This window comes from Salvia miltiorrhiza, chromosome 5, assembly GCF_028751815.1.
Source record: "Salvia miltiorrhiza cultivar Shanhuang (shh) chromosome 5, IMPLAD_Smil_shh, whole genome shotgun sequence".
Lineage (NCBI taxonomy): Eukaryota > Viridiplantae > Streptophyta > Magnoliopsida > Lamiales > Lamiaceae > Salvia > Salvia miltiorrhiza.
Genome location: NC_080391.1, coordinates 17,892,310 through 17,964,398, shown reverse-complemented (window position 1 = coordinate 17,964,398; position 72,089 = coordinate 17,892,310). Strand labels below are relative to the sequence as shown.

The following is a 72,089-nucleotide window of genomic DNA, read 5'->3' as shown; positions in this document are numbered from 1 at the left end:
CACCTCATCTTCTCCCTCATGTATGATAAGGCGCGTTTTGATACATTTCTTTCATCAACGTCTTGCCATGTATTTCCTTCGTTTCTCCTCCCCTCCTCTCGCACTCCTCTATTCTTCTCTCCTCGTCTGTCTCCTCGCTCTCTGGATCGTATGTATAGTTGCATCTCATGATTATCTCTAACGATGCTATGCATACTTTCCTTTCCTTCAAACTGCTCTTCTCCATTCCTCTGTCTCCCCGCCTTCTCCGTCCTCTCTTTTTCATCCTTCTCCACCCACTCCTGACGTCCTCCTCCTTCTGCATATTCGGGACTCCTCCCCTTCTCAAGTCGTCACCACAACTACTTGAGAATTGGAGTTGAAGTCTCATTTGATCTCAGCTTCCATGGTCATCTCTCTTTTTGATGTTGCCAAAAAGGGGGAAAGTTGGGAAAGACAGAGTCAGTGAGCAACCTTTCATTTGGTTACTCCTGTCCCTATTTCTTGACTGTAGATGGGATAGCTAAGGATCACCAGAAGTTGTAAGGATGACGTTCCAGTAAAGACCTCAATTCAACGGAACACAAGTGAGAGTGGAACAAGCTTAGGAACATGAAGACGCGAAGACAGAAGATGAAGATCAAGAAGTTCAAGGCGCAGCCAAGCAGACTGCTGGAGTCCATGGGTTTCCCATGTTGTTTTTGTTTTTCTTTTTACTCCAATGTAAGTCTTGCCCTGTACCTCGACTGATGGCTTATCAGTCTTCTTTAATGAAATGAACTTCTTATTGATCTCAACCTGAAGACAATGACTCTTTGTCCAGGCTCTGATTATGGTTTTTCTGTCTTCTTTTTGTTCTGTTTTTAGAACTGTTTTCATTCTTACTCTAAGTACAAGTTTTTAGGTTCTATTGTTAAGGGGGAACTGTTTTCACCCCATGTTTTGAACTTGTACTGTGAGTTCAGTCTTTTTGCTGTCTAGAACTGCTGTGTGGTTTTGGCATCATCAAAAAGGGGGAAATTGTTGGGAACCTTATGGAATATCCTAACCCTTGTTTTGATGATACCAAAATTCATAGGACTTATATGTAATAGACTAGAATCGTTTTTGAACTCAAGTGTTAGAGTTCGTTTCTAGTTTAGTTGCGGTGTCAAAGACTGAAGACTGAAGAACGAAGACTGAAGACTGAAGACTGCAGATACCAACTGAAGTATCAGTTGAAGAATCAGTTGAAGACTGATTATTTAATGCGCGCAAAGGACTGATACTAAAGACAAGTATCAGTTGAACATTCCTCCTAGGACTGATCTTCCAACGTTCAGAGGAAGCCACGTACGCACAAGTACAGCCGCATTAAATGCAGAGATCTCAGAATATCTTATCTCTGCAGAGGTCATTCCTATCTGGTGGTTACTTTTCAGAGATGTCACATCTCCTGTCCATCAAAGAGAGCCGTTTCCACACAGACAAGGAACCTCGAAGATTGAAGCCTTAGCCCAAATTCAAATTGCTCTCCAACGGAAGAAATCTTGAGGACGATTTACGCCAACGGATCTATTCAAGAGTTCTCCTACAAATAGCGCTCGAGGATCACTTCAACCTTCACCGATTCAACAACATAAGCTGAAGCTCTGCCGAAATTGCTACTCAGCCTAAAGCTTAACCGCCCCAAAGCTTGAATCGAAGAAGAGAATTCCAAAGCCAAAATCAGTCACTGCTGATTACATACATTCTCTTAGACCCTAGGCATATATCTGTTTACCCAGAAGCCAAAGGTCAAACTTGCTTCAAAGAACTTGTTCTTTGTAAGTATAGTTGACACTCGTTCAAACCTCCCCCCCATAAGAGTGTTTGAGTGGTTTGGAGTTCAGGAAGGTACTCTGAACTCTGAGTGAAAAGTCTGAGCACGAGGTGTGCTTAGCAGGGAAATCCTACGCGAGGTGTGTGGGTGCTGAAGAAGGGTTTTCTTCAGTTTACGGTTGTGTGCACCAGGCAAGCACACGGGTACGGTTTGCAGTGCACCAGTGAAGCACTTGCGGAGTGGATTGTTGGTCTGATCAACCAGCCGTGGATGTAGGAAAGGGTTTTTCCGAACCACGTAAAAGTCTCTGTGTTATTTACAGTTTTCAGTTTTACATTCTTACTTGTGCTATTTCTATTGATAAAACTGAACACTGACTAATAGCAAAGAGAAACCTTAATCCAACAATCTGCTCCACCGAGGCTATTACGAAACTAAGTTTAATTTCCGCTGCGTATGATATCAATCTGACTGAACTATCCTCTGATAGTAAGGAAGAGTGATATCATCTCTATCTTTGCAAACACGACTGAAGCCCTTACTTGGATCAGTTAAGTTCCAGTAACTTAACTGATAACTCATTACTGAAGAGCTTTCAGTATCAGTCGTCAACCCTGTTGGTCAAAACTTATTTCAGTAAAACAGGAGTCCTTGTTTGCGTGCAAAGTTCCGTTTTGATCTCTGACTGAGATCCCTTTGATTGAGGTCAGTAGATTAAGTTAAAAATAGCCTATAGGTGTATTCTCCCCCCCCCCCCATACACCTATTCGAGATCCTCTGGACCTAACAACCACTCTTTATACTAATTATAATATATTTTCATTATGTTCAATATTAATTGTAACATTTTTTTTCACCACTCCCAATGCACTCAACAACTTTGTTTTAAAATCCGTGCCCTTCCTTTCTATGAAGTTATTTAGAGGACGGCAAGAGTATAATGAAAATAATATATATTGATTTATTTTGGGGTAAAATCTATAAACAAAAAGAAACTACTAAAATGGGAAAATGCAGTTATTTTTTGTGAATATACTAAAATAGAAAAACAAAATGTCCCTATTTCATGGATAATACTAAAATGGCAAAAAATAATTATTTTTATGAGATGGATGAAGTATTATTAGTAAATTAAATATTACTCCTAGTTATGAAATGTAAAAATTTGGTTCTCAATCTTTATGGTTGAGGGTTTTCTGAAAAACAAAACAAAGAACCCGATTGATTTTGTATATTTATATTATTTTTACAATAAAGATTTTCGGACACTGCGGTGTCCGGACACTGCATGAAAAATCGGTTTTTTTTAAGGTTTTTTGATTGAGCCGGTTTTTTGCTAATTTATGGTTTTACTAAAATATACTTTCCTTATATTTTTCAACTACTTTTAATCTTTTCCTAAATATATTTTATTTACATTTTTATTTTACCTAAATTTCGTTTTTTTTTTTTGCCAATTTTTTTTCCAAAAATTATATTTTATTTTTAAATTGTTTATTATTTTTTTTTTCATTTTTTATTTTTCTTTTAAAATATTCTTTCCTTAAATTTATTTTTTAAAATTTATATTTTTTTCCAAATTAATATTTTAGTTGTTTTAAGAGTAAATTTTTATTTTTTTTCCAAAATTATGTTTTATTAATTTGTTTCCAGATTTTTATTATTATTATTATTATTTAGTTTTCGAAATTAAATATTTTTTCGAAATTTATTTTTTCCGAAATTAATATTTTAGTTGTTTTAAGAGTAAATTATTTTTTTTCCAAAATTATGTTTTATTAATTTGTTTTCAGATATTTAGGGATTCTCTTAAAAATAATCATAGATTTGTTTCCAGATATTTTATTATTATTATTATTATTATTATTATTATTATTATTATTATTATTATTATTATTATTATTATTATTATTAAAATTTTTTTAAAATTAAATATTTTTCTCAAAATTTATATTTTTTTCGAAATTAATATTTTAGTTGTTTTAAGTATAAATTATTTTTTTTCCAAAATTATGTTTTATTAATTTGTTTCCAGATATTTTTTTTTATTTTTAAAAATTATTTTTCGAAATTAAATAATTTTTTCAAATTTGTTTTTCTTTCCGAAATTAATATTTTAGTTGTTTTAAGAGTAAATTATTTTTTTTCCAAAATTATGTTTTATTAATTTGTTTCCAAATATTTAGGGATTCTCTTAAAAATAATCATAGATTTATTTCCAGATATTTTTATTATTATTAATATTTATTTTTCAAAATTAGATTTTTTTTTAATTAATATTTTAGTTGTGTTAAGAGTAAATTGTTTTTTTTTTCAAAATTACGTTTTATTAATTTGTTTCCACATGTTTAGAGATTATACTAAAATAATCCTAGATTTGATTCCACTAATTTAGAGATTTTCATTCTCCAAAGATTAATTCTATATTTGATTCCAGTAATTTAGATATTCTCCTAAAATAATCCTAGATTTATTTCCACATATAATTTATTTTGCGAATGTTATGTTAATTTTTTTATTTTTACTAATTTAGAGATTCCTTTCAAAATAATTCTAGATTTGTTTTCATTTGTATATTTTATTCGAATATTTTTTTAAAAATAACATATTGAAGATGATTTTTTTTTTAAAACGAAATACAATAACAAAAAAATAAAATTGGAAGAAGTTTTTTTTTTTTTTTAAACCGAAATAAAAGCAAAAGTTGCGAAATTTATGTTAATTATTTTTATTATTACTAATTTTAAAGACTCCCTTCAAAATAATCCTATATTTGTTTTCATTTATATATTGTTTTCGAATTTTTTTTAAAAAGAACATATGGAAGATTATTTTTTAAAAAAATGAAATATAATAAAAAAAAGAACATTTGGAAGAAGATTTTTTTTTAAAAAAAAACCGAAATAAAAAGAAAAAGGTGTGTTTGCGAGATTTTAACCTGAGACCTCAATAATGTGTGAGTAATACTTTGCCACCTTGTCCGGTAGTGACAAACACATTAGTTATGCGTTAGAAATAAACATAAAATGAATCATACTATGGGGCATCGATTGAAACATTAAATAATATATACTTAGATTAAATATATTATGATAATTGGAATAATACGAATAAAGTTTACTTAATTAATTAAAATAAATTAATGAACTTGAAAAAAAGAAATTGTGAATACGTTGGGATATTGGTCGGAAAAGTATATAACATATCATTGAAGATAATGCATTGTAATATAGTATTGATGTCGATTTGATAATAAGATAATGAACTACTATAGTGTAAATAATGATGTCGAAATAATTATACTAAATGAAATAATGTTGAACTAATTGATTGAATTAAATTAGTGAAGTCAATAACTATATGACATATATATGAAGACAATGTATTATATTTTAGTATTAAACGCGATATAATTATAAGAAATAATTATACTCAACGTTCATCAATTTGAATTTATTAATTCAAATAAATTAGTGAAGTTGATAAAAATAAAAAATAAAACAATTAATCATACGATGAGATTTTGATCGGAAAAGTATGTAACATATACTTGTAGTGGGCAAAATTCGTCAACTTGGCTCAAGGCCAATCAACATTCCAAGCTGGACTAATTAGACAAACAAATCGGTCAGTCTAACCCGACAAACCTCGAACCAACTTGGAGCGATGGCTAGGCTGACCCAATTACTTGTTCGTCCAGCCCGATAAGTCAAATTATACTTATTGCAAGATCAACCTGGGCCGACCCAGGCTGACTATCTCACTTCATATCCAACTCATCCAAACGGTCTGGCCGAATAATTCGCACCCAGCCTGGCCCATCACGCTTGTCCACCAAGCTAGCTCACCAACTTGGCACGACCCTAAAGGCCCAGTCAGTCACACAGGTTGGCCCATCTAGCCCGGAAAGCTATAGACCGACTGGAGTCCACAACCAAGCTGGATATATCGCATACGGCCCAATGGTTATTCCCACGGTTAGAAGGACAAAGTACAAGGCCCAGCCGTCAAACCCTAAAACACGTCTCCCACCAAGCTGACACGGTCAGACGGGTAAATCTTTGTGATCCCGTCCAAATCGCAACAACCTGGGAGATAAGGGCCTTGACGAGGCCAGACTGTAGAAACCCTAGCGGCTGGATGTCCACTGTATAAACAGCCCGACTAGGTCATCAAAGAGGACACGAAAAAATCTTACTCGCTATCGACTCCTTGAATTCTCTCTACTCCACCGCCTAGCCAACTTGGCCTATCTCCGCCTCCCATATTCCATTATCACAACACACTGTCACCGTTTCCACCCTCTGACGCCGCTTACAGCCTGGAATAACCGCACACTCCAGCCTGCATTTCTCTCTTATTTCAATTTGCTCATCATTCTATTTTGCTATTCCGCTACTGACTTGAGCGTCAGAGGCTCTACGGTCGACACCCCCACCCGGTGCTCAACCTAGGGCTCTTACGTGTTCTTGTGTTGACAGGTTGCTAGTGCCCAATCTATCCGGACGTGCAGACGTCAATTTCAATTGTAGATTTTAGCCTCTACAATACTTTATTTGATTATATTATAATAAAATATTGTAATAGATATGACAATAACTAAATAAATCACTATTGTGTAATTAATGAAGTCGAAATAAGTGTATTCAATGAAATAAAGTTGAATTATTTAGTGAATTTGAAAAAAACATGAAATAAATTGAATTGTATAAGATATACTCCCTCCGTCCACGAAATGAGTACTCATTTGGGGGTGGCACGGGTTTTAAGAAATTGATTAAGTGTGTGTAAGTGGAATAAGGGACCCACTTTTATTGTGAGTGGGATGTGTGGGGTACACTTACCAAAAAAGGAAATGGGTACTCATTTGGTGGACGGACCAAAAAGGAAATATGGGTACTCATTTCGTGGACGGAGGGAGTATATGTAATGAAGGAAATTTTATTAAAAATGAAAGAATATATATGTTGGCCAATTAAATGAAGACATATATAATATTAAATATATTATAAATGAAGGAATATGTATGTGGGCAATATAAATGATGAAAATTATAAAATTAAATATTATATAAATGAAGGAATATTTATATTGTATAAACAATTGAAGTTGTTTTGCCAAAAATAAAATTGCCTATAATATATTATATTTTAAGTAATGTATATTTTGTCAAAACAATTGAATATGTTTTAGCCTAAAAAACATAAAATTGCATAAAATATATTATAAATGAATAAATATATTACTCAATGGAATTATGTTGTGTAATTAAAAATCTTACTTAAACAAAATGAATCATACGATGAGACATCGCTCGGGAAACTATATAACATATACTTGAAGAAAATGTATCATAATATAGTATTGATGTCAATTTGATAATAAGAAAATGAACTACTATAGTTTAAATAATGATGTCGAAATAATTATACTCAATGAAATAAAGTTGAACTAATTGATTAAACTAAATTAGTTACATTTTTAAAAATAAAATGAATCATATGATGGGAAATAGATCGAAAAAATAAATAACATATACTTTATTAAAGGTGATGTAATAATAAGAAAATGAACAACTATAGTTTAAATAATGACGTCAAAATAATTATACTCAATGAAATAAAGTTGAACTAATTGATTAAGCTAAATTAGTTACATTTTTAAAAATAAAATGAATCATATGATGAGAAATAGATCGAAAAAATAAATAACATATACTTTATTAAAGGTGATGTAATAATAAGAAAATGAACTACTACTGTGTGAGTGACGATAAGAAAAATAAAATAAATGAATCAAACGAATGGATTTTGTTTGGAAAACTATGTACCATATACTTTGTGAAGTCGAAGAAATTATATTCAATGAAATAAAGTTAATAAATTATTTGAAATTAATTAGTTAATTTGGAAATAAAATTAACATATAAAACTATTTAACATATACTTGAGGGAAATACAATGCTTTATTGAAAACAATTAAACATGATATGTCAATAAGACAATGAACTGCTATACTATAGTTTAACGAAGTTGATATAACTATTTGTTATAAAATTATGAGTTATTAATTAATTTAAGTTAAATTTGTGAATATAATATATAAATAAATGAAATAAAGTGAAATGATTCATACAATTGGATTTCGGCCGCGACACTATTTAACATATTTTTGGATGAGAAATAATGCATTATTTTTTAATTAAAAGCGGTATTTTATAAAAAAGAAAAAAAAAGAGAAAGAACAAAACCCATGAAGGCACAGAGACGCCAACTATGGGCCGAGCCTCGTTAAAACCTTTTTACGAGAAAGAAGTCGTAAAAAGGGAAAAAGAGTACTCAACAAAAACAGGACAGAAGAGAAAGAAAAGAAAACGAGCGGAAGGAATTGCTTCAGGAACTCCAGCCTGACCATCGTCCCCAAGTAATTCCGGCTCAAACAGGTACTAAAAAACTAGCGAGAGTACAGCCCAGAGAGGGGCCGAGGCAGCCACGGTGGCAAGGCTCAACTCGATGCCGCAAGAGAGCCTTGAAAAGTTCGACGCCGGCAAAGAACACCAGCACCCACAGCAAGGAAAATTAAATTATACGATGGCATTTTGCAATGTATTGAAATTAATTATTGAATTTGGAAAAAATAAAAAAAAAATATACGATTGGATTTCGCTTGCAAGACCATTTAACATATACTCCATCCGTCCCACAAATCTTGACACGTTTTTTTTTTGGGCTGTCTCACGAATCTTGACACGTTTCCTTTTTGGGTAATAACTATTACATTCTCTCTCTTATTTTATCACTTTTATTACATTCTCTCTCTTATTTTATCAATTTTATACTTTATTAATTACACACTTAAAACACTAACCAACAATATAGTTAAATTATATTAACAGTAATATTTTTATAATCAACATAAGAATTAAATTTAGTGTATGAAAAAGCTAAAATGAGCTAAAATAAACATAAGTACACGACATTAGAAGGAAAGAGAGAGAACGAGAGAAAGAGAGAGACCGAGATAGCAAGAGAGAAAGAGAGCAGAACGAGAGTATTAATTTCGGAAAAAAATAAATTTCGAAAAAATATTTAATTTCGAAAAATAAATAATAATAATAAAAAAATCTGGAATCAAATTAATAAAACATAATTTTGGAAAAAAAATAAAAATTTACTCTTAAAACAACTAAAATATTAATTTAGAAAAAAAATATAAATTTTAAAAGTAGTTGATAAATTTAAGGAAAGAATATTTTAAAATAAAAAAAATCAAAAAAAATAATAAACAATTTAAAAATAAAATATAATTTTCGAAAAAAAAAATTGGCAAAAAAAACGAAATTTAGGTAAAATAAAAATGTAAAGAAAATATATTTAGCATAAGATTAAAAGTAGTTGATAAATTTAAGGAAAGAATATTTTAAAAGAAAAAAAATGAAAAAAAAATATAAACAATTTAAAAATAAAATATAATTTTCGGAAAAAAAATTGGCAAAAAAAATGAAATTTAGGTAAAATAAAAATGTAAATAAAATATATTTAGGGTAAGATTAAAAGTAGTTGAGAAATTTAAGGAAAGAATATTTTAAAAGAAAAAAAAACAAAAACAAATAACAATTTAAAAATAAAATATAGTTTTCAAAAAAAAATGGCAAAAAAAATGAAATTTACATAAAATAAAAATTTTAATAAAATATATTTTGAATAAGATTAAAAGTAGTTGAAAAATATATGGAAAGGATATTGTAGTAAAACCATAAATTAGCAAAAAAACCGACTCAATCAGAAAACCTTAAAAAAACCGGTTTTTCATGCAGTGTCCGGACACTGCAGTGTCCGAAAATCACATCTATATTAATTTTGTTACTTAAGAGGCAGGTTTAGTATTTATTAATTTTGGATAACATCTATATAAATACAGGCTCAGCTAGGTCAAAATTAGTAACGCCTTGGGCTTGGGCCTCCGAATTCTTTGTTATATGGGTTGAAGATTAAAACCCATTAGTTTCTTTTATATTAATTTTGTCTATTCTCCCTTTGACTCTTTCTCTTCAATTTTCTTATTATAATTTCATAAAATTATGATAAAGTCTGAAATGAAAAGGATTGCTATTAAACTTTTGCAATCCAGATTCATTTGAATATTTTTCTATTCTCATATCTCAATGATTATGCTAGGAGAAATATTATTACATCTATCCATAGCAAATTAATTTAAGACATTTTTAGTTTGAACTAAAATCGCCATCTATACAATTAATGGACGACAATAATTATTGTTAATAGAAAAAAAATGTCTAAATAGGAAACATAAAATTTTATAAATTTTGTTATGCAACATTTATAGTTGTATGAGCTGGTCTTGGGTACAACTGACTGTACTGTATAATCGGGTTGCACCCTGACCCACATCCTGACACACACCCTGACCCAAACTCGTATTCTTATCGAAATCATGTAAATGACACTATTCGGTTATACAAATAATAATGTCTGTAATTGCCACTATTCATTTATACAAATGGCATTGCGTATAAATGAAACTATAATATTGTAAATGACACTGTGTATAATTGATAGTATTCGATTATACAAATGCACTGCCTATAATTGACACTATTCAGTTATACAAATGACACTATAAAATGTCATAGTGTCATTTGTATAACCCAATAGTGTCATTTACAATGTTATAATATCATTTATATGCAGTGTCATTTGTATAACGTAATAGTATTAATTATATAAGCAGTGTCATTTGTATAACTGGATAGTGTCATTTATACAATTTGAGTCAGGATGCGGGTTCGGGTTAGGATGCAACTCGATTGTACGGTACAACCGGTTGTACCCAAGTTTTTGTGTAGTTGTATAATCGAAAATTATAGTAGTACATTAATAAAGTATACAAAGCTTTATGAGCATGTTTCAGTGTATCTTTTGATGAAGATGAGTTTTTTAACTTATGGTTTGTGACTGTATTTCATAAAATTTATCAAAAAATTATATCTTCTAAATCACTAGTATATTATTTTAGTAAACCGAAATTTTATTTGTAGAATCATAAAATATATTGTTGGTATATTAGAATGAGTTAATATATTAAAATATCTATTTTGGTATATCAAAGAAATCCCAGAACCAATATTCATCTGGTGCATTTGTCTTATTTCAATCTGCAGCGAGTACGTAAACAACCAGATACAGAAATGAAGAAGAAACAAGACATATTTCCCCGTTTTCAGAATTAAAATAAAAATCACATAAGAAATAAGAATTTGAATAAGAAGAAGAAGAAAAAAAAAAAGTACAAGATGATGATCATGGGCAAAGAACATGTTGTTGAAATTTGGCATCCTCGTAAGTGGAAGGATCCAACTTGTTATGGCAAAAGGAGGGGCCGGAAGGAGGCACCGGGCCTCTCGGTAGCCGGTTTTCGAGCAAGTTCTCGAAATCCCTACTTCTCTTCATCACTCTCGTGCTCTCTCCCATCACAGCCATTGCTGTAAGAAATATGACAAGAATCAGAGCAACTCTCTTCATCAATCTTCCCAAACCTCGATCCTATCCTCTCTGCCTATTTTTGAACGATCGAGTTTCTTGTTTTCGAATGAAGGGGACTTTGTGGAACAATTCTAAATAATTGATGTTTCAACTTCCAACATAATAAAGTCGTAGGTTTGAAATTAAATACAATGCCATCAAAGAAAAGCTACAAGAATGAAACTTGGACGAAAGGTATTTTTTCTAAATCAATTATGAACCAACTAAACGTATGTTAGTTTCCTTATTTATGTTATACTAATAATTATTCAACTCTCACATCCATGGAATAAATGTGGAATTAATTCTAATGTTGCAGCCACTTGAGAATTTGACTTGGGGAAGTTCAAAAGATAAAAATTAACTCTCTCCGCTCTCCATCACGAGATTAGCCAGAAAAAATCTTGTTGGGGTTGACGGGGTTGCATATTTTTAGAGAATTGGCTAACCTTATTTAAAAGAGCTTACAAGCTCCAACAACTTATAAAACATAGTTTCTCAAAAATTTGTAAGTTATCAAAGTGTTTGGATAATTCAACAATTAAATTTATAAATTAGAGAGAGAAAATTGACAACAAATGGATTTGAAAGGGTTATGATGAAAATAAGAAATCATGGTTGAATAATATTTGTGAAAATGATTACTGCATAGAAGATTATGAAAAAAGAAGTTGAGTAGAGAAACTTATTTTTTGAGAGTTTATATATTCTTGAAACTTATTTTTAGAGCTTATAAATTATTTAAGAACTTATTTTGTCGAACATTATAAAGAGGTTATAAGCTCTTAAATAATAAAGAGTTTATAAATTTAGGCGACAAAAAATCAGGTTCCTGCTTTTCACAAGACATATATACAAAATTGTGAATAATTAATCCTATGATTTGAAGATGTTAACAGAAAATAAAATAATTTTCGCGTTCTCCACGCTCATTATATGGCTGATCTATACAAATAGAAAACTGAATACTGAAATTGATTTATATAATGTGACAAAGGAGGCACAAAAGAGGCCCACCTCCAAGTCAATAAAGGAGTGCATTATTTGAAAGTCAAATATGCGGTAGGTCTTATTGTTAAGCATATAATGCAAAATAATATCGACACTATCGTTTACCTAAATTAAACTCAAAAAACAGATAATATAAGACTTTTGTTTGACAATTTCAAGATTCATTTCCACAAACACGCACGCATAGAGCGAAAAGTCGAAGTCTACAGTAACATTGCCTATTCATTGGAACACTACAAATTTTTTTGCGTAAATAGCGACGAAAATTACCGGCGGCCGCCGGTCGCCGTCGGTAATGTCGTTACCGACGAGTCGATTAGCGGCGGCAAGTTGCCGACGGCACCGCCGCCGGTAGCACAATTTACCGGCGGTCGTCTTTTATTACTGACGGCATTCTGCCGTCGGTAATCACCTGATTTTTTGTAGTGGAAGTAATGTTAATTTAAATATGGAAAAATTGCACCTAAATACACAAACTTTGCCAAAAATTCATATTTGACGCGAAATTAGAATTTTACATTTTAACACACCAACTTTCTTTGTTGTCCAAATTTGATACGACTTAATTCTTAAAAATTCAAAAAACAACCGCTTTTTGTAAATAATTATACAAAGACCCACTTATGCTATAATTTGGGACATTTAAATCATACCAAGATATTTCCTTATGATGTTTTCTTTTAAACCATTTTAGGCGCAAATCAGAGATTAAAAGAAAACATCATAAGGAAATATCTTGTTTTGGTTTAAATGTCCCAAATAATAACATAAGTGGGTCTTTGTATAATTATTTACAAAAGGGGTTGTTTTTTGAATTTTTAAAAATTAAGTCGTGTCAAATATGGACAACAACGAAAGTTGGTGTATTAAAATGTAAAATTTTAACTTCGCGTCAAATATGGATTTTTGGCAAAGTTTGTGTATTTTCACGCAATTATCCCTTTAAATATCGACAATTAATGCCACAAGTTATAGTGTAAGTAACGAGCGTTACTTTTTAATTTTGTAATTGTTTTTTTTAGAATTAATTTTTCAATTGTGCAGATTCATTTTTGACGTATGATTAGTTTGAGGATTTTAAATTGATGGCGAAAACGAATTAAGTGGAGATTCTGGATTGAGGTTGAACTCTGTTGAAATGAAGGCTGAAATTTGGAAAAAAAAAACCTAGATTTTTGAGTTGTGCATTATCTTTTCTTGGTTCAAAAATTCAGTGATGTCAGCAACTAAATATCAATAAAATTATAGGATTGAAGATTAGATTATACCTTCGCAAATTTACGAGATAAAATGTTATGGGCCATAAAGGTTCCTTTTCCGGAAGTTGCAGAATCTGTAGGTTGAATAGTTCTGGATTTGGCCCAATCATATTAGGTTAGGTGTGTTGAAGGTTTGAGTTTTAAGTGGGGGTGAGCAAAATCAGACCAAAATCATCGAATTGGATCGAATCGATTGGTTCGGAACAATTCGAACGGTCCGAAGCGGTCCGAAAGTAGGATTCGGTCCAAGGCAGCTCAATATTTTGGTTTCGGTTCCGGGCTGCCCAAGTCCATCGAAAAGCGAACCAATCTGCTATAATTAATAAATATATATTTTATTAATATTAATAATAATTTAACTATTTTATTTTGCCAATTGCAAACTAGCCAAAACCTATAATCTAAATTCAAACATAGCTCGACAGCTCTCCACTCCCTAGCTCTAGCCTCTCATCTCTCGTATTTTTCGCTGATGGCCTGACAACCCCTTCCTCATACTCAGTTTGCACCTCCTGTCTAGGTGTCTACCTGCGACTCAGCCACTGCGTCCAGTAACCGAGGGCTCTTTATGTGAGTAATTATATCCTCTTTATGTTCTTCGTAGTTTCTGCGAATTTAGGGCAGATTTGATAATTGATGTTTTTGCTAGTTGCCCCAAATATTGAGCCTATATTATGAATTTCTTGATTAAGCCTATATACTGAATTCGTTTGTTCATGAATTTCTTGATTGAGCCCATATCTTGTATATTTATGATGCTGCTGCAAATTTCTTGATTGAACCTATATTTCTTTGAATGTTGTTTGATGTATATCTTGTATTCTGAATGTTAGGGATGTCAATCGGGCCAGCCCACCGAATTTCGGGCCAGCCCTATCAGGTTTTGGGTTAATCGGGCGCGAGCTAATCGGGCTGGGGATTTTATCGGGTTATAAATTTTCAACCCTAACCCTAAACGTTCGAGTTTCGGGCTAGCCCATCGGGCTAGTCGGCTTAAATGTGTGAAAATAAAATAATCATTTGTATTTTGTAATTTTTAATGATCTAATGTATAATGTATAAGCATGAAATGCATAAAATAAAAGATATTGAAAAAAACATCATGATTACATAACATATAAATAAGTTGGCAACAATAAAATGTTCAACTTTGTTAACAAAAAAATAATAAAATATCAAACAATAGTTTGAATTCAAAGAATCAAAGCATCTCAAACATACAGAAAAGTGAAATGATGAGACTTTATAATATTTTGTCATTTTTTTATTTTTATATCTAAATATTCAATATTAAGTATTCGGATTTCGGGCTAGCCCATCGGGTTAGTCGGGCCGCCCTATCGGGTGTCGGGCTATTCGATTATGGGCTAATCGTGTTGTAACTTTTATCGGGTTGAAAATATTCAACCCTAACCCATCGGATGGCGGGTTAATCGGGCCAGCCCACGAGTTTCGGGCTAGATTGACATCTCTACTGAATGCATTCTGAAATTCTGCCGACTTTGTTTGGTTTGGACCGAACTGGACCAATAAACAAGGGTCGGTTCCGGTTCGATTTCATTCTTAACTTCGGTCCGGGTCTGTTCGGTAGTTTTCAAGTTGTCGGTTCTCAGTTTGATCCGGTCAATTCGATCCAAATGCACAACCTTAGTTTTGAACACGAGAATCGCTTATTTTTTGTAATGAGAATCGTCATTTCATGCCTATTCCCATAAATATGGGATAAGCCATTCGTCCCCTTCCCCATGGTACTGTGTATTCTCACAGATAAGAGATTACTTATTCATTATTTATTTTTTATTTTGACAAATTTATAATAATAATAATAATAATAATAATAATAATAATAATAATAATAATAATAATAATAATAATAATACTCTCTCCACAAAAGAATTTCCTACTTCTATATATAATACTATAAATGAAAGTTTAAATTACTAGAATACTTGGAATTAAACTTATTTATGCTTAATTGAAGGTCAATTGTGAAAATCTGAAAATATACTATCTCTGTCCACGAAATAACTTTCTGTTTTTCCTTTTTGGAACGTCCAAGAAATAACTTTTTACTTTTCCTTCTTGGGACGTCCACGAAAGAACTTTCTACCTATAAATATCTCATTTACTCTTACTTTTCACCTTTTCACCACTCTATTATTAAAATAAAATTTTATTAAAAAGAAAAATTAAAAAACCCTTGAAAGCACAAAAAGCAGACTAAGGGCCGAGCCTTTTGGAAAATCCGAGAGGGAAAAGCCTTAGCAAGGAAAAAAGAGTGCTCGTCTAAAGAACAATGTTAATGAGCTAAGTTGAGGCTATTTCAGAAACTCCGGCCGAACCATCGCCCCTAAATAACCCCGGCTCGTTAACAGAAAACAGCAAAAGCCAGGAATAACAAAACTAGCATAAATGAGCAGCCAAATCCAAGCCATAGAAAAGCCGCTGTGAAACTAAACTACCTTTGTTTTTTGAAACATGTGTCACTCCATCATAGGAAGTTCTTTTGTGGACGGAAGCAATAAATGATTTATATTTTACTTTTAATAATAATAGTAATAGTAATAGTAATAGTAATAGTAATTTTTTGGGATAATTGCGTGAAAATACACAAACTTTGTCAAAAATCCATATTTAACGCGAAGTTAGGATTTTACATTTTAATACACCAACTTTCGTTGTTGTCCAAATTTGACACGACTTAATTCTTAAAAATTCAAAAACAACCCCTTTTTGTAAATAATTATACAAAGACCCACTTATGTTATTATTTGGGACATTTAAACCAAAACAAGATATTTCCTTATGATGTTTTCTTTTAATCTTTGATCCGCGCCTAAAATGGTTTAAAAGAAAACATCATAAGGAAATATCTTGTTTTGGTTTAAATGTCCCAAATTATAACATAAGTGGGTCTTTGTATAATTATTTACAAAAAGGGGTTGTTTTTTGAATTTTTAAGAATTAAGTCGTGTCAAATTTGGACAACAACGAAAGTTGGTGTATTAAAATGTAAAATCCTGACTTCCCGTCAAATATGGATTTTTGGCAAAGTTTGTGTATTTAGGTGCAATTTTCCCTAATAGTAATAGTAATAGTAATAGTAATAGTAATAGTAATAGTAATAATAATAATAATAATAATAATAATAATTATTATTATTATTATTGTGTTAATTATATTTTATTCATATCTATTCATTCCTTGTAGATACCAGCCATAAAGAATTCTATATTTATTTTTATTCAATTTTCTTCTAATTTCATTCCTGCATACCAGCCATCACCTTAATCTCAAGACAATATCACATAGAATAAGTTATGATTTATGAATCTTGGCCTATTTCTAGGACAAAAATAATCTCAATTTAATTAAATTTTGAATAATTTCGAGACGATTCAGTTTCAAGCAATTGAAAAATAAATATTAGGGGGACGTTGGAATGAGGGGGATGTTGGGATCAATTTTTGTTAGGTTCTTTTTAGTTTTAATTATAAATTAATTTATTTATACATCTATATTGTATTAAAATATCAATATTTTAACTTGCAATCAATTTCAAATTGATTTTAAAATTGAGTGACAAGTTTGTAATTATAATAAAATTGAAAGTTTATTTGTAAATTATATTGTTTATTCATTTTTTTATCTTTTTTATTTTTTCTTTCTAAAATTGTGAAATTAGACTAATAATAATACACTCCCTCCGTCCCGTTTCAAATGGCCCTAAATTTTTCTACACGAAGATTAAGAAATGTGTTGTAAATGTATAAAGTGGCGGTACCCACCTTATTAATGACTTTTGTAAACCTAATTAACTAAAGCAAGTAAGAGAGAGAAACTCATGCAAAAGTGAATTAAATACTCAAAAGAGATATTATGTTGCCGCCAACTTCAAAATTCTGAAAACAATTGGAATAAAAAATTCTACCAACTTAAATTATGTGCAAATTTTTGGTGCCAAATTTGGCACCAAAAACAAGATTCTGCCATAAATTACACATTCCTTCTCAAAATTAAAAATACATTATACTTCTATAAATTCAACTCATATGCCATAACTATTTACAAGCTCAAAAACATCAAATGGCTTCCAAAAAAAACATGACTTCCCTAGAAAGGGAGGCTGCACTTCAGTTTCTCTTGAATGGCAGTAAAAATAGCACAACAACAAAGGGGAAGATGAAGGCAGCTTGTGTGAAGTTCTCCAAGAGTCGTCGCACCATCAATCGTCTTTGGGTTGAAGCAACAAACCAAAAGGGACGCGTAGAGGACATCACTGAAGATCCTCAACCATCGTCTCCACCACTACTTTCCTCTGATGATCCCACTCAAGCCGAGGGTATCACTCACAAATCAGGACGTACTCTTGCTTCTTTTGTTCCTGCAGAAAATGAGCAAGTCATTCCGTCTGCTCCAACCTATGCATCTGATCCTCCCTCTTCATCTAAAGGAGCTTCCACATCTCAAATTCAACCCAGGGCACTGCATGTTCCCCCTAAATTGGCTGTTGAATTCATAGAGATTCCTCGCAAACCACGGGCTGTCAGATATGATTCTGACCTCGAGACTGATGGATATGTCACAAAATGTAAACGTTGAATCCCGCCCAAGGCCACATTCCAACTTGCTGATGAAGACGCAGAAGATCCGATTCAAGCTCTTCTGGACGTCATCTCTGATTAGCAGAATGAGATTGCCACTCTCAAGCATGAACGCGAACTGCACGACATCTATGGCGCCAAATTTCTCAAATATTTGCGTGATGTCAAAAAACAGGCAACCGAGGACATGATTGATCATGATATTCGGATTAAACAGCTTGATGCGGCCTTGACTAAACTACGTTAAATTCATTTTAACTATGAACACGACATGATTCCTACCAAGGCCATTACTGTACTCACACATGACAGATATAAGGCCCTTCACACCTATGTCCTGGAACACGAAGTTCAGACCAAAGAGAAGCTTCTGACGCTTCAACAAGAACTTCGTGGCCTTCGAATCGAATTCATGAAAGACTTCATGACCTCTACCGATGCTCAACTGATGGTAGCAGAAGCTCTTCGTCTTGTCAATGCTCGAATTACTCAGCTAGAAGGTGAGCTTCGAAGTATTCATAATTCTTCTGATTCAAAGAGATACAACTTCAAGTCAACTCTATCCCTCGTGATGATGCCAAAAAGGGGGGAAGAGATTATGGATGATCGTCTCTTTGATGCTCTCCCAAAATAATTGGCCCAGAACTTTGCCGATTCTAGAGCTATCCTTGCTCGTGCTACTTCGAAGACTGCTCATGTCCCGTCTATTTTAGAAGAATATAGCCGAAAGAGAACAAGGGAAGAAAGCTCATCCAGAGATCCAGAGCCTAAGGCCAAGAAGGCTCTCCACCTTGGTGAAAATGCTCTACGACCGCCTCCTCAACAATCCTTCCCTCAAATGCTTCGAGAAGAACATAAAATGAAGTACTATATCAGCGAATGACTCCTGGTATCCTACCTAGATAGGTTTGATAGACAAGATAAATGGACACCAGCTAACATGAACGAATGGTGGCAAAAGCTGAAAGAATGTTACAACAAGTGGATTGTCTTTGCCAAATCTTAACAGGGATTCGAATTCCAGAAAGAAGCCTGGAAGTACTTTCTTGTTAACTGACATGAAAGAGGAATGGTTGAAAGGATGCACTGCTCAAAGAGAAGCAAAACTTCAGATTTCTAATCCCTTAAAAACGACAGTTTGCCCTCCAAGAATCAGAAATGGCGGCAATAGAGAAACAATCAAGAGAGAAGTCAGAGTCACTTGCAAGATCTGGAATGTGCCCTCAAACTTCAACTCAGATGATTTTGATAAGATCTGGAAGACAGTCTTCAATCTGTATGGTCAGAAACCCTAGTTTCTAGAACTGGTTCTTCTTTGCAAGATCTACTTTCTTCTTGTATTTTAAACTGATGTCTCGACAGTTTTTCTTAATGAAAAGAATTTCTTTTTGATCTCAACCTGAAGACAATACCTTTTTGTCCAGGCTCTGATTACTGTCTTTCAGTTATGTCTTCGTTTTTGTTTCTTTAAACTGTTGTGTTCTTCCTTCAAAGTGCATGTTTTAGGTTCTATTGTTAAGGGGAATAGTATTCACCCTGTTTAAAAGCTTGTGCCTTGAGTTCAGCCTTTTTCTTAATTAAAACTGTTGTGCGATTTTGGCATCATCAAAAAGAGGAAAATTGTTGGGAACTTAATGAAATATCCTAATCCTAGTTTTGATGATACCAAAATCAATAGGTGTCACTTGTATAGACTAGAACTGTTCGAACTCAAGTGTTAGAGTTCTTTTTCTAGTTTAATTGTTGTTCTGAAGACTGAAGATGCCGACTGATGTGACGATTAAGGCAAAGTCAAATACTGATATTTGACTTATCAGTCGAAGAATCAGTTTCGACTAATTACTTAATGCGAGCCACGTGGATTCAGCGGTCTGATACTAAAGTCAAGTGTGTTGAAATCCAGTGTGCGCTAGGAGTGAGAAATCCAACCCAGTGTGTTGGTACTGAAGATAGGCTCTTCAGTTGTTTTTGTTTGTTGTGCACCCGTAAGCACACGTTTAGGTTTGTTGTGCACTCGTAAGCACATGCCCAGTGAAGTTGTCGGTCTGATCAACTGACCGTGGATGTAGGAAGTGTTTTCTGAACCATGTAAAAATCTCTGTGTTATTTACAACTTTCAGTATTTACCTTCTTACTTGTGCTCTTACTTTCTTAAACTGAAAACTGATTAATTGCAATATGAAACTTAACTGCTGACAACGTGATTCATATCACATGCTATTTCGAAATAAAAGTTTTCTGCTGCGTGTGTTATTAGTCTAACTGATCTATTTTCAGATATTCAGTAAGATTCATAACATCTCTCTATTTAACAAACTCGACTGAAGCCTTACGTGTATCAGTTAAAGTCTTTAACTTAACTGATAACTCTTTACTGAAGAGTATTCAGTATCAGTCGTCAACTTTGTTTTGATAAAACTCTTTTCACTAAAGGTTGAGTCAGTTTGTGTTTCAAGTTTCATTTTCAAAAATAGCCTATAGGTGTATTCCCCCCTCCCCCATACACTTATTCGAGACCCTCCGGACCCAACATGTTATTTGTTCAATACCTAAGTCTTTGTAAAGGCATCGAACGTGAGTGTAAATCATTCTCAGTTTTAGTAAAGTTTTACCATAGGGCTTCTACAAGTTATAATTTATAACTTGTAGAAAAATTTTCCATCCTTGTGTTCTCGTTTCTATTTTAATTCCGCTGCTTTATACTCTGTGCGCACTTGTGCGTCTCCTAAACACAGTGCATAATTTTTGCGAAGAAACACTTTCAATTGGCGTCAGAGCCAACACTTGACACACTGAGTGTGATCCTCGCTGTTACAGTAACAGTTGCTTTCACATGGATCCCGGTAGTTTGGGTATTGTGCGACCTCCAATTCTTGATGGTGCAAATTACTCTTTCTGGAGGACAAGGATTCAACAATATATAAAGGTTGTTGATTGATGGACGTGTATACCACCAAATAATTTCTGCAATAGGTAAGAATTAATACAGTTTAGTAGCTAGCAGGGTCGAACCACAGAGAACGGGTAATTGCAATCAATTTTCTAGAGATCTAAGTTGGTGTAGCCACCACGCCTTAATTTTGAGAGAAATATTAATAAACTAAGGAAGCAAATACATCAAATAACAATTACAAGAATTCAATCAAAGAAAGGTAACTCGGCCCGAATAAATCCACACTAATTTAATAAATCCATTCATCGACGCAAAGATAAATTAATCCCTATCAACCAACCAGTTATAGGATACCGTGAACGCACTGACATACCCCAATTCCTATTTTCTGTGTCGATAGACAGCTGTAGACCCCTTATTAAAATATAACCTAGCTGGAGACGCCAGACCTAAATTTAATATTTTAATAGCATTAAGATGAAGGAACCCGATTTAGACAAATTACCCAAGAACGCAAGTAATAAGTCGTCTACTAATTTATTCCTACTACGAACATGGTAGCTTTATCACTTATCAACCATATTCCAATAATTACGGATTGGTAGGAACCAATTGACTTTAATCCAATTAAATCTAAGTTGATCAGGCTTAAATTAAATCAGAATTAACTCTAAACACAAGGAATAAATCGGAATCAACAAGAATCAATTATATGCTTAATTAGGTCTCACAGATATTAAATCAGTATTTCATTATTCTCGCCGAATTAAGAATTTAGCTTCTCATGATTAAACTAAACACAATCAAATAAATAAAGATGAACATTAAACAAGAAAATAAATTGCAATTAAATAAAATATCAATCGTTTGCTCCCCAAAGTTAGTTCCAGCCGCCCAGTCTCAATGTAAAAGCAAGAAGAAAATAAAATAGTTTGCCTAATCTCCAAGTAAGTAAAAACGTGTAGCACTAGAATTATATATACTAAATCTAACTTTCTCTCTCCTCTCTAAAACTAGCGGCTGTTTTTAACTTAAGCAAAATATATATGAGATTAAAATCCCTAAGGTGCCGATCACCCCTATAAATTGGGCTTCCCGACCCTTACAAAAAATAGAGCCCACTATTAATTAAAAACAAGAGTATTAGGCTTAATTAAATTTAAACAATTGATTCAAAGCCCAATTTCTGAATCTCTTCCAAAATCATGCCATCTTCTTCAAATTCACGCATTTCCCGAACTTTCTTCATCACGAGCCTCCAACTACGATCCATGCAATTCCTGTGCCAAAACACCACAAACTTGGGTAATGTCAAGTAAAATCCTCGGCAAACGACACGAATCTAAACAACTAAATCACACACATCATTGATATAAAAGCCCGGTATTCTATCGAAGATGAGTGGTCTGCCCCTAAGACCGCGGATGCTCACGGTGATGTGATCCAAACACTGCATGCTCAATGGACCCGAACTCAGCTCGAAGAGGCAAATTTCAATGAGAAGACCAAGCACGCCATCTATTCGTTTGTGGACATGAATATGTTCCAGCTTATCAAAAACAGTACATCCGCCAAGGAACAATGGGAGTGCTCCAAAGGCATTGCGAAGGAGAGACAAGCATTAATGAAACGAGGCTACGCATCATTGCCACCAAGTTTGAGAACATGAAGATGGAGGAGGATGAAGACATCGAGGAGTATACGACGAGGATACTCAATATTGCAAATGACTGCAATGAGCTTGGTGATCCGATTAGCAGTCGTTTGCTTTTTCAAAGGCGCTCAAAACTCTATCGTCTCGCTTTGAAATGAAAATCACTACAATCGAAACAATTCAAAATATTGTTGCTCTGGAGTTCGTGGATCTCATGAACACCCTCAGAACATATGAAATTACGCTGGAAGAAAGAGGGTTGCTTGATAAGAAGAAGGCAGTTACATTCACTGCAAGTCAACATCGGCGGCATCATCCAGTGGCTGTATTCTTGAGATTCGTGACGTTGATGAAGCTGATGAGCTTGGAGAGATCAATGCTGGAGATGATGTTGCCCTCATCACAAGGAAGTTCAACACCATGGTGAGGAAGATGAACAAGGCAAAGGGACAAGAAAGGTCAAGGGAGGAAGAGTCTCCAAAAGCCGACTTCCCATCACTCAAGAAGAACGAGTTCACATCTCCTCGACCAATGAGAAAAGTCACCTCAACTAATGAATCTTTCAGGTATGATCTAAATTATATCAATAATGTTCAACGCCGTGAATGCAAGGGGTATGGTCACTATGCGAACCAATGCGCAAACACCCTTCGGAAAATAGGAAAGTCTTATTGGATGTCATGGAGTGATGATGAGGCGGAATTCTTTGATGGCTCAGAAAGCTCAAAGGAAGAAAAAGATGATGAGGATTAAGGAGGATGCTGGTGTGACAGCATTTCACGTCACAATTGGCAAAACATTGCCTGACGATGAGGATGATGAGGATGATCCTAGTTCCAACAGGTATGGTTCAAATTATTACTCCAATTTTCTGTGCCTTAACGCTTGTGTAGGTAACACTGAAGAAAGCAATGAAAAGGTCGTGCTTATCATCATAGAGCTCAAAAAGTTGTATGACGAGTTACTTGGAAAATGGAAGGAATAAGGAAAGGAGCTGGTCTATACAAGGAGTGAGAACAGAAAGCTAAAGGCGTCTCTAGCGAAGCTCGAAGCCTTGGTTACTCAAAAGGAAGTCAAGCTAAACCAAGTTACAATCCAGCTGGATGAAGCTCAAGCAGTCATCACAAAATGGATATCCAGCAGACACATGTATGATGAGTTTGTGGCTGCAAGTAGTCTAGAAACTACTGGTTCGGGATACCTTGCTGAGACAACAACCACACCCGCTGTCAACCCCACACCAGGAATAACAAAGGTATAATCCACCCATGGCAAAGAGTTTTTAGTGGAAGGAACCCCTGTGGAGAAGAAGCATAATCGAAAGAAGATGTATGTGTGTCATTACTATTTTGAAATTGGTGACATACAACCTTTTTGCTTTAGAAAGTACACGATGAAAATAAGTTCTTTGTAAGCAAAAAGAAAACAAAAGGGGTGAGAAAGCCACAATGGGTAAGGAAGGATGAGATCAAGTGTAATGTTGTGTATACTGCTATAAAAACTAACATTTCAGGCTCTTGGTATTTCGACAGCGGCTATTCCAGTCACATGACAGGCAACAAAACCTTTTTGAGTGAGTATCAGGTATGTGATGGTGGAAATGTCTCTTTTGGTGGAGGTTCAAAAGGTAGAATCATTGGTAAAGGTATTTTAAATGTGTTCGGGTTTCCTACTTTAAAAAATGTGTTTCATGTTCAAGGTCTTATGGCAAATTTGATTAGTATAAGCCACTTATGCAATGATGATTTACAAGTTAAGTTTGCAAAGATTCTTGTGAAGTGTATGATAACCAAAATGTTTGCATTATGAAGGGTCAAAGGTCGGCTGACAATTGCTAGGTAGTGTTTATAATGATAATTAATTGTATTTTGAGTGCAGAATAGGGTCCACCATGTGATAGGGTCCACCATATGATAGATAGTTTCTAAAAGTGAAAATGGACTCATTTTTGTGGACATCTCAAAATGGGACGGAGGGAGTAGTAAAAAGTAATACTTTGAAGATATCAATGATTAAAAAAAAAAGATAATTGAAAACAATAGTTGTAACTATGATAATAATACCACAATGTTGATTATTTCATACACTTATTTTATGATACAAAAAATACAAGATATTAATGAAATTGAAATAAAAATATACTCCCATTGTCCACAAAAAATAATCCTAACAGAAAACGACGCGAATTTTAATAAAAATAGTTTAATTTATAAATAAATAAATATATATATATATATATATATATATATATTTATATATATATATATAAGCAAGTTAGGCCTTACTTTTGCCCAACTATAATCCATAATATAACCTTACTTTTGCCTAACTATAATCCATAATATAATATTTTAATTTATAGTTAGTAGATAAAGGGTCTCAATTAAAAGATAGTGCTAATAATGATAATTAATTTTACTGTGAGTAGAGAAAAGGACCCACCGCATGATAGAAAATTTTCAAAAATGAAAATGGACTAATTTTTGTTAACTTTTCAAAATAGCAAAAAATGACTATATCTGTAGACGGAGGGAGTAGAAAATTGATAAGAAACATTACATATACAAGAATAATTTCACATGTTAGCTACATTGTTTTGTTATATCATAAATTGGTTATATCGTACAATTTTTTTGAAAATGTTAGCGATTAGAAAATTGAAATGAATAAATATAATTGTGATAATAATATCGTGTTGACCATATTATTTGATGTTGGAAAAAATCTATGTTTTGATTTCTGTCAAAATTAAACAACGTGAACTTTAATGATGACAAAAACCTACGTAAGGATAAAGAATTGCTCACAATTGCAGTATGCTGAAACATAAATTTAAGAAGAAAAATTTAGAGAAATTATATGAAAAGGTACTAAATTATTATAATCTCAACTCAAGATCCAACTGTCAAGAAGAATCAGCAGACGATCCAACTGAAGAAGAACCAGACTGGTGAAGAAATCTCAGTTATAAAAATCAGCGCAACTCAAAGCTGATTAGACCATCACCACTAAGTGATAACACTCATTTTTCTATTATTTTTAGTATTCTTACTATGTCAATTTTGTAGGAATTGGAGTGTTTGATAGTTATTTTGTGCTCAAATTATTTTATCTTATGAAATGTGATATTTGCTCGTATTTTGATGAAATCTACAGAAATTTCGAAATTGAATTTAGAAGAATGGTCTAAATGAAAATTATAAATTATTATGATGCGAGTTTGTTAACGCAAACAAAACGTAAATTAGAGTTCGAAGTAAATAGATATGATCAAAATAAGAAAGTCGCGGACAACAACAAATAGCACTATTATTTAATTATTCATCTTTTGGAATAACTATTTTTTAGATATCCAAATCTGGGAACTAAGACTGCATGTTAGCATCATCATTGTTGCCTTCGTTTAAATAGACGTAAAAGCAAACTGTGATATTTGGGGATCGGTATCCTGGATAAGTTCTTTTACAATCCCTATGGCACAGTCTTATACAAGTCGTCCCAAATTTCATTCAAATTATATTTTGGCTTAATTAATATTCCATGCCATACATAGTAAACTATTCTTTCTTTACTAAATATTGTGTACCATTTAGCATTGCAACTTTAGTATTTCTAATTAGTACAGTAAGAAAATGTTGAATGAAGAATCATTTATCTATGGGCAATCGACTAGTCGTGCTATATATTATGTAAATTAAACATGCATACATACTACATAGTCATGTGTCGTTAGATGTTATGTAAGTAGGCATACTTATTGGCGCTTAAATACATGAATTTTGAGTTTATTTTGAGTTTTCTTACGAATTTTAAAAATCGTAAATATTACTTGAATTTTGACTTATTTTATTTTTTTCCACAAACTTTGAGAATTGTCAAAAAAAATACACGAACCTTGAACATTTTATTTTTCTCACGAAAGATATTGTTATAAAAACAAGATTCAAATAATTCTTTTATAATTAAAAGTAAATATTGCTTCGCTTGAGATTGGCTATTTGAAAATTTCTCAATCACATAATCATCACAATATTTGGATAATTTTTTATAGTAATATATTTTGTAATACCCCGTTTCCTCGAGCTAAGTTTAGAATAATTTTGAACTTAGATTTAAGATGATTCACGCCGGATTGAGAAAAAGAATTTATTTAATTCCAACAAAAATGATTTACGAAAGCATTTGTAAATTTTCAAGTTATTTAAATTTTATTTTGTGCATTGCATATTAATTTAAATATGAGTATGATTCCTCTGACGAGTGTGATTCCTCTGACGAGTGTGATTCCTCTGACGAGTGTGATTCCTCTGACGAGTCTGATTCCTCTGATGAGTATGATTCCTCTGACGAGTGTGATTCCTCTGGCGAGTGTGATTCCTCTGACGAGTATGATTCCTCTGATGAGTATGATTCCTCTGACGAGTGTGATTCCTCTGGCGAGTGTGATTCCTCTGACGAGTGTGATTCCTCTGACGAGTGTGACTCCTCTGGCGAAAGCTATCTCGCTGCTCCCCGTGATTTCCCTGGTAAAGTCATTCCTCTGTTCCGCATATATTACTCCTCATCAATGTCCATGCCTATTAAGCCCAAATCAACCCACTAAACATCAAGATATTTTGTTAATCTTGATTAAGCAAGTGAGATATTTTGTTAATCTTGATTAAGCAAGTGTGGAGAGGGTGACTCCACGTTTCATTTACTATTTTCATTATCCCTTCTTAAGGAAGACAACCTATTTTCTCTAAATTTACTTCACCCTTCTCGGCACATTCATTATCCCTTCTTTAAGAAGTTAAACCATCAACTCCTCATTCAAGCAACAACAAGAACGAATCTCAACCGAAATCTCTTAAGGTTTCCTCTTAAACCCCTTATCACGTTTGCTTCGATTGCATAATCCAAGCATTTTATATGTGCTATTCTACTGAATCAACATACCATACGAGCTTTTGCAAATTGAGAAAGATGCAAACTTTATGTATATATATGCATATATCTTTGTATATCTACAATACATATGTGTGTAAAAGCAATTACAAAATGTCTTTTCTTTTGAATTGAAATGAAAGGGGTGAAGAAGCTTATGGTTTTGTGAGTGTGTGCTTGCTTGCTGTGAGAGTAGAAATCAGGGAAGGGCAGGCGGCGGCCGGCGGTGGCTCCACGCCACTGTTGACCGGAGTGCGCAGAGAGAGAGAGAGAGGGTGAGAAGGGCGGCGGTGGTTAGCTCCTGCTGCTGCGGCCGCCGGATCCGTGAACAGGGGAAGGTTGAGAGAGCCGAGGGAGCTGGAGGCCGCGGCGGCAGTCCACTTCTTCTGCTGTTGTCGGTCGATTCGAGCGAAGAGAGAGAGGGAGTTCACGCGCCGGCCATGGTGGTGGCTGTCGCCGGGTTTTTGAGGGAGGCGGCGGTGGCATTTCAGTTCGTGTGGATGTGAGAGCTGTTGTAAGAAAGGGAGAAGGGGGAAGGGGTGCTGGGCGGCGTGTGTTTATGTGCGTGTCTTTGTGGGTGTTGAGTGTTAAGAGAGTGTTTTAAAGAAGAAGAAAGAATTAGGTTTGGGCCCAATTTTGGGCCGATTTAAACTTGTCTGGGCCTCTTTTCTTTTAAATTATTTGGGCCGATTTTATTTCATATGGGCTGTGTTTTATTTTTATAAAATGAACATTTTAAGTAAATCGAGTAAGGATATTGTTGGAGTCCTTAACTCAAGAATTTTAGTTTCAAAATGTTTATTTATTAAACTTTGAAAACCCGGTTAAGTGAATCATAGAATGTTAAGCACTTTACTACGTTTTAAGTTGAGATTCAGGAGACCTATTAAGATTATAGATTTCTTGTAGGCTTTGTGGATCGTGAGAACTAGCGCTGCTATTCCGATTCAGAGATAAGGTTAAACGACAGGCTTTGCCTAAACATGTGGGCTTATTTTTCCAAATGTATGATTTAGCTATTGAGCTTAAATGTTCGTGAAATATAAACTGTTTATCCAATAAAATGTTTATGTGCACTCTGCTCTGTTTAAGGCTCGCCACAACGAATCAATTGAGGTTCTCTTATAGCCTAACACGTTATTTGAGAATTGTATACACCGTTAGCTGACTCGGTGGGTTGATCTCCATCGGGCACTAACTAAGAGGCGTTATAAGGGTGCTTGCTGGATGTGTTCCGAAGCATGTAATGTAAGGGCCTGTCTGGGTAGCGTCCCGAGGTCAAAAGTAAACTTGTCTGGGTTACGCCCTTAGTTCAAGTAAATGGGAGAAATGGATCCGTCGGTGGCTAAAAGGTCCGGGATCATAGCGAGTAACAGAAATGAGTGTGACATCTGCGCGCAAAACTAAGTATATATATATATATTTATATATATCTATATAAATGAAATGTTTTAACATGCTTAGAAGTTCTTTCACTTTAAAACCTTCTAAGTCATGTCAAGTATGATTGGATAAACTGTTCTTCAGGTTATGAAATGTTTTAAAGTTGCAGCCCACTAAGTACATTAGTACTTAGCTCAAAAATACTTTCAAATGTTTTTCAGGTTAACGGCAGGTGATGACGGGGCAGAGCTGAGGCTAGGGTTCAACTCCGTATTTTGACTTCCGCTGTAGTACTAGCCTTTATTTGTCTTTCGTTTCCTTGACTTAAGACATTATGTTATGACTCTAAATAATATCTTTTGATAAGCTTAGACTCTTGACTCTTAAGTATTTTGATTAATGAATGTTGGTTATCCGAGGCATGAAACTAAACTTGTGATCCTGAAGTTGTAATGTTTGTCGATGGATTAGTATCGTTTGGATATCTGTCTTTCTTCATCCAAAGGGGCGAAGCCCGATTTATCATCCCATTATTCGTATTTTACAAGGTTTTTCCCTTGTTCATTTCAATGATTTAGTTGCACCTCAGTTATACTTATTCCTTCAGAAATTGGGGTGTGACAGAGTGGTATCAGAGCATAAGTTTTCTTTCATGTCTCTTATAACCAAAAGCTTCTAATGTTGAGTCTAGATTAGTACCTCTAGACTTCTAAGAAAGTTGTTGAACCTCAGCTCGCCGTGACACTGCCGCAAGTAAGGTACCTTTTAAAAGTTTCAAAGTTATTAAATATTTTGAGAGTTTTCAAGATGTGCGCGCTTTCAATGAATGATGCTATGTGAATTGCTTATCGCTTTCCATATGCTATAAGTTATGAATTGCTAATCGCTTTCATACTGTTGTTTTGAGTCTCCGACTCATATAACCAGCAAAGTATCGTGTTTGGGACAACCCGAGCCCTTAACGAACTAATGATAAACGGTCGAGTTAGATTCCTTGAATCTTTCCGGCAAAAGCAAAGTTTTTAAGGAATGGGACATTTATTGTCCATGTGTTTAAAGGTTTCAAAAGAAACGAATAAATGAATAAATGAAGTTTATGTTATCGTTTTAGGTTCAATGCCTATATGATCAGAATGTTGGGTCCTCTTACAAACTGTTTGAGTACCACCCAAGAATACCTTGGGAATGTTAGTCGTGATAGCTCCGCTTGATCGATTTAAGTAAGGACTGGTAAGATAGAGACGTTAAACATAGATATGTTATAACGTAGAAGCAATGAGATGAGATTAAGAATTCACTTAAGTACTCCACCAAAATAGATCAGTTTCCACATAAAGTAGGCCTTTCACAGGGTTATACTATAGAAGCGATATACCTTGTGTATATCTATGTAGGTATGTATGCATGTGGAATGAGTCTCACTATTGTATTGTTTTCGTCCGTAATTCATAATGGAAGATGCGCCAAGAGGACGCGGTAGGGGACGAGGACGTGGTCGCGGACGCAGCAGGGGATTCGTTCCTGAACAGCCTGTTCCACAAGTAGCACCGAATCGTACTGCTGAAGAAAAGTTTCGTAAGGAAAAGCCTCCAACGTTTGATGGTCTGGGTGATCCCACGGACGCCGAGAAATGGGTCAGGGCAGTGGAGCGAATTTTCAGCTACATCCGTTGCGAAGACGGGGAGAAAGTGACTTGCGCGACTTACCAACTGGTAGACGAAGCCGACTTCTGGTGGGAGTCGGTGAGCCGCACAATGACTGAGGAACAGTGGGAAAATTTCACTTGGGAAGATTTTAAGAATGAGTTGTATGAGAAGTACATACCGGGATGCTATAGACAGAAGAAACAGAACGAGTTCTGGAATTTGAAGCAGAGGGCTGAGATAGTGACTGAGTATGACAGGGCTTTTAACCAGTTGTCACGATATGCACCAATGTTAGTGGACACTGATGAGAAGAGCGCAGAGAAATTCAGGAATGGACTGCGCCACGAGATATCGATCTCCCTAGCGAGTCAGGGAGGTCTCACTTATGCACAAACACTGAGCAGGGCTCTCACCATTGAATCATTGCTACCAAGGGAGAAAGGAAAGGCTCCTGGACAGTCTGGTTTTGTACCACCTCAAGATGGTGGTAAAGGAAAAAGGAAATGGAACGAGAGAATGGGTGGAAACCCTGGAAATGGAAATGGATTTGGGAAGAAACCATGGGCTGTAAACCAAAACCAGAATCAGCCTCAGAACCAACAACATCAGGCAATTATTAAAACACCTTGCCCGAAGTGTCAGAAACTCCATCTGGGAGAATGCCTGAGAGGAATGAACGTCTGCTTTACCTGCGGAGAAACTGGGCACTATGCTCCGGCATGTCCAAGGAAGAGAGGAGGAGCACCGCAACAGCCACAGAACCAGGGTCGTGGAGGACATCGGGGGCCGCCCCAAAATGCTAGGGCATATGCCCTTAACCAAAATCAAGCAGCGGGAAACCAAGGAAACTTGGCAGGTATGATTAATGTCTTTGACGTACCGATAATAGCTTTGTTTGATACTGGAGCGTCCCACTCTTTCATTTCACATGTTGCTTTTAAGAGATTAGAACTGACTCCACAATTGGCTGAGACAACTTTAGAGGTTAGCACCCCTGGTGGTGGAAGATTGGCTGCTAAGGACGTTATCTCGAATTTAGAGCTGAACATAGGTGCTGAAACGTTTAAGGCAAAATTGTATGTCATCGCTATAATAGATTTTGACATGATCCTAGGGATGGACTGGCTTACTCAAGTCGGTGCCACGATACTGTGTAACGAGAGAAAGATCTCTTTCCAATCCGCTGGAAAGGAGAAAGCAAGTTTTCATGGCATAAGAATGGGAGAAAGAGTACCAGTTATTTCAGCAATGAAGGCCACGAAGATGATGAGGAAGGGAAAATGTCAGGCTTTCCTAGTCAGTTTGACAGGAGAACATGAAGTAGAGAAAACGATCGAAGAAGTTCGTGTGGTTCGAGAGTTCAAAGATGTCTTTCCTGAAGAATTGCCCGGTTTGCCACCAGACCGACAATTAGAATTCACGATAGATCTGGAACCTGGAGCAGCACCAGTGTCCAAGGCACCATACAGAATGGCCCCGCCAGAATTACAAGAATTGAAAGTGCAACTACAAGAATTGTTGGACCTAGGTTTCATACGACCTAGCGTATCACCGTGGGGAGCACCAGTCCTATTCATCAAGAAGAAAGATGGTTCACTAAGGATGTGTATCGATTATAGGGAATTGAACAAGCTCACGATAAAGAATAGATATCCTCTTCCGAGGATAGACGACCTGTTCGATCAGTTGAGAGGAGCCGGTGTGTTTTCCAAAATTGACCTAAGATCTGGTTACCACCAACTAAGAATGAAAAGAGAAGACATCCCAAAGACATCATTTCGAACGCGTTATGGACATTACGAGTTCACCGTGAGGCCTTTTGGTTTAACGAATGCCCCAGCAGTCTTCATGGACCTGATGAATAGAGTTTTCCATCAGTATCTCGATAGTTTTGTCTTAGTGTTCATTGACGACATCCTCATATACTCTAAGACTGAAGAGCAACACGAGGAACACTTGCGCATCGTACTCGAAACCCTGCGTAATGAGAGACTGTTTGCCAAATTCAGCAAGTGCGAGTTTTGGTTGAAGGAAGTGATGTTTCTCGGTCACATAGTGTCGACTGAAGGAATCAAAGTAGACCCCGCCAAGGTCGAAGCGGTCAAGGAATGGAAGGCACCATCAAATGTCAATGAGATTAGAAGTTTCCTCGGTTTAGCAGGTTACTACAGAAGATTCATCGAAGGATTCTCAAAATTGGCTAGGCCAATGACTCAGCTTTTGAGAAAAGGGACTAAGTATGTTTAGTCTGAAGCTTGTGAACAAAGTTTTAAGGAGCTCAAGACAAGGCTAACTACTGCACCAGTGTTAGCAATACCAAAAGAGAATGAAAAATTCATGGTGTACACTGATGCCTCGAAACTAGGATTGGGTTGCGTGTTGATGCAAAATCAGAAAGTGATAGCATACGCGTCTCATCAATTGAAGCCCCATGAGCTTAACTACCCAACTCATGATTTAGAACTAGCAGCCGTCGTGCACGCGCTGAAGATTTGGAGACACTACCTCTATGGAGTTAGGTGTGAGATCTTTACAGATCATAAGAGTTTGAAGTACTTCTTCGAGCAAAAGGATTTGAACATGAGACAACGAAGATGGCTCGAATTAGTAAAGGATTACGATTGCACCATCAGTTACCATCCAGGAAAAGCGAATGTAGTAGCTAACGCCTGAGTCGAAAGACGAAGGCTAAGCTAGGGTATTTCATCACCCAGCAGAAGGAACTGATTCGTGACTTCGCCTTCCTCAGTTTAGAGATTGTTCATCCTCCGAACACAGTATCGGGTTGTGTAGTTGCCTTGATAGCTAAACCTGATTTGAGAAAAAGAATTGTGCAAGCACAAAGAGAAGATTGGTTCTTGGAAAAGATGCGTCTCGCTGCAAGAACGAATGAAACGAAAGGATTCTCTGAAGCACATGATAACGCACTTATGGTTGGTGAAAGATTGTGTGTGCCACATAAGGAAGAGTTAAATAACGAGATTATGAGCAAGGCTCATGATACTCCTTACACTGCACATCCAGGCAGCACAAAGATGTACCAGGATTTAAAGAAAATTTTCTGGTGGAAAGGAATGAAAAGAGATGTAGCCTTGTTTGTGGAGCGATGTCTCGCTTGTCAACAAGTGAAGGCCGTGCATCAGAGGCCGTATGGAATGCTGCAACCACTACCAATCCCCGAGTGGAAGTGGGAGCACGTCAACATGGACTTCGTAGTGAGCCTACCGAAGTCGGCACGTGGAAACACTGCAATTTGGGTCATAGTGGACCGATTATCAAAGACAGCGCACTTTCTGCCAATTCAAATGACTTTTGGATTGGAGAAACTTGCAAAGTTATATGTCAAGGAGATAGTACGCCTTCACAGTGTACCTGTATCTATCACGTCAGATCGTGACACCAGATTCACATCGCATTTCTGGAAAGGTTTACAAGAAGCAATGGGCACTCAGCTGAACTTCAGCACAGCGTACCACCCTCAGACTGACGGGCAGTCAGAAAGAACGATTCAGATTCTAGAAGATATGTTGCGAACGATTGTTGCAGACAAAGGTGGAAGTTGGGAGGATTTGTTACCTCTCGTGGAATTCGCTTATAACAACAGTTATCAAGCAACAATTGGAATGGCTCCATATGAGGCTTTGTATGGCCAAAAATGTCGACCACCACTTTACTGGGATGAAGTGGGTGAAAGAAAGCTGTTAGGTCCTGAACTGGTCCAACAGATGGTTGAGAAAGTCGACCACATCAAGCAAAGAATCAAAGAAGCTCAAGATAGACAAAAGTCTTACGTTGATAAACGCCGATCAGAGTTAGAATTCAATGTTGGGGATCGAGTTTTCCTCAAAGTTTCTCCCTCAAAGGGAGTTATACGTTTCGGAAAGAGGGGCAAGTTACGACCCTGTTTATATAGGACCTTTTGAGATACTAGATAAGATAGGCCCCGTAGCCTATAGGTTGGCTTTGCCGCCCAGTATTGGAGACGTGCACAATGTGTTTCATGTCTCTCAGTTAAGAAAGTATGTGTTTGATCCAAAACATGTGATTAAGCACGATGAAGTGGTCCTAGCCCAGGACTTAAGTTATGAAGAGAAACCAGTCCAGATACTTGATCGCAAGGTTCAAGTTTTACGGAACAAGAACATTGTTCTTGTCAAAGTGAAATGGAACCATCACGGGATGGAAGAGGCCACATGGGAACTTGAAGATTCAATGAAAGTCAAGTATCCCGAGCTAGATTACCAAGGTATGTAATTTCGGGGACGAAATTTTCTTTAAGGAGGGAGGGATGTAATACCCCGTTTCCTCGAGCTAAGTTTAGAATAATTTTGAACTTAGACTTAAGATGATTCACGCTGGATTGAGAAAAAGAATTTATTTAATTCCAACAAAAATGATTTACGAAAGCATTTGTAAATTTTCAAGTTATTTAAATTTTTTTTGTGCATTGCATATTAATTTAAATATGAGTATGATTCCTCTGACGAGTGTGATTCCTCTGACGAGTGTGATTCTTCTGACGAGTATGATTCCTCTGATGAGTATGATTCCTCTGACGAGTGTGATTCCTCTGGCGAGTATGATTCCTCTGACGAGTGTGATTCCTCTGACGAGTATGATTACTCTGACGAGTGTGATTTCTCTGATGAGTGTGATTCCTCTGACGAGTGTGATTCCTCTGACGAGTGTGCGAGTATGATTCCTCTGACGAGATCTGGCGAAAGCTATCTCGCTGCTCCCCGTGATTCCCCTGGTAAAGTCATTCCTCTGTTCCGCATATATTACTCCTCATCAATGTCCAAGCCCATTAAGCCCAAATCAATTCACTAATCCTTGAGCCCAAATCAACCCACTAAACATCAAGATATTTTGTTAATCTTGATTAAGCAAGTAAGATATTTTGTTAATCTTGATTAAGCAAGTGTGGAGAGGGTGACTCCACGTTTCATTTACTATTTTCATTATCCCTTCTTAAGGAAGACAACCTATTTCCTCTAAATTTACTTCACCCTTCTCGGCACATTCATTATCCCTTCTTTAAGAAGTTAAACCATCAACTCCTCATTCAAGCAACAACAAGAACGAATCTCAACCGAAATCTCTTAAGGTTTCCTCTTAAACCCCTTATCACGTTTGCTTCGATTGCATAATCCAAGCATTTTATATGTGCTATTCTACTGAATCAACATACCATACGAGCTTTTGCAAATTGAGAAAGATGCAAACTTTATATATATATATATGCATATATCTTTGTATATCTACAATACATATGTGTGTAAAAGCAATTAGAAAATGTCTTTTCTTTTGAATTGAAATGAAAGGGGTGAAGAAGCTTATGGTTTTGTGAGTGTGTGCTTGCTTGTTGTGAGAGTAGAAATCAGGGGAGGGCAGGCGGCGGCCGGCGGTGGCTCCGCGCCACTGTTGACCGGAGTGCGCAGAGAGAGAGAGGGTGAGAAGGGCGGCGGTGGTTAGCTCCTGCTGCTGCGGCCGCCGGATCCGTGAACAGGGGAAGGTTGAGAGAGCCGAGGGAGCTGGAGGCCGCGGCGGCAGTCCACTTCTTCTGCTGTTGTCGGCCGATTCGAGCGAAGAGAGAGAGGGAGTTCACGCGCCGGCCATGGTGGTGGATGTCGCCTGGTTTTTGAGGGGGGCGGCGGTGGCATTTCAGTTTGTGTGGATGTGAGAGCTGTTGTGAGAAAGGGAGAAGGGGGAAGGGGTGCTGGGCGGCGTGTGTTTGTGGGTGCTGAGTGTTAAGAGAGTATTTTAAAGAAGAAGAAAGAATTAGGTTTGGGCCCAATTTTGGGCCGATTTAAACTTGTCTGCGCCTCTTTTCTTTTAAATTATTTGGGCCGATTTTATTTCATATGGGCTGTGTTTTATTTTCATAAAATGAACATTTTAAGTAAATCGAGTAAGGATATTGTTGGAGTCCTTTACTCAAGAATTTTAGTTTCAAAATGTTTATTTATTAAACTTTGAAAACTCGGTTAAGTGAATCATAGAATGTTAAACACTTTACTACGGCTTAAGTTTAGATTCAGGAGACCTATTAAGATTATAGATTTCTTGTAGGCTTTGTGGATCGTGAGAACTAGCGCTGCTATTCCGATTCAGAGATAAGGTTAAACGACAGGCTTTGCGTAAACAGGTGGGCTTATTTTTCCAAATGTATGATTTAGCTATTGAGCTTAAATGTTCGTGAAATATAAACTGTTTATCCAATAAAATGTTTATGTGCACTCTGCTCTGTTTAAGGCTCGCCACAACGAATCAATTGAGGTTCTCTTATAGCCTAACACGTTATTTGAGAATTGTGTACACCGTTAGCTGACTCGGTGGGTTGATCTCCATCGGGCACTAACTAAGAGGCGTTATAAGGGTGCTTGCTGGATGTGTTCCGAAGCAAGTAACGTAATGGCCTGTCTGGGTAGCGTCCCGAGGTCAAAAGTAAACTTGTCTGGGTTACGCCCTCAGTTCAAGTAAATGGCAGAAATGGATCCGTCGGTGGCTAAAAGGTCCGGGATCATAGCGAGTAACAGAAATGAGTGTGACATCTGCGCAAAACTAAGTATATATATATATATATATATGTATAAATGAAATGTTTTAACATGCTTAGAAGTTCTTTCACTTTAAAACCTTCTAAGTCATGTCAAGTATGATTGGATAAACTGTTCTTCAGGTTATGAAATGTTTTAAAGTTGCAGCCCACTGAGTACATTAGTACTTAGCCCAAAAATACTTTCAAATGTTTTTCAGGTTAACGGCAGGTGATGACGGGGCAGAGCTGAGGCTAGGGTTCAACTCCGTGTGTTGACTTCCTCTGTAGTACTAGCCTTTATTTGTCTTTCGTTTCCTTGACTTAAGACATTATGTTATGACTCTAAATAATATCTTTTGATAAGCTTAGACTCTTGACTCTTAAGTATTTTGATTAATGAATGTTGGTTATCCGAGGCATGAAACTAAACTTGTGATCCTGAAGTTGTAATGTTTGTCGATGGATTAGTATCGTTTGGATATCTGTCTTTCTTCATCCAAAGGGGTGAAGCCCGATTTATCATCCCATTATTCGTATTTTACAAGGTTTTTTCCTTGTTCATTTCAATGATTTAGTTGCACCTCAGTTATACTTATTCCTTCAGAAATTGGGGTGTGACATATTTCGTGGGAAAAAATAAAATGAGCTAAATTTTGTGTATCTTTTGACAATTCTCAAATGAGAAAAAAATAAAATGAGACAAAATTCGTGTATTTTTTAATAATTTTTAAAATTCGTAAAAAAAATCAAAATAAACTCAAAGTTCGTATATTTAGGTGTCAATAATCCAATTTTACCTATACAATAAAATCTCTTTAAGTTAATATTCGATAAATCTCCCTAAAATGGAGTAGTCCTTTTCTACAGTTTCAACTTGAGCGCATTGTGTAAATTAATAAAATAATAATTTTATATGATATCGTCAACATTAAAAATTAATAATCTTCAAAAATAATAAAAATAACTATGATAAGGTAGTAAAATATGAATTTAGGCTACGTTTACTTTTATGGATAATTTATCCATGAAAAATGATGGATAACAATAATTTATGCCTTAAAATGTCTCCTTTCTTTTCTAACATTTGACACAAAAAAAAAACAATAGATGAATAATATTATCCATCCTTGAAGTGAAATAAGGAAGGAAAAATAGTGAACATCTTTTTTGTGTGTCAAATATTGAAAAAGAAATGAGACATTTTAAAGCATAAATTTTTGTTTTCGTTCCTTTTTCATTAATAAATTTATCCATCAAAGTAAACGCAGCCTTATTGTTATTTGTTTTCTACTAAATTTAAATCAAAATTAATTTCATCTATAACTTTTTGCACTAAAAAACTTAGCGTGACATTCTCGATCTACAACAAAATTTCTATAAAAGATCTCTGACTCTATTGTTGCCTTTATTGTATCACTTTGAATTTCACATCCACAATTGGATTTTCAGTTATGACACATCTAGCAACGGTACAATTATTTAATCTTCACTCATATTTAACACAAATTAACATTATTGTGTCAAGTGTATTTAATGAATGACATAATTGACATAAATTTACCCTTTTTGTACCAACTGTACCATCATAATCCGCGCCCCAACCTGAACCCAAAACTCAACCCGTCCGCAAACTCGAACTCGATCCGTCCTAATTAAAGGCAAAATAGTTCTAAAACGTAAAAAATGATCAAAATTTAATTTTTTTTAGATAAGAGACCAAATATTAAATTTTATTGCTCAGTATAGCTATTTCAAAAGCTCACTCTTCTTTTAATGCATCTTTAGAAATGCTTCATTTTTTACTAGGATAATCTAATAGGTGACATTCATTTCACGTGGTAACTAAGATTATAATTTCTTTTAGGGACCTCTAAACATGCTTCATTTTTTACTAGGATAATCTAGTTGACATTCGTTTCACATGCTAGACCAAGCTGAAATTTTGATATTGTTGAACATTTTCCTATTTAATTAAATTCAAACTCATGGAACTCTATTGAATTTTAGTTTGAGAATTCTTTTCTATTAAAAATATGATGAATTCATATGTAATTAAAGCTTAATTCAATGTTCCCTAAAAAACTAAATTCGTTGAATATAAAATATATATTTTAATTAATAAATTATTACTTTGTTGATTAACTATTATACTTTTAATATAATATAACTTTAAGATCCTCGTATTAATTTATAGAGGTTCTACTCTAAATAATACTATCTGCTTTGAAGAAAAATTATAGAACAAATATATATATATATATATATATATATATATATATATATATATAGGGAGAGGTTCAAGAAAGAACCACTAAATAAAAGAAGAACAGATAATCATTTTCAGTAATTTGATCATCAAGATCTACGGTGGATGCATCATCTTGTTGGATGAATGCAGATCCTGGGTTCGAATTCTGAAAGGAGCAATTTTTTTTATTTTTTTTAGTGCATTAATTTTAACAGCGAATGCAGTAATTTTTACAGTTGATGCATTAGATTTGATGATTCTCACGTTCTCACAAATAATGTAATTCTCTCTAGAACCACACCCTATATATATATATATATATATATATATATATATATATATAGGGGAAGGCTAAAATAAAAACGCTTCTTAAAATATAAATTAGGCGAACCTTTTTTAGCCCTTAGATCATCAAGATCTACGGTTGATTCATCACCTTGTTGGATAAATTCATGATTCTGAGTTCGAATCCCAAAGGTAGCAAAAAATTATTTTTCGCAATTCATACCTTTACACAATTTATTCATGCTGTTATACATAAAATTCATGCATTTTTGCTGGTTCGTAATTCTTAAAATAAGGGTGGTTTATTGAATAACCGCCCCCTATATATATATATATATATATATATATATATATATATATATATATATATATATATATAGTAAAGAGTGGATTTCGAAAATAGCCACTTTGGAATAGTCAATTTTACAAAATACCCATTAAGATAAAAAAAATTAAAAAAATACCTAGAATCAATATTCAGAAACAATGTGGTTTCTTTGAGTGGGTGGATCCTGAAACAAACCCTAGAAATCAAGTTGAAGAAGATGAAGAATATGAAAAATTTATCTTCTGGATTGGAGAATGCTATCGCCTACAGAAATATGTGGAGGAAGATATGAAGAGAATTAGATCTTTGGAGGACGAATTGAGACTCCTCAGATTGGAGAAGTGTAAGAGCAACATGTTTTTGAAGAACAAAATGTTGCTTTGTGCTTGTGTTGTTGCAGTGATTTTTGTTGTAATGCACTCATTTCTTAGTTAAGATAGATTGTTGGGAACTTAATGAAATATTCTAGCCCTAGTTTTGATGATACCAAAATCCTTAAGTTTTAATTGTAATAGACTAGAACTTTGTGAACTCAAGTGTTGAAGTTCCTTTTCTAGTTTAGCTAGTGTTCTGAAGACTGAAGACTGAAGACAGGAGGAATGAAGAATGAAGAACGAAGGACTAAAGACTGAAGACTGAAGACTGAAGAACTCAGCTGATGTTCGCAATTAAAGGCAGAAGTCAAATACTGATATTTGACTAGAACGAGTTTCTCAACTGAAGAATCGGTTATGACTGATTCATCTAATGCTGGCTACGTGGAATCAGCGGACTGATATTAAAGTCAAGTATCAGTTGACATTCTTCCTCGGACTGAACCTCCAATGTTAAAAGGAAGTCACGCAATCAAAGTACAGCCGCATTAAATGCAGAGATACATAGGATCGTCCTTTCTCTGCAGAGCATTCCTTTTTGGTGATTACCTTTTCAGAGGCGTCTTACCTCCTATACCTGAGTAGCCGTTTCTCACCAAACAAGGAACCTCGAAGATTGAAGCCTCAGCAAACTTTGAATTACTTTTCAACGGATGAATTCTTAAAGACCATCTCCGCCAACGTATCTATTCAAGACTTCTCCTATAAATAGAGCTCGAGGATCACTTCAATCTTCACCGATTCAAATACACAAGCTGAAACGCTGCCGAAATTACAACCCAGCCAATCAAAGCCTTCCAAAGTTTGAATCGAAGAATAGAATCACAAAGCCAAAATCAGTCCATTATTGATTACATATATTCTCTTCGAACCTTAGGCAAATATTATGTATCCAAAACCTAAGTTACTGATTACAGAGAGCACGTTCTCTGTGATCTAGTTGGTAGTTTTCGAACCTTCTTTCAACTGAGCGAAAAGAGTGTTTGAAGTTGTGTGGATTTCAGACCAGTGTTCTGACTTTAGATAAATCTTAGTGCCCAGTGCGCGCTAAGTGTGTTTGAGAAATCCAACCCAGTGTGTTGGTACTGAAACGTGTGGTTTCAGTTCAAGGTTTGTTGTGCACCCGTAAGCATAAGCCCAGAGTGTTTGTCAGTGTGATCTACTGACCGTGGATGTAGGAATTGGATTCCAAACCACGTAAAAATCCCTTTTGTCGTTTATCACTTTCAGTTTTACCTTCTTATCTGTGCACAAACGTTCTAAACTGAAATTGACTAATTGCAAAGTAAAACATAAACCTGACAACGTGTTAATCTCTAAGGCTTTTTCAAAAGACAAAGTTTTTCACTGCGTGTGTTATTAGTCTAACTGATAAATCTTTGGATAGTCAGTAAGATTCATAACACTTCTCTGTTCAATCCAAGACTGAAGCTCTACGAGTGTATCAGTTAAAGTCTTGACTTTAACTGATATCTTTACTGAAGCATTTTTCAGTATCAGTCTTCAACCTTTCATTAACTGTAAAGGTTGTATTGTGTTTGTTGTTTTTGAAACTGCCTATAGGTGTATTCCTCCCCCCCATACTAGACCTTCCGGGACCGAACAATTGGTATCAGAGCAGGTTGTTCGCAAGAACAACCTTACTAGATCATTTTTCAAAAAGAAGGTCTTAAAATCTTTTTCCTTTTAAAAAGTGCTTCTTGTGTTCTTTTTCTGCTTATCTTTCTTTTCTTGAACTATGGAAACTAACCACAGCAGAGCTTCATCACACTCGGTGTTCAGTGTTGAAAAATACGATATTTGGAGATATCGGCTGGAGAGCTATCTCGTTGCCCAACACTGCCGAATGTGGAAAGTCATCACCAGAGGGCCAATCATCATTACAGAGACAGTCAAGAGAACTCCTCTTCAAATCCCCCAGCTGCAACTTCCTATAAACTTTGAGAGGCATGACATTTATGCCTGCTCCGGTGTCACACATCACTTTCTCAAACAATGACTTTCCAATCTTCACAGGAATATTGAAGCTGCCCGAATCTTCTCTCTTTGGAGGCAACTGATACTCCTTCATTGCGAGCACCTCCTCAAATTCATTGAATGCACGCTTCTTTTCCATCACATCTTTCACAATTTGCACCTCATTTGGCTTGTTTCTCAAGATCTCCACGGAAGGAATATTCACTGCCAACTTCTTAAATGTCTCCAAAAATTTGGAGCTTTGCTCATCTAATCTTGGCCTCGGGAATGGAAGAGGGGGAGAAACATAAATACCTTCATCCTCAACTGAATTATCAACCACTCGTATGGAATGACATTGCTGATTTTGCTGAGGCTGTTGATGTTGGCTCTTCGGATTGAACTGAGTGTTGCTAGGAAATTGGCTTGGCTTGTTCTGCGCAGCTGCTTGGTTGGCCATCTGACCAACTTGAGTCTCCAACATCTACACCTGCTTAGACAACGCTGAAAATTTTTGCTCTATGTTGGAAATTTTGGTCCCCATGTTTACCGAGTTTGCCTCCATCCCGGTCACCTTCACCAACACTTGCTTCATCATATCCTCTAGTGAATCCTTCTTCGGCTCATTGATGACTCCTCCACTAGAAACAGAAAACCCAGGTGGAGGCTGCAAAGCATTGTTGGGATTTGAATAGGAAAAATTTGGATGATTCCTATTATTGGGATGATAAAACGGATTTCCGCCTTGATGCCCCTGATAGTTGGTCTATTGACTTGGTACTGCTGCTGGACATAATTAGCATCCTCAAACTGTGAAACATCAGATAAACTCGGCTGCTGAGGAATTTTTGCTAACAGTGCTTTTCTCTCCAACTCATACTGCTTTTGAAGAGCTTCATATTTCTCCTTAAAATCATCTCTCTCCTCATGCACAGCTGCAATTATTCTCATAGAATTTCTGTCATTCGGCCATTAATAACTATTGGAGGCCATCTCTTCTATCACACGATAAGCCTCCCTTGTATTTCTATGGAGAAGACATGCACCTGCAGTAGCATCCACCATACTTTTTGTTAGACCAGTCAAACCATTATAAAAGTGAATGATCTGCTGATCCTCTGTGAAACCATGTTGTGGACAGTTCCTGAGCAGCTCACGAAATCTTTCCCACGCATCATGAATGGTCTCATCTCCTAGCTGGGAAAAGTGAGAAATCTCCGCAATGATTTTCTGAGCTTTAGAAGCAGGAAAGTATTTTGCCAGGAAAGCTCTACACAAATCCTCCCATCCAGTAATAGCACCTCTGTCCAAACTCTTGAACCACTCATTCGCTCTGTCCCTGAGAGAGAATCCAAACATCTTCATTCTGATGGCATCTGGTGGCACTCCATTCTGCTTAATAGTATCGCAGATATCTAGAAACTGAGTAATGTGAGCATGCGGATTTTCAGAAGCCGTTCCACTAAACTGTTCAGCTTGCACCATGCTTATCAATCCCAGCTTCAGCTCGAACGTGGTAGCCTGCACAGTTGGTCCCCATCTGCCTCCTTGAAATTGATCAACCCGAGGCTGATACATGTGATTCAGTGGTGGCTCTGGTGGAGGAACCCGGTTGCGCCTGCTCTCCTCTCTCTCTTCATCCAGCTGCCTCTGAAGGTTTGTCACTGTTCGCATAAGGGTTTCAAGATCCACGTTATTCTGTTGCTCTGTCATTGCTTGCTTCTTCTTTTCGCGGTTGTCTCTTTTATGCTGCTTTTCGATTTCCAAATTCAAAGGTACAAGATGTTCCTTTCCTTTGGATCTCGTGATCATACACTCCTGAGACAACAAACAAAAATCAGAAACAGAAACTAAAAACTAAAAATAAAATAAAATAAAAATAAAAACTTATAACGCCTGAAATAATGCTTAAGTCTAGTCAGAAATATTAAAGTAAATTCTAAATAGTCCCCGGCAATGGCGCCAAAAAGTTGATCGCTAATTTCTTAGCAACAAAAACTGCAACTAAACAGTGTAATTGTAGCACAGAAACAGCAAGTCGAGTATCGTATCCACAGGGACTATTATAACGAATCACCTTAAGTAATCCTAAATAAACTCTAGTAATATTCAGGCAATCTCAAATAAGAATGAAGAAGATAACTTAAATCAAAACAAAACAAATAAAATATGATAAAAACTCAAATAATTAAAGACTTTGACCCTAGGGATGTACTTTTACTAATCAATTACATGCATTTAATCTATTGATTCAATTACCAATTTAATCCAACCCTGATGAGAGATCACAGAACTTTTCACAAGCTTCTCTAACGAACACCTATGAAAGTAGATTAATTTACCCCCCTTCACATGAAGACTCCAAGGAATAAATTAACTCCCAAGCGTACACAAAGAATATCTCCCTATAGTTTCACCTATCCCATTCAAGTGTCAAGGCTACTACTATAACATGCATTCCTGAATCGGCTGAACAATTATCGTATTCAAGACTCAAACTGAACAGCTAGACATGTAAATTATTGGCCAAATAATTCACAAGAAATTAAGCACCAGGAATCATGAATCACAAGTTGAAAGGCAAATTGATATCAATAAATCATACACACATAATTAATCAGCTATGTACAAACCCTAGGTTCAGATTAAAGAACTAGCCAAACATCGCAAAAGAAAACATAAACATAATAAATAAGAAAGCAATTGTAAAAACTAAATTATATAAAACCGAAAGTAGAACGATTGTAGCAGCTTGAATCTTCAATCTTGTGGAAATCCAATCCAAGCAGTAAATACTGGAAAAAAATAAATTCTAAAGCTATGAAATTGAAAAATAAAAGTTGGGAACTGAAAAGGAACCCAAAATAGGTCAAAAGAAGACCTATTTATAGTACCAGGGTAAAATACAGTGTTTGAAACCCAGAAGAACTCCAAAAACGAGCAAAACTGAAAAATCCAGGTAACCGGTGACTTACCCGGCGACCCATCCAACGGTCATTGGCTCAAGCACAAAAATCCTTCATCTGGTGGCGATCGCCGCCCATTTTCCAACGTTCCAGAAGTCTCGGCGACCCAGGCGGCGATCGCCGGGCCGGTCGCCGGAATTCCTTCTTCGGGCGGTGGTCAACGGTGTTTGACCGCCGAGTTCTGACTGCTACGCGCGATGTTTTTGTTTTGGCCATAACTTTCTCGTCCGAACTCGGATTTGCAATCCGTTTGCGCTCACGAACTCCTATCGAGACGATCTACAACTTGTATTTCAGCACAGTTTTCCAAATTCAAACTCAACAAACCTGAAATGTCCTTCAAAGTTCGAGTAAGAATCGTGTTTCACAAGATAAAGCAAATTAAGCACAAAACAACTATCAAACACTCAATTTCCTATGAAATTGACATCATATGAACACTAAAACCATGGAAACATGAGTGTTATCAGGCTTGAGGTAAACTCTTACTCTAGAACTTTTCACACTGATAACTCCTTGATGTGTACAGGAGATATCTCAGATTCTGGAGACAGCTTAGCAAATGAAGTTGATGAGTATGATCAGCTAATGACTGATCATCGACAGTTAAGAGCGATGTTCGAGAACATCATTCAACAGAATCAGAAAATGGAAGAAGAGATCAGTCGAGACCAGTTCAAGAAAGAAACAGTCATCTACTATCCAGATGAAAATTGTCTCGATGAACTGAACCTAGAGAATCACCAACTGAAAGTCCAACTCAAGAAATCAACAGAAGAATGTGAGAAGGCCCTCATGAAATCAAGAGGCTCAATTACAAATTGGAGCAAATAGTCAAGGATTGTATGAAGGACTCTCCTCTAATGGATAACTTTCCATCAAAATCACTTGTGGAAAGTATAGGAGGCAAGATGATTCGAGCTGATAAAGGAAAGAAGGTCATAATCCAAGATGCAGTTGAAGTACCCGATGATAATTCTATAGAAGAACAAATGGATTATGACAAAGAACAAATCATAAAGAGAAATATGATGGTGAATCAGAATGTTCCTCCTCCATGGAACTACAAACAAGCAAAGGAGGCACCAAATCAGTATGCCCTCCTGAAAAGACTGGAGAACAGATTCCAGTCAAAGTATGGCGAAGGAACATCCAGACTAAAGCAACAGCAAGTCCCTGGAGCAAAGAAATGGAGTCCTCCTCATCAGTTAAGGGGGAAGACCAACAAGAGTCATTAGCAACTGAAACCAGTTCAGTTCAGGAAAGAGCATCAGTCATGGAAACAAGACAATGACAAGTCCAGACGAGCTCAACTTCACTTACAACATCATGTGACTGGACAACATCAGTTCTATGCTCCTCAGTATCAGTCAAGACACCATCAGTCAAGAATGACTTCTGTATCTCAAGGAAGATATACAATGAAGCAAAGGAGACCTCCAGCTCACAACAGACAAAAATACTACAAGAAAGAGGCTCCAAACAAGAAAGCTCAACCAACGAAGGCACATGTGCTAACTAAATAATCAACAGCTTCAGTCAGACGACCAGTCAACCACAGAGGATCAGCGCGACAACCAGTTCTGAAGCAGATTTGGGTTCCAAAAGGAACAATGACTAATGTCGAAGGACCCAAGCATTGATTGAGTACCTAAAATAACTCTTCCTTTCAAGACAAAATCAGGAAACATAAGAAGAAGGAAGAAGTTAAAGCTTCAATCAAAACATGGTACCTGGACAGCGGATGCTCGAAGCACATGATGGGCTATAAAGAATATCTCACGCAATACGTTGAGAAGGCTGGATCAAAAGTTGCATTCGGAGACAACTCACTAGGCGAAACAAAAGGCTATGGTGTACTCAACATGGGTAACACCAGTATCAATAATGTTAGCTATGTTTCTGGTCTTAAACATAACTTGTTGTCTGTGAGTCAATTTTGTGACAGCGGATTCACAGTGAAGATCATGAAGGATGAATTCACTATAAGAAACAACCATAAGAAGGTGGTGCTAAGAGGAATCAGGCAAGGAAATCTCTACGCTGTATCATGGGAAAATAGCCCACCTAAAACGTGTCTCATCAACAAGAGCAGCTCAGAGCTCAACTGGCTATGGCACAGAAGGCTCAACCACCTCAACTTCAAAACGATCAACAAACTTGCTAAACATCAACTGGTAGAAGGTTTGCTTTCTATTGTGTTTCAGAATCTCCAACAATGTGAAGCATGTCAAAGAGGAAAGCAAATCAAGACTTCGTTCAAGTCAAAAACAGGACACTTCTCTGAAAGAATTCTTCAACTGCTTCATATAGATCTTTTTGGTCATGTGTCTCTCAGAAGTTATAATGGTAGAAAATACACCTTAGTACTTGTAGATGATTATTCTCGATACACTTGGGTTGTTTTCTATACAGAAAAAGTGAGACACTGAAGGAACTACCAAAACTGATGAAAATACTTAGTGTTGAAAAGGAAATCAATATCATCAGCATCAGATCAGATAGAGTGACTGAATTCCTCAGTTCAGTTATTCAGAACTACTGCGAGGAACGAGGGATCAGTCATCAAACCTCTGCAGCAAGAACTCTACAGCAAAATGGAGTTGTTGAAATAAGAAATAGATCATTGAAGGAAGCAGCAAGGACGATGCTAGCTGAATCAAAACTACCACTAAAGTTTTGGGCTGAAGCTGTCAACAATGCTTGCTACACTCAGAATCGCTCCTTCATCACACAAAGACATGGGAAAACTCCATACGAGCTATGGAAGAACAGGAAGCCAATAATTTCATACTTTCATGCTTTCGGTTCTAAGTGTTTCATTCATAACAATGATAAGAGAAAGCTCAACACAGTTGATAGCAAGGCTGATCCAGGAATTTTCCTTGGATATTTTGGAACTGAACGATCTAGCAAAGCCTATCGAGTGTTTAACTCTCAAACTCTATGTGTGGAAGAAACACCTCATGTTATCTTTGATGAGTTTATTGATGATTTCAAGAAACAGAAAACTGAAAAAAAATGCTGAAAACTTTGAAGTTTCCAATACTGAAATGAAAAGTACCGAACCTATTGAAGTGTTGGTGTGGGGACTAGGAAGAGATGAAGATACTGAAAAACTCCAGTATCAGAAGATCAGTCAAAGGACTGAAGGTCCAACTGAAGATGCTACTGAAGGCATCAGTCAAGGGGGAACTCCAACGACAGAAGAAACAGAAAATAATGTAACTGAAGAACTTGCAGAACCTACTACACCACCTGTTCAACACTCCCCCGCTCAAGAAGCAAATGAAGGACTGCGATCTATCCTGACTGAAGAACCTCCACCCTCACCAGAAGAAATCAAGAAGTATAGAAGATGGTTTGAACTACACTCAAAGGATAACATCATTGGAGAACCATCAGCCGGTGTGAAGACTCGAAGATCAATATGCAACCTCGTCTATGACATCAACCAGAACTGCATCAATTAAGATGAAAATTTCAGTTGTTTCTTATCAGACTCCGAGCTAAAAGATGTTGAAGAAGCACTGAAGTCCACTCAATGGGTTATCGTTATGCAAGAAGAACTAAATGAATTCAACAGGAATTCAGTTTGCGAACTTATGGATCGACTAGATGATGCAAAGGTGATTGGATTGAAATAAATTTTCAAGAATAAAAAGGACGAAGGAGAAAATATGGTGAGAAACAAAGCTAGGCTAGTGGCCAAAGGATACAATCAAGAAGAATGAATTGACTATGATGAAACCTTTGCCCATGTTGCAAGACTGGAAGCAGTCAGACTTTTCTTAGCCTACGCCGTTCATAAGCGATTCAAAGTACACCAAATGGATGTGAAGTGTGCATTTCTCAACGGAGTGCTCACTGATGAAGTTTATGTGGAACAGCCCCCAGGATTTGAAGTTGCTGGACCAGATAAGGTGTACAAGCTGAAGAAAACGCTCTACAGTTTGAAGCAAGCGCTAAGAGCATGGTATGATACCCTATCTGAGTATCTTATTGAACAAAGATTCAAGAAGGGGTCAGTGGACAGAACTCTTTTCACACTGAAAAAATGATAGGAACTCCTACTTGTTCAAATTTACGTTGATGACATCATCTTCGGATCCAAATCCGAACGGATGTGCAAAAAAGTTTGCTGACATTATGACAAACACATTCCAGATGTCAATGATGGGAAAAATTAATTTCTTTCTGGGATTACAAGTGAAGCAGACTAAAGAAGAAATCATGATAAATCAGTCAAGGTATGCCAAGGAACTGATCAACAAGTTTGGGATTCAACACATGAAGACAGTGAAGATTCCAATGAACACCAACTGGAAGGTGGATCTAGGCTCTGAAGAAAAATTTGTATTTTCAACTAAATACAGAGAAATCATTGGTTCACTACTTTATTTGACTGCTAGCAGACCGGACATAGCATTTGCAGTCGGAGTTTGTGCGAGATATCAGTCAGATCCAAAGGAAGCTCATATGGATGCTGCAAAGCGCATTCTAAGATATCTCAAAGGCACACCCAATATAGGACTTTGGTATCCAGCTGACGACAACTTCAAGCTTTCGGGATACTTAGACTCAGATTTTGCAGGATGCAAAATTGATAGGAAATCAACTTCCGGCACCTGTCAATTCTTAGGCAACAAGCATATCTCTTGGTTTTCAAAGAAGCCGACTTCAATCGCCACCTCTACAACTGAAGCTGAATATGTTGCTACAGGAAGTTGTTGTTCACAAATTCTTTTGGTTAGTCCAACAACTGAAGGACTACGGGATCGAAGAAAGGGAAGTTCCCATCTATTGCGACAGCTCCAGTGTTATTGCAATAACTAAAAATCCTGTACATCACTCCAGATGTAAACACATTGCAGTACGCCATCGCTTCATCCGTGATCATGTGGAAAAGAAGGATGTATCAGTTGTGAAGATTCATACAAGCATTCAACGAGCTGACTTCCTGACCAAGGCGCTTTCGAAAGATAGATTCAACGATCTATGTGAAAGGATCGGACTACTCAACCCAGAAGAATGATGCTGAAATTAAGATTGCAACTGAAATCTCAATAACTAAGGTTCAGTTAACTGAACTCTCTCAACTGATGACGTGGCAACCCAAGAAGATGTGTCTTCTTAAGGGGAAACTGATCTCAACAGTTCAACTGTCGACGTGGTATCGACTGACTACAATGATCAGTCGACCAGTAAGTACTTTATATATCAGTTATTTCAGTTATGTATCTAAATTTTGACAAAATCGACCTTTTCAAATATCTTAACTGATTGTTGGAAACTTTTAACTAATATCTTTGCTGGACAATTTTTTTTAATTTAACATATATCTCGTTTTGTTCCACCTTTTCACCTGCCTCTGCTACAAAATCTTGCAAATCTCGCTGATTTGACAAGAATCATTGATTTAATTTTCTCTACTTTTGAGGTACACCTTTTCTACAGAGACGACGGACGTGAAGTTTTCTCTTAAAATTGGTTTAAGGCATCAAAATCGAAAAATCTTCACAATTCTAGCATTTTAAATACCTCTTACCTTGAAACTTTTCTTCATCACAACTTACCTATTCCACAGACTCCTCTGTGAGAATATCTTATAGTTGCAGAAAACTTTTGTTCCGACAATGGAGAGATCAATGCAACGAAGTCATGGAGTGGGAAAATGATGCTCTCACACCTGGACTACGCCGGACCATTCCACTGGATCACAAGACTTCTCCGAAGTCAAGTTTCTTTCATCTCACACTTGTATCCAGCGACGAAAGTGTCTTCCATCCTAATTCCAGGCGCCAAGAAGCTTCTAAGCTTAAGGAGGATACAAGTTGAAGTAACAATATCCAAAAGTTACTTCAACTGGTTATCAAGCTCATCTCATGTATCTTGTATACCTCCATGGCATGCAACAACAACGAGCCTTCATTCGTTGTCTGCCGGCATCTTCTACTGCACATGGTCTTCTCAACATAGACCTAGTGCCGGCAAATCGACAGTGCTAGTCCTCACGACTGTCACTGATTCGATTTTCACCTCTCAGACCCATCCCACCTTGTCTCTCTCCCTCTCCATCCCAAAACCACATCTTCCTCTTTAAGGTCCGTATGTATAGCCATTTTTCTTTGTCTTTTCACAAGAGCTATGCATACCCACCCATATCTCCACCTTCATCTCCACATCCACGCTCCTCTTCTCCATCTCTCACTCTCACCCCCCCCACTGGCGTCTTCCTCTTCTGAGTCACCTCTGCTCAATCTCCTCTCGAATCTTCTCACGGGTTTCTAAGAAACAGAGTTGGGTATCGTTCGATCATAGCTTCCATCATCAGTCATCCTTCCTTTTTGATGTTGCCAAAAAGGGGGAAAATAAGGCAAAGAAAAACCATCTGAGACTGAAGTTGGTAAAGCGAAATAATCACAAGAAGCTAGAAAGGAAGACAAACCAGAAAGACCTCGAGTCAATGGAAAACAAGTGTTGAAGAAGAAACGTTCAAAGGAACAACAACAACAACAACAACAACAACAAGATGAAGATCAAGGTGAAGATCAAGATGGAGTCCAACACTTTTCAGTGTTGTGTTTTCTCTGGATTTTCTTTTCTTATGTTCTACTCTGTACCTCAACTGATTTCTCATCAGTTATTTTGAAATGAAAATACAACTCCTTTTGATCTCAACCTGAAGACAATATCTTTTTGTCTAGGCTCTGATTATTTATTTCAGTTTTGTCCTCGTTATGTTTTTCTCTGTTCTATTTTTATTCTGTGTGCAAGTTCATAGGTTATCTTATTAAGGGGAAATAGTATTCACCCTGTTTAGTAACTTGTCTTTTGGTTTCAGTCGTTGTTTGTCTTAGAACTGTTGTATGGTTTTGGAATCATCAAAAAGGAAGAAATTGCTGGGAACTTAATGAAATATCCTAGCCCTAGTTTTGATGATACCAAAATCCTTAACTTTCTTTTTTTGAAATAGACTAGAACTTTGTGAACTCAAGTGTTGGAGCTCCTTTTCTAGTTTAGCTAGTGTTCTGAAGACTGAAGACCGGATTAATGAAGACTGAAGAACGAATGACTAAAAACTAAAGACTGAAGAACTCAATTTATGTTCGCAATTAAAGGCAGAAGTCAAATACTGATATTTGACTAGAATGAGCTTCTCAACTAAAGAATCAGTTATGACTGATTCATCTAATGCTGGCTACGTGGAATCAGCGAACTGATACTAAAGTCAAGTATCAGTTGACATTTTTTCTCGGACTGAACCTCAAATGTTAAAAGAAAGCCATGCAATCAAAGTACAGACGCATTAAATGCAGAGATGCGGAGGATCGTCCTTTCTCTGCAGAGCATTCCTTTTTGGTGATTACCTTTTCAGAAGCGTCTTACCTATTGTACCTGAGTAGCCGTTTCTCACCAAACAAGTAACCTCGAAGATTGAAGCCTCGGCAAAATTCGAATTACTATCCAACAGATGAATTCTTGAAGACCATCTCCGCCAACAGATCTATTCAAGACCTCTCCTATAAATAGAGCTCGAGGATCACTTCAATCTTCACCGATTCAAATACACAAGCTGAAACACTGTCGAAATTACAACTCAGCCAATCAAAGCCTTCCAAAGTTTGAATCGAAGAAGAGAATCACAAAGCCAAAATCAGTCCATTGTTGATTACATATATTCTCTTAGAACCTTAGGCAAATATTATGTATCCAAAGCCTAAGTTACTGATTACAGAGAGCATGTTCTCTGTGATCTAGTTGGTAGTTTTCGAACTTGCTTTCAACTGGGTGAAAAGAGTGTTTGAAGTTGTATGGAGTTCAGACCAGTGTTCTGACTTCAGAGAAATCTTATAAGCCCAAAGTGTTTTGTTAGGGGGTGTTTGAAAACTTTGTTGGGTTAAGGCCATTTTACCAAACCCAAGGAAAGGTTACTGGGTTTGGGCCAAGAATGGACAATGGCATGCGTATTTGGTAGAAGAGTCTTAAAAGGCTGAAAACAATATAAGTCCATTTGATAGCACCGCCTGCCAACATGAAATTAGAATAAAATGACCTAAATGTCCATCCCAAATAAGTCGCAAACCTACAGAAAAAAATTATTCCTTTGGGAAAGGGCTACTTCACTCTGAAGTTCACTTCTCCAGCGGACTTTGAAGTTGCTTTTGCGAAATCTGCTTGGCGTCTTCGTGTTGGAATTCTCTTCTTGCAAGCCTGGACTCCAAATTTCAACCCTAATAAGCTGGAGTCTTCCACGGCACAGGTTTGGGTTCGTATTTTTAATTTACCCCATGAATTTTGGCATCCGAAAGTCTTGGTTGGTATTGCTAAGCATGTGGGCACTCTGCTCCTTGTGGATGGCTTGTCGGCAAGGGCGTCAGTGGGTTATTTTGCTAGAGTTCTTGTTGAAATGAATTTAGCGCCGTCCATACCTGAGTCTCTTGATGTGCAGTGCGATGGGGACATTTTTGAAATTGAGTTTAAATATGAGGAGTTGCCTTTTTTTGTTGTCTTTGCTCTACTGTTGGCCACTCTACTGAGAATTGCAGGAAACTCCCCTCGGAGACAGATGGTGAGCCGTCTTCCCCGACTCAGCCGACAGGGCAAAATGGAGGTCGACGTGGCAGACGGCGCCGGGCTCGATCTAGGTGGAGACGCGCCAGGAGCAGGATTGTTGTCCAGGCACTGTCTTCGGTTCCGCCGGAAGACCGGGAGGTAACGAAGGATCAGCCAGTTGCTTTGCCGGGTACAAAGGAGACTACTTCCTTGTCTCAGGAGGTTCCTTCGGAGGACTCTCCTCGCACCCCAGTGGCTGTTTCATCGGGTATATCCACGTATAATACGTTCGAGGCTCTTGAGGAGGGGCTGGTGACGGAGGTTGGGAAAAGACCAAATGATACGAGTATCATCAAGGACTCTTCTGTGATTCATGTGGAAGGCTCCTCGGCTGTCATGCGCTCCTTGAGTAAGAGTATTGAGGTAGTATCGGCGGAGGCGGATCTCTCTGGCTCGGACCCGTTGGTGGGTTCTTCTTCCCTGACGAAGAACGCGCAACCGGTGCAGTTGGCGGTCACTGGTGCTTTGGCGTCCGGGTCGCAGCGTCCCTTGGGTCCATCCTCCCCCCATCCGAAGAAAGTTCTGGCAGCTCGTCCCCCTCTTCCCCAGGGTCGTAAGGGGAGTGGTGGGTGGACCCCGTCCACCGCCGACTCGGGACGATTTAGCTATGTTTCTTTTTGCAGTTCCTCCCCGACAGGTGGAGTTTCTATTGACCCCCCCTGGGAAGAAAGGGGGTAACAAGCCTTTGATGACAGTGCGGCGGGGTTGTTCCCCGGAACCTGCGGAATTCTTGGAAAAGGTTGCTTGAGTCCTGTGGCGCTTGATCCCTCTGGCGCTTGATTCCTCTAGCGCTTGTTTTCTCTGGCGCTTGATCTCTCTGGCGCTTGATCTCTCTGGCGCTTGATCCCTCTGGCGCTTGATTCCTCTGGTGCTTGATTCCTCTGGCGCTTGTTCTCTCTGGCGATTGATCCCTCTGGCGCTTGATTCCTCTGCCGCTTGACTTCTCTGGTGCTTGATCTCTCTGGCGTTTGATCTCTCTGGCGGTTGATCTCTCTGGCGCTTGATCCCTATGGCGCTTGATCTCTCTGGCGCTTGATCTCTCTGGCGCTTGATCCCTCTGGCGCTTAATTCCTCTGGCGCTTGATTTCTCTGGCGCTCGTTCTGGTGCTTTTGTGCTCTACCTGGGACGGCTCTGGCGCCTTGACTCCTCTGGCGCTTCGACTCCTCTGGCGCCTCGACTCCTCTGGCGACTCGACTCCTCTGGCGCCTCGACTCCTCTGGCGCCTCGACTCCTCTGGCGCCTCGTCTCCTCTGGCGCCTCGACTCCTCTGGCGCCTCGACTCCTCTGGCGCCTCGACTCCTCTGGCGCCTCGTCTCCTCTGGCGCCTCGACTCCTCTGGCGCCTCGACTCCTCTGGCGCCTTGCCTCCTCTGGCGCCTCGACTCCTATGGCGCATTGACTCATCTGGCTCCTTGACTCCTCTGGCGCCTCGTCTCCTCTAGCGCCTCGACTCCTCTGGCGCCTGCGGTCCCGTCTTTTGTTCGTTCTTGTTGTTTTCCTTCTCCTTACGCTTGGGTTTTTTTTCTTCTTCTAGTTTTGGTTTTTCCGGACTCTCCTTGTTTGCGCCTGTGCTCTCAATGGTTTTTGTTTTTCTTCAATAAAATTTATATTTCAGCAGCTACAGAAAATGTTACCAACAATTAGCTTCAACCACAAAATGGGTCACCCAATGCCCATCGATTCACCAGATCTGCGGCGCCACCACGATTCTACAACCAAAACGCTGCAAATCATGAATATGATGACAAGCGCGCAATAATCATCATCATATTTCTCAATCTTGAACCAGTTGCTAATAGTCTAAATCCCCGGATTCCCTTCCACTCCTCATGTGGTACAACTTTCTTCTTCTCTACTCCACTGCTACTTTTACCGGCGACGACAATTTTCTAGATCTCATGCTCGCCCTAATTCTCGCTTCTACGCCAGCAATCACACTCTGACGCTGCGACAAAAAACCTTATTCCAATCACCGAGATTCATGGTGGTGGACGAGCCGGCGGTGCTTCACTTGCATGGAGATTTGGAACTCCACTGCCACATCTTCGAGGCGTGCTCACTCCCAAGCATGGATCTCTCCTCCGAACACCTCCGTTGTTGCTTCACCGCCTGCCAAACTGCCAGCGAAGGCGACGTCTACGCCAGCGGCGGGAGCAAGGCCAGCAGCCTCCACGATAGGAAGCTCCACCACCACCAGAAATAAAATTGGAATCAGGTGGAGCGATACGGCGGTAGTGGTGTTAAAATAGAATTGGAATCAGGCGATGGGAAATGGGGGCATTTGTGAGAACAAAAAATTAAACTAGGAACACTGTAGCATTGAGTATCAGTAACGTAGGGGCACCCTCAATCACGTTTCGCTGGCGGAACAGTGTTTTAGGATCGGGCCTGCCTTTTAACATGGGCTTAGAAGTAAAGGTTGCTTGGTTATCAAACAGAGTTTTTAGCCCAGTTAAGGAGCTAATATAGCCATAACAAGGCTATCAAACTGGGCCTTAGTGTGATTTACTGACCGTGGATGTAGGAATTGGATTTCGAACCACGTAAAAATCCCTTTTGTCGTTTATCGCTTTCAGTTTTACTTTCTTATCTGTACACAAATGTTCTTAACTGAAACTGACTAATTACAAAGTGAACCATAAACCTGACAACGTGTTAATCTCTAAGGCTTTTTCAAAAGACAAAGTTTTTCGTTGCGTGTGTTATTAGTCTAACTGGTAAATCTTTGGATAGTCAGTAAGATTCATAACACTTCTCTGTTCAATCCAAGACTGAAGCTCTACGAGTGTATCAGTTAAAGTCTTGACTTTAACTGATATCTTTACTGAAGCATTTTTCTGCATCAGCTTTCAACCCTTCGTTAACTGTTAAAGGTTGTATTGTGTTTGTTATTTTTGAAACTGCCTATAGGTGTATTCCCCCCCCCCCCACACACCTATTCTAGACCTTCCGGGACCTAACAGTGTGTATTGACATTTCTATTGTATTGTCATTGTAACATACTTTTGTAATGACTATATATTGCAATGCATTTCTCCGTTGAATAAAAAATCAAGTTTGCTGCAATAACTGTTGATTCTATTCTCCAAGATGTATCCATGTTTATAAGTCAAATAACAGACATAATAATAGTTGGATTCTTGAACTTCATCAGATAACACAACTAACAAACTTGATTGATTGAGATGCTTTGCAAAAACAGAATTCATAAGTAGATACAATCGATCAAAGCTATTCAGTTTTCATAGAAGTTATTGTCTTGACAAAATACATCAGAAAACATGGTAAATGTCTTGACAAAAAAAATAAAAAATATGGTGAAACTTCATCAGAAATTCTTCAAGGGTTGGTCTGGGATTCTTGAGTAGGGCATGTCATGGATATCTTCTCTCCTCTTGGTATCTGTTGCACATAACTTCCAGTGGCAACATATGAGTTGCCTATTTCTTCACCAATGTAGTGTCCAATTCCTTTGCTTGCCTACGTGAAACGAGAATATCAACATAAAGATAAAATACTTGAGGAAAATAGGTAAAGAAACTTAAGTAGTGTTTGAGCATACCTCTTGTCTCTCCATTGCAATATCCATGCCCCTGCCACTTTCCCTACCCCGGCCACTTCCACTGCGCTTGGGCCTGCCCCTGCCCCTGCCCCTACCCATTCCTCTTGATGCAGCTTCTGTAGGGTCTGTGGGTTCAGGCAGTGGGTGTTTTCTTGGTCTACCAGGCTTTCTCTTTCAGCATCATGATTCTCTACTTCATCATTTTTACATCCCCTTGAGTTATGCCCAACCTGTAAACATCTTTGACATGTCATGATTGCACCAGTCTTTCTCAGCCTTGAAAGGTTCTTGGGATCCTGCTCATCCTTGTCTCTTCTCCTCTTCTTCTTTGGTTTGTTGGGCATGATCCTCACTTGTGCGGGCTTTACTGGATATCCAGTAGCCTTTGGCCATAGCCTTTCACCATTGATTGGCTCAAGTGGGAATGAATAGGCCTTCGAATAGGTTTCTATGCTCAAGTATTTATGCACATACAAGGCTGGATCCCCCTTCATGAAATAAATCACAGACACATCATGTATACAAGGTATACCTGTGATTTCCCAAGCCCTACAACTGCATGTTCTCTCATAAAGAGAAACAATAAACCTATCATCTTTGTTTGAGACTTCAAACTTACCTCCTAGACCATGGTGAGAAGTATAAAATCTAGCTTGTGATTTCAATTTCTCAAGCTTCTTCCTAACAGCAGGTGTAATGGAATCAATGACACTATTTACATGCTCTAACATCTTATATTGTCTCCCCCTCAACCCACTTCTAATTTCCTCTAACATATGTATAATATGCTTCCCCCTAGCTCTAAGAATATAGCCATTAAAAGTTTCAAACACATTGTTGTCCACCATATCACTCACAAAACATGTACAGATAAATGCTTTACAAAACTTGGTACAGTCTCTTGCAAGCAAATACTCATATGCCAATGCATTTTCACTTTTTAGAGTCTCCATTGATATATCACATTCCTCTGTGTATGTCGCCCTTATTGCTTGCCAGAATTGGTTCTTCAATGCCAATCATTTGAAATTCTTTTTCCAGTTCATATAGACATGGGGAGCACAGTTTCTGTGCTCTGCCATTGGGGCCAACTCTTTCCCTGCATAAGTTGATAGCTATGTTCAGTGCATCATAGACCAACCAAGATCAGTGCATATCTACCAAGATTCACAATATAATCAGAAAATATACAAAGTACAGCCATTGCAATCAACCAATGTTGATTTATGGCTTATAAACTGAAACTGGAGGACTGAAGTCTTAAGCCAACTGAAGAAGTACTCTTAAGCCAACTGGAGGACTGAAGTCTTAAGCCAACTGAAGACTGAAACCAAATTAGTCGACTGAAGACTGAAGCCAATTAGTGGACTGAAGCGAATTAGTTTTCAGTTTCCATATCTGTTTTCAATTGGCCATGATCAGTTTTTTCTTTCGATATAAATACTAGATAAGAGAGATTATACAAAGTACAGCCACCATTGCAATTAATCAAAATTTACACTAGCATAACCACTTCAATTGAACAACTGACACTAACTTTTTGCTGATCAGATATCAAGGTAAAGCCATTGCCATCATTGATTCCAAGCTCCTCGAGCAAGATCACTAAAAACCACCTCCAACAAGCCTCATTCTCCACTTCTACTACTGCCCATGCGATTGGATACATCTGGTTATTGCCATCCTTCCCCATGGCACATAGCAATTGACCTCCAAAGTGTGTTTTCAAGAAACACCCATCTAGACCAATAATAGGCCTACATCCCTCCAGAAAATCCTTCTTCAAGGCTGAAAACCCAATATACAGCCCCTGAAAGACAGTTCCATCACCACATAATAGCTTAAATCTTCCCTCTTTGTTTACTCTCATCAACTCAGCAATATAACTTCTCAATTTACTGTAATGCCCCTTAACAGTACCTCTCAACAGATGTAAGGCATGTGCCTTAGCCCTATACAACCTATCATTAGGAATAGCTATGTTAAATCGCCTCTTAACATCATTCATGTACTCCTCAATTATTATTTGAGGCCTAACCCTGAAGACTTCAATATATTCTTCCCCCAACCACTTATAACTTGCTTGTTTGTTAGCAACTGCAAAGGTACATGTGTGATCAGTACCTAAAACCCTCACCACCAAAGAACTTTCCTTTTTGACCATACTGGCATACACTCTTCACCCACAAGGATCCTCGCAATAGGCCTCACACTGATACTTGTTTACCCTCCTGAAGTGTATTGGATAACCCTTAACAATGCTCCAAGATATAAGTGCTTTCTTGCACTGAAAACCATCCTCAAAGCGCATGCCTAAGACCAGTTTAAAGTCTGCAATATCTCCCATCGGATCATACACAGGTTGAGGGTGTTTTATCCTAACAATTTCACCATCAGAATCACTACTAACATCCCCTTCTTTATCAGAATCCTTATATTTTGATAACCTCTCTTCTTCAGTCCCCTTAACTGATTCCATATCACCTACAACACCAATACTCTCCCTCACATTTGTCCTTGCATGTTCATACTCTTCATCTCCTGACCCTAGTTCTTCATCACCCAAAGAATCCTCTGATTCCATATCCTCTTCTTCTTGAAGATGTTGAGGAACATAAGCATCATCATCTTCATCTGTATCATACAGGTCATCCATCCCTAAAATAGGTGTGACTACATCTAGTTTTTCCTTACCCTTTGTTGCCTCTGTCTCCACATTCTGTTATTCCACTACCATAACATGACCCTTAATTTGAGCAACCTTCTCATTCCCTTTAGATTGGTTCACCTTGCCCTTCCCCTTGTCACTACTACTCTTAGTGGTAGTAACAGTCTTGGTTATTGTCTTAGTTATGGTTTGAGTGACAGCCTTCATCTTTCCCACTTTTCCCTTCTTCCCATCATCTACATATATACTTATGGACTTAATTGTAGAGGTAACACATTTAATCATTTGCATTACCTGTTCATCTTCCTACACATCCATGAAAACTAAAGTTCTAGGAACCTTAAAAGCTAAACACCTCCAAGATGTATACCCAAGCTTCTTGATTTCGTCCTCTAGGTCAAGATAACCAAACCTATCCTTATCTAACTCGAATCTACCTGTAACTTCACCACCAGAGTACAATCTACCTACCCCTAAGTTGACAAACTTCCCACCATGGTGAATGTACAACCCAAATTCGTCACTGCGGGAAAAAAAAAATTATTGCAATCCACCTCAAAATTCAAATAATCAGACACATACACATATATGCATTAAAACATCAGTTTCTAGTTTCCTAAAGATTCTAATTTAAATCGTGAAATAAGAGCGAAAAAAAGCTAGGGTTCACGAGTTCTATATAGTGGCAAAAGAATATATCTGTCCCCCATTTTGCAAAAATATCGTCAAATATCGTCTTCAATATCTCCTGGAATCGGTCTTCTTCTCGGCGCATTCTTGCGAAATCTCGTCTTCCCCAAGTCAATTTCTCCCCAAACAGGTGCAGTCAAGCTTTTGATAATGGTGAATGTAAGAAAATTGCGGTGAAATTATGTTAGGGTTAATCTTATTTAACCCTAAGGAATGACGTGACGTCGTTTGACGTGATTTCCATTTAAAACGACATCTTTCAATACCCTCTTATAAAACGGCGTCGTTTCTATTAATGTCACGTAGGCGCCAACTCAGACCGGAGCATCAACGGAGGTAAAAGCCATGGCAAAATTGATCAGTTGGTTAAATTCAAGGAAAATTTGATAAAAAAAAAAGTTCATGAAAAACTTGGAAATCCGATCAAAGTTCATGATTTTTCGCGTAATTAACCCTTAATTCTATTTATATTTCCTAAAAAATTATCTTCAACCTCATGGCAGACCAATTCAGGTTCTAACGTATATAATACTTTAAGAGTGGATTTTGAAAATAGCCATTTTGGAATAGTAAATTTAAAAAATACCCACTAAGATAAAAAAATTAAAAAAATACACATATTTACCATTTTACCCTTGCATATAAAAATTTTAAAAATACCCGCAAATTCTCAACCAGTTGAATTCACAACTAGGATTTATTTTGGTTGTGAATTCAAGCTTTAAAACTCGAATTCACAACTGAGTGACAAGTATTGGTTGTGAATTCAAGTTTTAAAGTTTGAATTCACAACTAAAAATAGTGTTAGTTGTGAATTCGCGTGAATTCACAACTAGAAATAGTGTTGGTTGTGAATTCACAACCAACGCTGGTAGTTCAATTGTGAATTCATAATTCAGCTGTGTGATGAGGAGTAAAATATGCATTGCTCTAGCGCGGGAAATTCAGCACTGACCTCAGAACGAGGAGAATAAGTCAACTCGGGGGCTCCGCAAGAAGACCATGCAATAAAGCTTGCATGAACATGACCATATTAATTCTACAACAGCATGAGGGCAGCGCTGCGGTTAGGGATGGGCTGAAACCAAACTAGCAGGGCTGAAATCAAGTTAGCAGGGCTGACCTTGACTGAACTGAAGAACAACATCTGCTACGAAGAATGAAGAGTATGAGGCAGGGCTGTCTTCGAGCATTTTTTGGGACTTCTCTCACTTAGCGTAGGTCAGGGCTGCGACCCCAATTTTACCATTTTGCCCCCTGTACGTCTTTATAAATAGAACTACTGTATCACAATGTAGCTTACATGATTTCCAATACAACAGTCTTTACTTTTCTCAGCAATTGCTCTCAACTTTTACTTAAACGCGCAACAGGTAAATCTTTGAAAAAACAACCCACCAAAAATGGACTCATCTGAATTCATAAATCTGGTTGTGAATTCAAGAACATTAAGTTGTGAATTCATAAATTTAATTGTGAATTCAAGAACATTTGTACAAAATTACGTGATTTTCATCAATTTCTTCATTACTTGTATTTTTTTTTAAAATCAGATTGAATTTTACTAAAGTCTTCATCCCAATCATTCTCATCTCTCTCCTCAAAACAAAAAAATGGAGAAATCAAACCAATTCACGTCATAGGTCCTCCCCTGCCCGAGGAGCGGCGGCAAGGGGTCGCAGTCCATGTTATTTCTGTTATCTCTCCCTCCCTCTCTCTTTCTCTCTCTAGATTTAAAAGCATAAGCAGGAGAAGCGGAAGCAGAAAGCTCATCGGATTCTTCGTCCTCGCCGGTCAAACCAAATGAGTTTAAATTTCACCAATATATCTGACATCAAATCAAAGCAACCAAAGTCAGGACCAATCGAAAACTAGCAGCATCTCTATAGACGATGGAGTTGAGGGGGGAAATTAAGGCGGATTCACAGCTTTTCTTCCTGCTGAATTCTGTTTGCACAGACTGCCTTTGCACAGGCGCGGCAGAGGATTTGGAGGTGCCGCCACTGCAGCTCTGTCGGCTCAAGCGACGCCGCTGTTACCGCGGCCATGTCTCCGGCGAGGGACGGCGGCGGCTGTCAGCCAAGAGAGAGAGAGGGTGGGGGAGGAATGAGAAAAAGAGAGACCGAGAGAGTGTAGAAAGAGATTAGTTGTGAGTATTTTTTTAATTTTAATCTTAGGGGCAGTTTAGTCATTTAATACAAAAAGTGGATAATTTTTAAAATTTTTATTTGATTTTGGTAAATTTTAAATTTACTAAAAAAAATGGTTACTTTCATATATTAACTCTATAGTAAATTCCTTTTGATATTGTTAATTTAATTTATATATACTTAATAAATTATTATCATGTGAGAAGTGGACTACGTATAATCTCTGATCGTGTCACGTTTTAATTAGATAAATTGGTGTTTGTTTGTTGATGAAAGAAAATACATGAAAGCAATATTTTTAGTAAATGAAATTATTTCCAGAAAAGATCGAAACAGAGAAGTAAACCGACCTTATGAAGGCCAGCTGGTTATAGCCATTGGGAAAGAGTGCCTTTATTAATGCAGGTGATGGTATTATTCTATTTTCACAATAATAAGAGATGAAATTTCCTTGATTTTGTAGCTTGAAAAGAAGTGTTGGGCCTTTTTGAGGAAAGCCAATTTAAGTGCACTAGTCAAATTCTAGTCTTAATCTTATCTTAAGTGTTTATCACTTTCACATCCAAGTGATGTTGATCCCTATTTGCCAATAATATACTCTTTTCGTTTATATAAAGAGAAATATGCACTCGTGTAATCATATTGAGGATTGAAATTTAATATTTAATTTTTTTATCTTAAAAATATAAATTTTAATTAATTTTTATAATTTTAAACTGTATTATCTTCAATTTAAACAGACCGAATCGAATGGGGTGCGTGAATTCGGATGATACTTTTCGCAATAATATTATAATTTGTGTCAAAAGTACCAAATTACATTTGACACTAATATTGATGAGGACTAGAATAATCATCAGCGCTGTGCTTAGTAATCCAAGCCTATTTTACCTGGTTATGATAATTGCTATTATTATTACAGAAACTAACAGCGCAGGTACGATCGAATATCTTAGATAAAAGAGTAAGAAATCCACCTAAGTAGATGGAATGAAGAATGATTGCACAAAGGAACTATCCCACGCAGCCAAGGTGCCCTCCTGCGCAGCCAAGGAGCTTGCCCGCGCAGCCACGCAGCCAAGAAACCTTCCTGCGCAGCCAAGAAGCTTGCCCGCGCAGCCACGCAGCCAGGATGCCTTCCCGCGCAGCTACGTATGAGAGTTCAACTTCGGGAATAAGACCGTTGTACAAAATTTTGGGCCTAAATCCAATTATTAGAGTTCATGGGCCTAAGGCCTTTAGGGTTCATTCTCACAACTATTAATAGGAGCTTTAGCATTAGCGTGGGGGGATCAACTCATTTTTTCAAGCAACACACTTGTAACATGTAACTCTCTCAAAGTATAGTGAAAACCAACGAAGAACCTCCCGTGGATGTAGGTCTTTGATGGCCGAACCACGTAAATCAGTGTGCCATTTACTGCTTTCTAGTTTCTAGTTTAGGTGTTGGTGATTCCGTGTATCACCAAATATGTTATTTGTGCCAAAAATACCAAATTACGTGATTTTTTTTTATGTTGGTACTTTTGACACTTTTTTTTATTACTGTTGTACTCTTGACACTAATATTCTCATTTATGTCAGAAATACCAAATTATTTAATATTTTTTTGTTTGCTCTATGTTGGTACTTTTGGCACAAATTATAACATTAGTGTCAAAAGTACCACCCGAATCCGCGCGCTCTACTGGATCCAGTCCGTCCAAGCTAAGGGCAATACGGTCTGAAATTATAGAAAATGACCGAAATTTGTGTTTTAAGATGGGAGGGCCAAATATTGAGTTTCATTTCTCAATATAGCTATTTCAAAAATTGGCTCTTATATAAAAACAAAGATTATTTTTTATCATTTTGAGAAATTCATAAAAATTAATTTCTTTTTATTTTTAGACAACATCTCACAACTTGTTATTCTTAATCCATCTATTCATTTACACTTTCTATCATATTATGGACTCATTTTTCCATTCACAATACAATTAATTTATTAACACTATCTTTGAGTTGAATACACTCAATCATTTTTATTAATACTCATCTACTCGTCTCTTTGTACAACTATATTGTATGGCGGATGGAGTATATCGTAATTAAATGACACAATTACAAACATTTAATAAGTATAATACTCCCTCCATCCCATAAGAAAATACTATCACTTTTATTTTGGGAGATGATCACCACTTTAATTTTTTAACTACAACAATTAATCATTTCCACTATAACATATTATCTACCACTCTTTTTTAAAAATTTATGTCATTCTCAAGTGATACTCTCTTATGGTATAATAACTAAAATGATGAAAATAAAGTAAGTAAAAAGATGTAGACACCTCATTATTATCCAGTCTAGACTCCAAATTTGAGAATTTCTATACTCTAGCCAATCAATAATTACAAATGCAATAAAATAACTCAGATGAAAATACCGAAGAAAAATACTGATCTCTGGTAATGTACTAGCTCAACTAAACTCATGCAAGTAACTTATTAGTTCAATTACTAATTTTAATCTAATCTAAATGAAAGATCACAAACATAATATATATATATAGGGAAGAGCTACAGTAAAAACAACTCTTAAAATAAAAACTACAAACCGGCAAAAATGTATGAATTTTATGTAGAACACGTACGAATTCACTGTATAAATGTATGAAATGCAAAAAATAATTTTTTTGCTACCTATGGGATTCGAACTTAGGGCCATGAATTCATTCAATAAGGTGATGCATCAACCGTAGATCTTGATGATCTAAGGACTGAAAATGGTTCCTATTTTATACTATAAAATATGTTTTTATTATCTCATATATATATATATATATATATATATAGGGTTAGCTTCCAGGGCAACCACCTACTTAGATGGAGAATAGAGACCACATCATGTCCGTTGGATGAATCTGAATCAAGGGACCATATTCCATGATATTAAATTAATTTGGTATGTTTATGAAATCCCGTGAAATACTCCATTCCTTTTCTGATGTGATACCATTCGTCAATGAACGTAATAGTCGAACATTAGTATGTTCATTTATTTTCCTACGAACATATCGTTGTTCATTTGTTTTTCTACGCATATATCATCGAACATTAGTATGTTCATTCATTTTTCTACGAACATAACAACGAACATTAGTACGTTCATTAGTATTTTCTATGTAAACATTAGTATGTTCGTTTATTTTTCTACGAACATATCAACGAACATTAGTATTTTTTACGAACGTGTGGGGGAGAGAGAGAGAGAGAGAGCGTGAGTTTGGAGAGAGGGACGGTTCAGTGAGGGAGAGATTTGAGCATAAATAAAAGATTTGATTAGTTGTAATTAGGGAAATAAATAAATATGGAAAAATTATAATAATTAATGAGCGAATGATCACCGTTAGATTAAGCAAGATCGACGCACAAGATTTGGTCTTCATTCTCTATATAAGAAGTGGTCTCCATAGAACTTCACCCTATATATATATATATATATATATATATATATATATATATATATTCTTTATCTTCTTTAGGTCTTAACAAAAATATACTAACTCCACAAGCTCACAAATAATAGCTTCCTATGACTCACTCATCTCCGCTCATGCAACTAACTTATTAATTTAATTACCAATTTTAATCTAATCTAAATGAAAGATCACAAACATATATATATATATATATATATATATATATATAGAGGTGGGCTAAAATAAGAACACTTTTAAGTGTATAACATAGGAACAAATCTGATATTGTCCATTAAATCTTGGTTGATCTTGTGGCTTGAAATTTGCCTAATCAGAACATAATTCGTTACAAAAAACTTCAGATTCGTACATAGAATATAATTCGTAACAAAAGTACTTTCAATTCGTAATAAGAAAAATATGAATTGCAAGGAAAACAGTTACGAATTTCGGATTTCGGATTTCCATATAACTTGATTTGGGCCATTAATTTACTATGATCTAATGGATAAGATTTGTTCTTATCTTATACACTTAAAAGTGTTTTCATGGTAGTCCACCTCTCTCTCTCTCTCTCTCTCTCTCTGTATATATATATATATATATAATATATAGGGGGCGGTTATTCAATAAACCACCCTTATTTTAAGAATTACGAACCAGCAAAAATGCATGAATTTTATGTATAACACGCATGAATAAACTGTATAAAGGTATGAATTGCGAAAAATAATTTTTTGCTACCTTTGGGATTCGAACTCAGGACCATGAATTTATCCAACAAGGTGATGAATCAACCGTAGATCTTGATGATCTAAGGGCTGAAAATGGTTCCTAATTTATATTTTAAGAAGCGTTCTTATTTTAGCATTCCCCTATATATATATATTATTTATCTTCCTTAGCTTCCTATGACTGACTTATCTCCGCTAGAAATCTAGGGGCAGTCATATTTATGCATTTCAAAATTTGATTGAACAACTAGCATGCAAAAACAATATCTATTTCATTTTTAAATTTTTTTTTATTTGTTTTCGCTCCTAAACTCGCCTCAAGATGAAGTCCAACTTTTATTCAAGTCAATTTACCTGAACGAGGCTCAATATTCTAAAATTTAAGTCGAACAACGAGCAAATAATCAAACATTTAATTCTCTATAAAAATAAATTTTAAGCTCGTAACAATAATTAAACATTTAATTCTCTATAAAATTGACATTTTAGATATACATATATAGAAAAATGAGCGTTATTAAATGTAGACGATAATTTGTACATAACGAGATTTGAGATTCAAACTTCGCTGTTCCCCATTCAAAAAATAATAACTTTTTTTTTTCACAGATTATATGTTTCATAGGGTTTAGGCCCTATTGGTTTAGCCTGTATAATCAAGAATTAACTCATATGGTGTGAAATTAGTGCTACCGCCACTTACATCAATTCATTGTGAATTTTCGAGGAAAAATTATAGACAAGACGAGAAAAAAGGAAGATATTCGGTTTAGGTCTTGTCATGGAGTGAATTAGACAGGAAATTTAAATGGTGAAAAAAGTAATACCCCAACCCAAGAGAAAATAGATTCTTAACGTACTAAGTGGCCAAATGATCCAAAAAAAGTACTCCCTCCGTCCACCAATTAAAGCCCCATTTGAGGGTGGATACGGAGACTAAGAAAACTGAAAAATGTGTTGTGGGTGAAATAAAAGGGTAATGGTTAAGAGATTGGATTATTTTTACTAATCTTTGATTAAAAGATTTCTTTTATTTTCTTATTCTTATTTGTTCTTGTTCTTTATTTTATCAATCTTTCCTTCTTAATTTTTCGTTCATTTTTTTGAGTCAAATTTGTATTGTTTGAACAGAAGTGAAGCTAAATGGATATTCTTGCAAGTCAAGAAGTCAGCCGCCGCCTCGGCTCCTTCTCCGGCGAGGTTAGAGCCTCGCCTCTGACGCCACTTCCCCCCGTCCGTCACTCCTCTGAACTTGTCACCCTAGATTACTCCCTTCGTAACCGAGCCCTAGCTCCTCCGTCAAAGCCGCCGCCGCCGCCACGGACTTCAAATTTCCGGTGAGGCCGCGCCTCGCCTTCGACACTCTCGTTCCTCTCTGATTTTCCTTATCAAGAATCGGACTCTAGATCTCCTTCCTCTTGCTGATTTGTCTTCGCCCTCTGTTCCTTCTCCTAAAATCCTCGAGGAAACCACGAAATAAAAGCTTCAAAATCCTCTTTCGTTGAATTTGGAGAATAATGGCCGAAAATTAGTACTCCAATTCAACTTAAAAATCCTCTTCCAAATATGTTAAATTAATAATGGTCGAAAATTCAACTTAAATTAGGAGAATAATTAGTTCTTTAATTAAGTGAGCTAAAAAATGGGATGAGATAATTAATGGCAAATGGTAGTAATTTCAAGTAATGGGAAGGGTAAAAGGGTATAAAAAGCACAATAGGGCTTTAATTGGTGGACAAAAATTTAAGGGCAAGTAGGGCTTTAATTGGTGGACGGAGGGAGTATATTTTGTTAATTGTAAATTATTGATTTTATGCGATGCAATATTAATTATTAAGTTTCATCCAAGTAGGGCTGGCAATTTTCGACACGACACGAAAACACGACACGAAACCGCACGAAATTAATGGGTTAGTAACACGCACGATAAGGTTCGGGTCCTTATCGGGTCGACCTGATAAGGACCTGATAATTTCGGGTCGGGTTGGGTTGGGTTCGGGTCGGATTCAGGTAACCCGATAGTGATATTATTATTTTTATTAAATATTTATTTTAATTTTTAAATTTTCGATTTCTTAGTTTAGCCCTTAGGGTTTCATTCATTTCAAATTTCAATCAATTATTTGCACTAGAGATTGGTTGTTTGGAGAAAAAGGTATGAGTTTTTTGTGTTATTAATGTTAACATTTTATATTATTGATATATATATTTAATATTAATTCATATTTTTTTCGTTCAAAGCCTTCAAAAGCGAAGTACCAGCATCTAAGTTAGCCGAAGACTTTCTACATGGCGATGATGAACCTCAAACCGAATCTTCTTTGGTCTCCACTATTGATGTTGCATGAAGGCTGTCACTTAGTCTAGTTATGTTTTGATTTGTTAAGCTCACTTGGATTATGTTGTAGTTATGTTAGGAATTGACGACTCTTGGTTGATGCATTGTTATTTTCATTTGAGCTTATTATATTTTGTTAAGCTTATTGGTTTAATGCTTTATATTGATTGGTTTTTTAGTTTGGCATATGTTGAATTGTTGATTTATTGGATATGTTGATTGTTGAGCATATGTGATGAATTTTGTATTTTTTTATATTATTATTCATGTGAATGAATCAAATCAAATTTGTGTTGTTATCAGGTAGTAATCAGATCGTGTCGCTATCGTGTTGTGTCAACCCGATTCAAATCGGGTTGTTATCAGGTCGTAATCAGATCGTGTCGCTATCGGGTCGTGTCAATCCGATTCAAATCGGGTTGTTATCGGGTTCGTGTCGGGTTCGGGTTGGGTTCGGGTTTAGGTGTATCAGGTTGGGTTCGGGTTGGGTTCTAGCATTCCCTTATCAGGTCGGGTTCGGGTTTGGCCTTATCAGGTCGGGTTGATATCAGGTCGACCCGATAGCGATCCGACCCGCACGATTTGCCAGCCCTACATCCAAGTGGATGAAAATAAAAAATACTCCATGTGGGTTGAACTTCCCGCTTTGAGGCATATTTTTATATGCAAAATTATGATGATAGGTCAATAATAAAATATTATTAATCGTGTCGACAAGCACGTGATGAGCGAAATTTTTTAAACTAAATTATCCATTTATTACATTCTCTTTCTCGAAAGTGCTATATTTCAAAGGATGAATTGAGTACAATAGAGGAACAATGTGATGAATATGAAAGTGCTCGAATTTGGGTGGCTTACCTTAATGTATCATGCAAGAGTCAACAATCAAATGATGAAAGCTTCGTGTTATCTTATATTCTTATGACTCTAAATATAATTTGGAAACAACAGTTTCCAAGAAACTTCCCCCTTTACCAACACTATAAGAAAATGGATATAAAATTAACAAAAGCGTAATGTAATGTTTGGAGACGGATTTTTCCTATAAAATATACACTAGTTATTAATTGATACAAAAAATTTAAAAACTCAAATTTAGCGATAGAGGTATATATATGAGTATTAGTCTTAACAAGACGAGCCCAGCATCTGACTGCACTGTAAAAATTTTATTAATTTAGAATATGAATGATTGATTAATATTTATTTGTTAAAAGGGATAAGAAAAACAAAACAAAGTAGAGTGGGGGTGCGTAAGCGAAGAAATTGTGTAGCGCTTCTTGAGGGCAATGAAGAATTTTGACAGAGGTAGGACCCCTTGCAAGTCGAGATCCATTTCGATGAAAATAAAAGAAGATAGAGTAAATAAATAAATTTATAATTTAAGGGTTTTTGGATTCCAAAACCAAGCTACAAAGTAACAATATTATCACATGGAGATGACTCATACATACATGATACAATATGATGATAATTATATTATTTATGATCATGGACAAGATAATTGCAACAACTTTTTTCATGGTGACCCCATTGCCATGATAAAATAAAATAATAATTTGATATTGTTTATCCTTTACTACTTAATTATGTAAGAAGCCAGAAAAATAAAGTTGAAGATGACTGAAATATTTGGGAAAATGTGACTCATCTTTCGGCAGGAATAGGTAGAGTGATGGAGATGTATCTTCTTACCAAATCGAAAGCCTAACTAGAGCTACCAAAACCTTCCTTATTCATAAATTGCTTTTTCCAAACATAAAATAAAATGTATTAGGCCGAAGCTACGCAAATGCTTTTAGTATTTCGTTAATTAAGCATTGAAATTTTGAGTTTTCATAATTTTTTTGCATCGTATATGGATACATAATACATGGACTATTGTAATAGTCATAAATCAACAGTACGTACGTAATTTTGTTGAAGCAGTATGATTTATAATAATCAAGCAAGTAGTATACATTGAGCCACAAACATAAATGTTAATTTGCACTTTTAGGGGCGTTTATTTTATATCAATAATAAGATATGATTGTCTATTTTTATCTTCAAGGGTAGAATTTCTATCATTTTACTTTTACAAACATAAATGTTAATTTACACTTTTAGGGGCGTTTATTTTATCAATGATAAGAGATGATTGTCTATTTTTATCTTCAAGAGTAGAATTAATTTCTACAATTCTACTTTTTAATGGAATAAGACTAAAAAAATTAGCTTGAATGATAAAAATAATCAAGGGTCTTAAAATTTAAATTTCAATACATCAAAGTATATAATTAAGAAATTAAATTTATTATTTTTATCTATCAAAACGAATCCTTCAAAATAAACGCCCTTTATAAGATCGTGAGAACCTGCGGCTATCATCTTTGACGAACATAGAATAAAACTCCAATCGTATATATTAGCAAGCAAATCACATAAAAGAGATAGATAATGGATCACTATTTTTGTGGCTTAATC

At 36.5% G+C, this 72,089-nt stretch overlaps 1 long non-coding RNA gene and 1 other non-coding gene across 2 annotated transcripts; both read left to right on the top strand.

Annotated features, from left to right (window-relative positions):
* Positions 1 to 13,976: 13,976 nt before the first annotated feature.
* LOC130986485 (uncharacterized) lies at positions 13,977 to 24,258 on the top strand. Its single transcript, XR_009089280.1, has 2 exons — positions 13,977 to 14,162; positions 14,426 to 24,258. It is a non-coding gene; the product is annotated as an uncharacterized LOC130986485 (long non-coding RNA).
* Positions 24,259 to 43,553: 19,295 nt separating this feature from the next.
* On the top strand, positions 43,554 to 43,660 carry LOC130987289 (small nucleolar RNA R71). The gene has a single exon (XR_009089678.1). It is a non-coding gene; the product is annotated as a small nucleolar RNA R71 (small nucleolar RNA).
* Positions 43,661 to 72,089: the final 28,429 nt, after the last annotated feature.